This window comes from Vicia villosa, linkage group LG1 (assembly GCF_029867415.1).
Source record: "Vicia villosa cultivar HV-30 ecotype Madison, WI linkage group LG1, Vvil1.0, whole genome shotgun sequence".
Taxonomy (NCBI): Eukaryota; Viridiplantae; Streptophyta; class Magnoliopsida; order Fabales; family Fabaceae; genus Vicia; species Vicia villosa.
This window is the reverse complement of record NC_081180.1, coordinates 49,605,212-49,677,300: the sequence shown is the minus strand read 5'-3', so window position 1 is coordinate 49,677,300 and position 72,089 is coordinate 49,605,212. Positions and strand designations below refer to the sequence as shown.

General features: G+C 35.1%; 3 protein-coding genes across 3 annotated transcripts; 2 read left to right on the top strand and 1 right to left on the bottom strand.

Annotated features, from left to right (window-relative positions):
- Window positions 1–24,459: 24,459 nt before the first annotated feature.
- On the top strand, window positions 24,460–25,891 carry LOC131605770 (expansin-A18-like). The gene is made up of 3 exons (XM_058878088.1): window positions 24,460–24,659; window positions 24,918–25,233; window positions 25,358–25,891. The coding sequence occupies exons 1-3, from the start codon at window positions 24,494–24,496 to the stop codon at window positions 25,668–25,670; spliced, it is 795 nt and encodes a 264-aa protein (XP_058734071.1). The 5' UTR covers window positions 24,460–24,493; the 3' UTR covers window positions 25,671–25,891.
- An 8,080-nt stretch (window positions 25,892–33,971) lies between these two features.
- LOC131631770 (protein FAR1-RELATED SEQUENCE 5-like) lies at window positions 33,972–34,952 on the bottom strand. Its single transcript, XM_058902569.1, has 2 exons — window positions 34,880–34,952; window positions 33,972–34,795 (listed from the first exon to the last, which is right to left on the bottom strand). The coding sequence occupies exons 1-2, from the start codon at window positions 34,950–34,952 to the stop codon at window positions 33,972–33,974; spliced, it is 897 nt and encodes a 298-aa protein (XP_058758552.1).
- A 15,116-nt stretch (window positions 34,953–50,068) lies between these two features.
- Window positions 50,069–61,249, top strand: LOC131637229 (B-type cell cycle switch protein ccs52A). The gene is made up of 10 exons (XM_058907816.1): window positions 50,069–50,797; window positions 50,895–51,017; window positions 51,145–51,249; window positions 58,692–58,871; window positions 58,949–59,011; window positions 59,112–59,306; window positions 60,239–60,340; window positions 60,430–60,492; window positions 60,611–60,679; window positions 60,867–61,249. The coding sequence occupies exons 1-10, from the start codon at window positions 50,321–50,323 to the stop codon at window positions 60,918–60,920; spliced, it is 1,431 nt and encodes a 476-aa protein (XP_058763799.1). The 5' UTR covers window positions 50,069–50,320; the 3' UTR covers window positions 60,921–61,249.
- The last annotated feature ends 10,840 nt before the right edge of the window (window positions 61,250–72,089 follow it).

The window sequence follows — 72,089 nt, the reverse complement described above, 5'->3', positions numbered from 1 at the left end:
ATCATTGTGAACTTTATTTGTTTTATTTTAAATCTTTCTAGATAATTGTATGTTGAAAAGTGTGTGTTAATTTTATGAGTTTTTATGTAGTACTAATAAATGTCATGAACAATTGGTCATTTTCATGAATGTGTGTGAAATTTGAATAAAGTACAACATGTACCACTGAAGGTAGTATACAACCTTCTAAGCGAGTTATGTGGCCCGCTAAGCGAGTTTTACGACACCAAACTCGCTTAACGGTGTTCTCCTAATTTAGCAAGTTTTGATGCTTCTTCTGTAGACCAACCCAATTCTGATGATCTGATGAGAGGCCAAATCTATCTATAGGGAATGAAATGCAATGGAGATCAGAAACGAGCATACATGCCAAACTACATGTGATTTTAATTGCTTTATTTAAATACTAGTTCAAAAAAATTCAAAACTTTTGAAATTTTTTGTCTCGAGCTGTTTGTTTGTAGATGGTTCAAGTAATTTGGAAAAGTCAAATGCATATGAATCAAAGCGTAGGATAAAGACAAAACCAAGAATGATGACATGATAAAAGGTTTATTCTTTTAAATGCTTCATTCATAATTAATATTGTAATTATATTTAAATAAATAGCATGACCATGAATTAGTTGCTAAATTTAAACTTTAAATTTATCACTTGAGTGGTGAAAACATGTCAATGTAAGTCAAGAATCATAAGCCTAAATCAAGTGAGATGAATGCATACCTCATGTTTTACATAAATGAATGAGAACAAATATGAATTTAACTATGATAATTTTGCATCATTTTTGCTATTACTTGATGTATATGATGTCATGGATATGATCAAGGTATTGTTTATTTATTGAGTGAAAAACTTCTCAACTAAAAAGCTTACTGTAATACGGTGATCTGACTTTAAAGAAATGTCGCGGTAAGCAAGAGTCGCCACCGACTTTTATTTTATCCAATTTAAAGAAAGGTTAAAAGAAAGGCAACAAGCAACGAGAGAGATTACCCTAAAGGTGTGTGTGTGGCACAATCAGGTGATTTCAATTCAGATATTTATCTTGTAATTAATGATGCTAATTCAGTTCAAGGTTGCACTCCCTAGGGTTACTAACCACAGCAGAAAAGTAAAAACAGTTTAATAGTCCTACGCTATTACAATAAACACCCGCGGGGAAGGGGAAATAAAGGCAGAAAATAAGAGGGAACAATAATTAATCAAAGTCCTTGAATGCCTTGATCTTCCTCGAACCCTCGATCGATTCTGAAAATTAAAAGGAAAATAAATAAGGGTTGGTGTATTACAGATTCATTGACAATTGGTGCAAACCCTATTTTTAAAAAATAGAATGATGTTAAACAAAAAAAATTAGAAACTTAGCTTTTTGATCTGGTGTGGCGTGTGGCTGAAGGATCTATGTTAACCCTGAAAATTAGGCACAAAGAAGAGGAATGTTAGTGCATTAAAGATCTCAACAATTATAATGTAACAGATCAAAAATTAAAATGGAAATAATTTAGGCAAACAAATAAAAGGCAAACCCTGAATGGGCCAAAAGTTAACCAGGGTTAATAGAAGAAATAGGTAAAAACCTAGACTAGGGTTAATGGGAAATATCTACCAGTAATGGAATTTTTAGGGTTAGGGGAGAGCAGTGATTAGTAATCATGATGAAAAATAGCTGGCTAAAATAAAATCAGGGTTTAAAACATAAAAATATAAAAATACCTAACTCGATTAATGAATTAAAAACAAATGTGAAAAAGGCAATTATTGTAAAAGAGATTTTGATGTTATGAGAAAAATCAAGTTTTTGATTAAATAATTATCAAAAGATAATATTATTTTATTAGTGAAAATTTTTTTTTTAGAAAAATAAATAAATTAAAGAATTAAAGAAAAGAAACAATTTTAAATGGAATTTAAAACAAAGAAGAGAAAAAGAATTAATTAATAGACTTAGCTCTGGATCAGGTGTGCTGAGGTTTTGAAGGACCATGGTAGGTCAGCATGTTCTGGAACGTTGGATATGATGAGCGCTTGATCCGATGGTCTGTGAGTGAGGGCGCATGATATCCTTGCAGGGGAGATGAAGCGCTGGATCCACAAGCTGAGAAATTTAAAGAAGTAATAAAATAAATTGGTGGACTCTGGGATCGAACCCAGGTCCTTAGTGTTGCACCCCAAAATTTGCCCTCTTTATTTGAGCTATAAGTTAATAATGACGTTTATTTCGTCATTCAAATTGAAGAAAAAATAATAAAGAGATTTAAGAAGATACGGTGTGAAATGTGGTTTATACAGTGAAATACGAGAAAATTCATAAGTCCTACCTGGAAGATGATATGAGCTGAGTTCCCGCGTATCCCCGACTGTTTCGACGATATCTATAACTTTCGTGTTCGGTTCGAAAGCCAATTCTTTGAGGAAGGTTGTCAGATTTATAAATTTCTAGAGATTTCACAGTGAAAAATGGTGCTGAACCGCAGGTTTTCGGATAATAAAAAATTCATATCTCACAATCCGCTCGTCCGATTCCCTCGAAAATTTAACTGGAGCTCTGCGTCATCATTACCGAGATTTCATATGTTCGGACCGAAGACCAATTATGCATTGAAAACTCCCAGTATTTTGAAGAACATTGTAATCTTTCGGTGAAAAGTGTGTTTTCGGGTATGTCGCGCCGAGTTTGAAAATTCACAACTTCTTCGATTTTTATCGTATGGAGTCCATTCCGGCGGAATTTTCTCGGAAATTTCGTTATCTTCGATTCTTCGTCACACATGCTAAGTCAGATTTCGAGTCGAAGTTTGAGTTTTATCACATTCTTTGAACGGTACTCGCAAAGTTCTGCACAGTCGCACCAGATGAACCGATTTTTCTCGTCATTCAAACGCGCATAATTTCCTCACCGTTTGTGGGATTGAGACGATTCTCGCGGCTACGAGTCACAAATTTGGTCATCTTCACAGTGATGTTCGTTTTATTTCCGAATTTCGCGCCGATTCACGTTTTCCCGAAACGAGCAAAAAAAATACGTCGGGGGCATTTTTGACATTTCACCATTTAAACTAATATATACTTTTTTTCCCTCTTTTTCTTGGGGGGAACTTCTCATACACCCATCTTGACTCTCTTTCTCTCTACATAAACAAAAACTCATTTTGCTCTCACTTCTCTCAGAATCAAGATCACAATTTCTTTGAATTTGATCAAGAACATGATGAAGATCCTCAAGAACACATAGCACACAAATTGCCAAAAACTCCACAAGATCATCTCTCCTCTTCTTCTCCAATCAGCCGCACCTCTCTCCGGCCACCGTGCACGTCGCGCCTCCCTCTGATCGTGATCGCGACGTTTGCGATCTCTTCTCCTTCCCGTCGCGTTACTAGCGGTAGTGGTAGCTTCGACATCGCACCGCACTTCGTCCATTAATTCGGTAATTTCTTGCACTTAGATCATGATATCTTGTTCTTGGAAATTGTTGAAGTAGGATTGTTAATTCTTGTTGATGATGTATGTTCAATGTTCATAAACTCAATTGACGCACATTATATGTTTGTTGAATTGATTGTGAGAAGTCATGTTGCTTTGAAAGTGTTGTGTTGAGGTTGTTTAAATGTGTGATGCTGAATTTTTTAAGAGTTAATTTGTCATGATTCGATTGAAGCATAAACTCTTGGCATTGAACATGAAAATTGAAGATGATATGATTGTTTTTATCGCTCATGTGAGTAGGTGATGGTGCTGAAAATGTGCTTGAGTTTTGATATTAATTGAGCGAATTAATTGTGTCATTGGTTTTGTTCTTGATTGTTGGACGAAAACTTGAATTGAGAGCTATTTGTTGTGTTGATTGTGTGTTGCTAGTGCTGATTTTTTTTTATTAAATAGTTGTTGCTAGTTGTTGATGTTGCTCAATGGTAATGTTGGTTTGGTGTTAGTTTAGGCAATATGAATGTTGGAAATTAATTGTATATTTGATAATGGTGTTGTTTGGTATTCATTGCGACTTGATAGAGTATGAAAATTAGTGATGATTTTGCTTGTTTTGTGGTTAATTGAATAAATGAATAATGCAGAAAATTTCTTTGATTGTGTGAATTTTTGAAGTTTGGCTTGTTCATGTGATTGCTACTACTTGATACCACCTAGTGCTAATTGTTGGGAGTTTTTAATTGTTGATAATGTTGCATAAAAATAGATGTGGATTGATCCTTAGGTTCATATTTTGTTTGCTGATTTTTGAAATGTGATAGAAACTAAGTTTGGTTGTAGTTTATTTCATGGCAAATGTTGACTTTAATACTTGAGTTTTACTTCCTATAAATACTTGAAAAAATGTAAACAAAATGTGGTTGATTTTTAGTTGCTGACTATAGAATGTAGGTGAATTTTTTATGATCATTGGGACTGTTTTGAAACACCAAGAGTGCAGAATTTTTGATGGTTAATATTGTAGTTTGGCTTTGCTTGCTAACTCATAAAAATGCTTTGAAACTATGTGAGCAAAATGTGCTTGAGTTCTAGTTTTTGTGTGATGTTTAATGTGATTTCAAGGTGTTTTGGGGACTGTTTTATTATCACTATTATGCAGAATTTTCCATGGTTCCATTGCACTATGTTTCCATCCTTTTAACTCATGAAAATTGGTCCTTTTGTTGCACTTTTGACATGAAGCTAGTTGGTTTTGGTTGCTTGTTGTTTCTAAGTGAGAAATAGTGTTTCTATGTGCTAATAATTGACATTTGAGCTGCTGCAACTTTCTGTCTCACATAATATACTCAGTTTGCTCGGTTTGTGTTTTGTGTGCGCGTCGTGTCGGCTTCATTCCATTTTGCCATATCTTTTGAACCGCTTATCGTTTTTGATCATGTGAATAATGTTTTTCATACGTAACAATATTTTCGGAGCTGTTTGTGCAGTTTATTTTCGGTTTTGACCGACTTTTTTTTACCGTTTTTGCTTCTGCCCCGTCTTGAAAGTCGCGCTTCCGGGCCGATTTTGTAAATTCTAATCGCATATTTGACTTCTTTAGCACATTTTAACCTTGCAATAAAATTTTGGTTTAATTCTGACGAGTTTAGTTTTCACTGTTTTTACCCGGCTTTGCCGTTTCGGTGTACCGTTGTGCATGTAAATACTTGTGTTAGATTCCGTAGTTTTAATATACATATTTGATTTGCTTTTGAATACTATCTCATGTTTCTTCTTATTCGCTTTTGTTATGTTTTTGTTAGAACAAGATTTGTTCTAATCAATATTCTTAGTTTTGATGATAACAAGGATATGAATTTTGTGTGAGATAATGTGGTACTCTAATACATTGCAATTTCCATTTCAGGAAATATATAAAGAGTATGCACAAATCAGCGCTCAGAAGCTTTGTCTCAGAAGGTTCAGCATGCAACATCAGAACATGGTCTGGCAAGACATCAGAAGATGGTCAAGGCAGAATCAGAACATGGGTCTATGAAAGCATCAGAAGAACTTGAGATCAGAAGCAGAAGCACTGAAGTTCTCATGGTATCACGCTCAGAAGCACTTCAAGGTCAGAAGACAAGAAGATGCTATGCACCAAGCTGTTTGACTCTGATGATATTCAAATATTATATTCACAAACATCAGATCAGAAGAAAGTAGAGGTGGCAGGCTACACTGACTGACAAAAGGAACGTTGGAAGCTATTAAAGGCAACGTCAGTAGACACAGCGTGAACAAGGCTCGAGGTAGTTGACAAAAGTGTGAAACATTAAATGCAATGCTGTACGGAATACGCAAAGCATTAAATGCACCCAACGGTCATCTTCTCAAACGCCTATAAATATGAAGTTCTGATGAGAAGCAAGGTTAACAAATCCAGAACGAATTCTGAACGAAATTATTCTGAAAGACTTGCTGAAACGCTGTTCAAATTCAAAGCTCAGAAACTTCATCTTCATCAAAGCTCACTACATTGCTGTTGTAATATATTAGTGAGATTAAGCTTAAACGTTAAGAGAAATATCACTGTTGTGATTATAGCTTTTCAGAAGCATTTGTAATACTCTTAGAATTGATTACATTAATTTGTAAGTAACTAGAGTGATCAAGTGTTGATCAGGATACTCTAGGAAGTCTTAGCTTGTGTCTAAGCAGTTGTAATTAGAGTGATCTCGTGGTGGTCAGGATACTCTAAGAAAGTCTTAGCTTGTGTCTAAGCATTTGTTCCTGGAGTGATCAGGTTGTGATCAGGATACTCTAGAAGACTTAGTCGCGGACTAAGTGGAAAACCATTGTAATCTGTCACGATTAGTGGATTAAATCCTCAGGTGAGGTAAATCACTCCGCGGGGGTGGACTGGAGTAGTTTAGTTAACAACGAACCAGGATAAAAATAACTGTGCAATTTATTTTTATCGTTCAAGTTTTTAAGACTACACTTATTCAAACCCCCCCTTTCTAAGTGTTTTTCTATCCTTCAATTGGCATCAGAGCGCCGGTTCTAAGGTGCAAGCACTTAACCGTGTTTAGAAAAGATTCAGGAAGAGAAAAACGCTTCAGTAAAAGATGGCTGGTGAATCTCAATCAAATCCAACTGCATCTACATCTGACTCTGCTGAATAATACAATGGTAACAATGGTTATACTAGACCACCAATATTCGATGGTGAAAACTTTGAATACTGGAAAGATAAACTGGAAAGTTACTTTCTTGGTCTAGATGCTGATCTATGGGATCTTCTGTTGGATGGTTACAAACATCCTGTTAAAGCTACTGGTGTAAGGCTCACGAGAAGCGAAATGACTGATGATCAAAAGAAAGATTTCAAAAATCATCACAAATGCAGGACTGTTTTGCTGAATGCTATCTCTCATGCTGAGTATGAGAAGATATCTAACAGGGAAACGGCCCATGACATATATGAGTCCTTGAAAATGACTCATGAAGGAAATGCTCAAGTCAAGGAGACTAAAGCTCTTGCTCTAATCCAGAAGTATGAAGCCTTCAAGATGGAGGATGATGAAGTCATTGAAAAGATGTTTTCAAGATTTCAAACTCTGACTGCTGGATTGAGAGTTCTCGACAAAGGCTACACCAAGGCTGATCATGTAAAGAAGATCATCAGAAGTTTACCCAGAAGATGGGGTCCAATGGTAACAGCATTCAAGATTGCGAAGAATCTGAATGAAGTTTCTTTGGAAGAGCTGATCAGTGCCCTGAGAAGCCATGAAATTGAGCTGGACGCAAACGAGCCTCAGAAGAAAGGTAAGTCTATTGCATTAAAATCTAATATTAAAAAAATGCACTAACGCTTTTCAGGCTAGAGAAGAAGATCCTGAAGAATCAGAATCTGAAGAAGAAGATGAACTGTCCATGATCTCCAGAAGGGTAAACCAACTCTGGAAGAGCAAGCAAAGGAAGTTCAGAGGCTTCAGAAGTTCAAAGAAATTTGAACGAGGAGAATCTTCTGGTGACAGAAGATCTGACAAGAAGAAGGCTGTCTGCTATGAGTGCAATGAGCCTGGACATTACAAGAATGAGTGTCCGAAACTTCAGAAGGAGAATCCCAAGAAGAAGCTTCATAAGAAGAAAGGTCTTATGGCAACATGGGATGATTCTGAATCAGAATCAGGATCAGACTCTGAAGGAGAGCAGGAAAACTTTGCGCTGATGGCGACAAAAGATGATGGATCAGAATCTACATCAGAATCAGATTCTGAAGAGGTATTTTCTGAACTATCTAGAGAAGAGTTAGTTTCCAGTCTAACAGAGCTTCTTGAATTAAAAGCTCATCTTAGTATCAAATACAAAAAGCTGAAAAAGCAATTTGAATTTGAAACTAAGAAGCTTGAGTTGGAAAATTCTGAATTAAAAGAAAAAGTTTTAAAATTATCCAATAATGTTGGATCTCCTTCTGATTCAGAAAAATCCACTCCCAGTCTGAATCATATTCTGAAAGAATATGATTTAAGTTTCAGGAAGTTCTTATCTAGAAGTATTGGCAGAAGTCAGCTAGCTTCTATGATATATGCTGTGTCTGGGAACAAGAGAGTTGGCATTGGTTATGAGGGTGAAATCCCATACAAGCTTGAATCTGGGGATGATATGAAAATATCATACAAGCCTCTGTATAACCAATTTAAATTTGGCCACTCCCATGATATTAAGCACACATCACATGCACAAAGTTTTCACATAACACACACCAAGAAGCATGTGACACAATCTAAGAAATATCATGGAACTCAGAATAAGAAGTATCATACTGTTCCTCCTGTTAAATATTTTGCTAAACCCAAGTTCAATCAGAACTTGAGGAGAACTAACAAAAAAGGACCCAAGAAATTGTGGGTACCTAAGGAGAAGATAATTTCTGTTGCAGATATCCTTAGCGGCAAAGAGGACAGAAAGCAAAATGTCATGGTACCTGGACTCTGGGTGCTCGCGACACATGACGGGAAGAAGGTCTACATTCCAAGACCTGGTGCTTAAACCAGGTGGAGAAGTCAAGTTTGGAGGAGATCAGAAGGGCAAAATCATTGGCTCTGGAACCATAAGTTTTGGTAACTCTCCTTCCATAACTAATGTACTTCTTGTTGAAGGATTAACGCATAACTTATTGTCCATAAGTCAATTAAGTGACAATAGTTATGATATAATCTTCAATCAAAAGTCTTGCAAGGCTGTAAGTCAGAAGGATGGCTCAATCCTATTTACAGGCAAGAGAAAGAACAACATTTATAAGACAGATCTTCAGGATCTTAAGAATCAGAAGGTGACTTGTCTTATGTCTGTTTCTGAAGAGCAATGGGTCTGGCACAGAAGATTAGGACATGCTAGTTTGAGAAATATTTCTCAGATTAACAAACTAAATCTGGTCAGAGGACTCCCCAATCTGAAATTCATATCAGATGCTCTTTGTGAAGCATGTCAGAAGGGCAAGTTCTCCAGACCTGCATTCAAGTCTAAGAATGTTGTTTCTTCCTCAAGGCCGTTAGAACTCTTACACATTGATCTGTTTGGCCCAGTCAAAACAACATCTGTCAGAGGGAAGAAATATGGATTAGTCATCATTGATGATTATAGCCGCTGGACATGGGTAAAGTTCTTGAAACACAAGGATGAGTCTCATTCAGTGTTCTTTGAATTCTGCACTCAGATTCAATCTGAGAAAGAGTGTAAAATCATAAAGGTCGGAAGTGATCATGGTGGCGAATTTGAGAACAGATTCTTTGAGGAGTTCTTCAAAGAAAATGGTATTGCCCATGATTTCTCTTGCCCCAGAACTCCATAGCAAAATGGAGTTGTAGAGCGAAAGAATAGGACTATACAAGAAATGGCCAGAACCATGATAAATGAAACCAATATGGCTAAGCATTTCTAGGCAGAAGCAATTAACACTGCATGCTATATTCAGAATAGAATCTCTATCAGACCTATTCTAAATAAGACTCCTTATGAATTGTGGAAGAACAGAAAGCCCAACATTTCATATTTCCATCCTTTTGGATGTGTATGTTTTATTCTGAATACTAAAGATCATCTTGGTAAGTTTGATTCTAAAGCACAAAAGTGTTTCCTTCTTGGATATTCTGAACGCTCTAAAGGCTACAGAGTATACAATACTGAAACATTGATTGTAGAAGAATCAATCAATATCAGGTTTGATGATAAGCTTGGTCTTGAAAAACCAAAGCAGTTTGAGAATTTTGCAGATTTTGATATTGATATTTCAGAAGTTGAAGAATCAAGAAGCAAAGCTGCAGAAGCTGGCAGTCTCAGAAGCAATGGATCAGAAGATCAAGTTGCTGCATCTTTAGAGAATCTTAGGATTTCTGAAGAACCAACTATCAGAAGATCACCTAGACTTGCCTCAGCTCATTCAGAAGATGTGATCCTTGGAAAGAAAGATGATCCCATCAGAACAAGGGCATTCCTTAAGAACAATGCAGAATGTCAATTAGGTCTTGTTTCTTTGATCGAGCCAACTTCTGTTGATTAAGCTCTAGAAGATCCAGACTGGATAATTGCCATGCAAGAAGAACTAAATCAGTTTACAAGGAATGATGTATGGGACTTGGTTCCTAGACCAAAAGGATTTAACATCATCGGTACTAAGTGGGTTTTCAGAAACAGGCTAAGTGAGAAAGGTGAAGTGGTAAGAAACAAAGCCAGACTGGTTGCTCAGGGTTATAGTCAGCAAGAAGGGATTGATTATACAGAAACATTTGCACCAGTGGCCAGGTTAGAATCTATTCGTCTATTAATTTCTTTTGCCACTCAACACAACATCACTTTTTATTAGATGGATGTCAAGAGTGCCTTCTTAAATGGTTATATAGATGAAGAAGTGTATGTTCACCAACCTCCTGGTTTTGAAGACTCCATGTCTCCAAATCATGTTTTCAAATTAAAGAAATCATTATACGGATTGAAACAAGCTCCCAGAGCTTGGTATGAACGTTTGAGTTCTTTCCTTCTGGAAAATGATTTCACTAGAGGAAAAGTGGACACTACTCTCTTTTGTAAAACATTTAAAAAAAGGATATTTTAATTTGTCAAATATATGTTGATGATATTATCTTTGGAACATCTAATGCTACACTTGGAAAGGAGTTTGCTGAGTCTATGCAGGCTGAATTTGAAATGAGCATGATGGGAGAACTCAAGTATTTCCTTGGGATTCAAATCAACCAAACTTCCGATGGAACCTATGTTCATCAAATGAAGTATGTGAAAGAACTTCTGAAGAAGTTTAATCTTTCTGAAAGCAAAGAAGCCAAAACTCCTATGCATCCAACTTGTGTATTGGGTAAGGATGAGGTAAGTAAGAAGGTAGATCAGAAGTTGTACAGAGGTATGATTGGATCTCTTCTATATCTAACTGCTTCTAGACCTGACATTCTCTTTAGTGTTTGTTTGTGTGCTCGATTCCAATCAGATCCAAGAGAATCTCATTTAACAGCGGTTAAGAGAATTCTAAGGTATCTGAAAGGTACTACTAATGTTGGTTTAGTTTACAGAAGATCTAAAGATTACAACTTAGTAGGATTCTGTGATGCTGACTATGCTGGAGATAGAATAGAAAGAAAGAGCACTTCTGGAAGTTGTCAATTTCTTGGAAGTCATCTGATCTCATGGTACAGCAAGAAGCAAGCTACTATTGCCCTCTCAACAACAGAAGCAGAATATGTTGCTGCTGCTGGTTGTAGCATACAAATGCTCTGGATGAGAAGTCAGCTGGAAGATTATCAGATATATGAGAGTAACATTCCTATTTTCCGTGATAATACTTCTGCTATATGTTTATCTAAGAATCCTATTTTACATTCAAAAGCTAAACATATTGAGATTAAACATCATTTCATAAGGGACTATGTTCAGAAGGGTGTTATATCTTTAAACTTTGTGGATACAGACCATCAATGGGCTGATATCTTTACAAAACCCCTTGCTGAAGATAGGTTTAAGTTCATTCTGAAGAATATCAGTATGGATTTATGCCCAGAATGAGAAGATGAGAAGATCTTATGTATGAGTATCTTCTGAAATGAAATTGGATTTGTTTTAAGAAGTTCTGATTGAAATCAATTAGAAATTGTGATTCAGTTATTACTAACGTCTCATTGTCTAAGTTGATTCAGAATCTCTTTAAAAGCAAAACAGCTGTAACTGGCTATCCAGATGGTAAACACGTGTTCACTATTTCTGGACAAGCGTGCGTACAGTTGAGGAGACGTCTACTTAGGTAACTATGCAAATCTCGTCCTTTGTCATTATTATCTCTCCTCACATCATGTTACATTAAATGCCATTCATCATTTCTTTTATTGTCCTTCTTTTCTTTTTTTATATTCCTCGAACGTTTCCCTCTTCTTTTTCCCTCTATTTATTCCTTCATTTCGTTGCATTTTTTCAATAAGTCTTGGCTCTCTTTCTCTTTTTTTTTTCTCTCTTGTCCAACAAAGTTTTTCTTTGGCATAAACCCTAGTTCATTCATCTTCAACCTAGCGTTCATCATGAATCCTTTCAACTCAATGAGAACGGATGGAAGGGTTAATCTGTTACAGGATGTGAAGCATATCTTGGGATGGCTCTCCAAGTCTCTTTCAAGACAAATCTCTTCTTCAATGATGTTATCAACATTTATCCAAAGGAAGAAGACCTTCTTGAGTCACTGGAGCCCGTTTGCAACATTAGCTCCCTGTCTATGAACTGTCCCTCACTTCCTCTTTGGTCTCCTGGATCTCTCCTACAGTGGAGGTTCTAGTCTGGACAGGCATGAAGAGTTTTCAAGCTTTCATGGCTGAACAAACTGAAGACCAGAGGGTTCTTGAGTTGTTTGCGCAGTCTTTGCGTAGGATAGGCTTTAAGTCTTTGTAGTTTTCTTTCCTTGTTGCATCTGTTTTCCTGCATTCCTCTTTTGTAATCCTTCTTGTTGAAATCAATGAAAAGTTATTTATGTTTCTTTCCTTTTGTCTCTTGCTTTACATCTGAATCTTTTATGTTTTTTGATGTTATGACAAAAAGGGGGAGAAAATATATGATAAATGATCTGATTAATATTATCAGTTACCGAGTAAAAAGGCTCCACATTTACTAACAGAACTTGCAAAGTTCTATGTTTTTAAGTTGTGTTGTTGCAGGAATCAAAGATTCAAGATCAACATAAGAAGCAACAAAATGAATCAAGCTCTTGGATTCTTGAAGCAAGCTGAGTGCTAGGAAGCTTCAGAATCAGAAGGAAGAATGATCAGAAATAGCTCTTGGATTCTTGAAACAAGTTGAGTGCTAGGAAGCTTCAGAATCAGAAGCAAGAAGGAAGAATGATCAGAAATTTTGATAATAGAATATGATCCAAATCATTGTCTATTTGCTCTGATACATTGTCTATTGGATCTGATATATTCTATATGGCTTATATGGCTCTGATACATATTTTGTGTTCTGATACACATTTTATGTTCTAACTCATTCATGCTGACTTTTGTCGTTTAGTTTTGTTCTGTAACATTCCAGGATGTAGAGATGCTCTGATGATGCTCTGGTACATTCAACAATGTTCTGATACAATCTAGCATGAAGTAATGTAAGAAGAAATTCAAAGCTCTGAAGCTATCCGAGGGAAGCAGAAATCAGAAGCTGTGAATGTTCTAAAGATCCAGAAAACTCAAGTTCTGAAGCTGTCCTAAATGGAAGCATGAATCAGAAGCTGTGAATGTTCTGAAGATCAAAGAAATTCAAGTTCTGAAACTGTCCTAAATGGAAGCAGGAATCAGAAGCTGTGAATGTTCTGAAGATCAAAGAAATTCAAGTTCTGAAGCTGTCCTAAATGGAAGCAGGAATCAGAAGCTGTGAGTGTTCTAGGGATCTAAAGAAATTCAAGTTCTGAAGCTGTCCAATGGAAGCAGTAGTCAGAAGCAATGAATTATCAGAAGACAGAAGCTTATGTGATCGTCTCTACCGAAATAATCAGGGAAGTCTTTTATTATTAAAGTTCTTCGAGTATTTATTTCAGGGGGAGATTATTCATCTCAGGGGGAGATTGTTAATCTCAGGGGGAGACATATTCACATGCTTATGCTATAGCTGTGTAATTTGTCTTTAGCCGTCTGCTCTTTCTGATCGCAAATTCATATCATTTATATATGTTTTTGTCATCATCAAAAAGGGGGAGATTGTTAGAACAAGATTTGTTCTGATCAATATTCTTAGTTTTGATGATAACAAGGATATGAATTTTGTGTGAGATAATGTGGTACTCTAATACATTGCAATTTCCATTTCAGGAAATATATAAAGAGTATGCACAAATCAGCGCTCAGAAGCTTTATCTCAGAAGGTTCAGCATGCAACATCAGAACATGGTCTGACAAGACATCAGAAAATGGTCAAGGCAGAATCAGAACATGGGTCTATGAAAGCATCAGAAGAACTTGAGATCAGAAGCAGAAGCACTGAAGTTCTCATGGTATCACGCTCAGAAGCACTTCAAGGTCAGAAGACAAGAAGATGCTATGCACCAAGCTGTTTGACTCTGATGATATTCAAATATTATATTCACAAACATCAGATCAGAAGAAAGTACAGGTGGCAGGCTACGCTGACTGACAAAAGGAACGTTGGAAGCTATTAAAGGCAACGTCAGTAGACACAGCGTGAACAAGGCTCGAGGTAGTTGACAAAAGCGTGAAACATTAAATGCAATGCTGTACGGAATACGCAAAGCATTAAATGCACCCAACGGTCATCTTCTCAAACGCCTATAAATATGAAGTTCTGATGAGAAGCAAGGTTAACAAATCCAGAACGAATTCTGAACGAAATTATTCTGAAAGACTTGCTGAAACACTGTTCAAATTCAAAGCTCAGAAACTTCATCTTCATCAAAGCTCACTACATTGCTGTTGTAATATATTAGTGAGATTAAGCTTAAACGTTAAGAGAAATATCACTGTTGTGATTATAGCTTTTCAGAAGCATTTGTAATACTCTTAGAATTGATTACATTAATTTGTAAGTAACTAGAGTGATCAAGTGTTGATCAGGATACTCTAGGAAGTCTTAGCTTGTGTCTAAGCAGTTGTAATTAGAGTGATCACGTGGTGGTCAGGATACTCTAAGAAAGTCTTAGCTTGTGTCTAAGCATTTGTTCCTGGAGTGATCAGGTTGTGATCAGGATACTCTAGAAGACTTAGTCGCGGACTAAGTGGAAAACCATTGTAATCTTTCACGATTAGTGGATTAAATCCTCAGGTAAGGTAAATCACTCCGCGGGGGTGGACTGGAGTAGTTTAGTTAACAACGAACCAGGATAAAAACAACTGTGCAATTTATTTTTATCGTTCAAGTTTTTAAGACTACACTTATTCAAACCCCCCCTTTCTAAGTGTTTTTCTATCCTTCAGTTTTCACTTTCCATTCCGTTATCCATTTCCGGTTCAGCTTCTAATTCAATAACGCAATTCCGATTGCGGTGTCTTGTTATCTCTAATGTGTGTGCTAGTATGCAAGGCAACATGGAGGCTCTGGTTGATGGCCGCTCTCGTGTTCCGCTTTATTTGCGGGACACGACATTTATCCTCTCTCTGATTCGCGTTTCTACACGCATCCTTTATCATTATACTTGCTTGTCCGGATTTCTGTTTCCCTTGCAGGTGTATGGTATTCGTTGTGCCCGAAGCACACGTTGGCGTGTGATTTACTTTCATCGCGCCGACTCTTGATTGCTTATGCGAATTTTAATCGGAGTGCTGACATGTTTGTTGTTTCTTTTGTTAGCCCGCTTGCGGGATCCTAGTTTCTTTGCTTTTCTTCGCTACAGTTTACGGATCATCATCCGTTTGGTATTGATTCCGTTTCATTTTATTTTCCCTCTCACTTTATCGCTTTCTCGCATCATCCTTTAACATGAGAAGTAGGACTTAGACATACATCTGGCCAAGCCCTCGAAAGAGGCTCTATTTTTGTTGGTATGTTTATATTTGTGCTTTGCGGCAGGGAGTCACGGTGTAATAAGTCCTATATGGCACTCCGTTAAGTCCTCATGGAAGGCATGCGAAAAGGGTTAGTAATCCACCTCCGCCTAGTCTCATCGAGTCCGTTTGGTATGCGCACGCTACGCGTCGCTCGCTTCCGAACATGCACAAGATCTTGTTATCGAGTATGTCAGGAAAAGGGTTCATGCAACCGGACCCCTGCCTTTCCTATAGCTCGCGTTGCTTGACGTTGATGCTCGGTGTACGCACGCAACGTTTTCCTTTACGATCCGCGACGGCTTGGTTGCTGAGAGGGACTCGCTCCTCTTGTCTATGGCCCGATCATTTTTGCGAGGTCTAATGCTTGGTTGACTTGGGTCGAGTTGCTCCCCTTGGCTATGGCGGGACCGCTTTTCTACCATTCGGCCAGTGCCGTTGGTTTGTTTGCTTTACGAGCGGATGCTCGTTTGTGTGCTATTTGTTTACTTTCGCTTCTCCCCGTAGGTTGTTTAGTTTAGTTTAGACTGGTACCCTTTGTATGCTAACATTAGGTAGCAAGCTTTCCCCCCTTATCTTAGGTTTTCCTCATGCATTCTTTAAAACATAAACCACACTCTTTGATTTTCTTTTCTTAAGAGCTTGTTATTTCCGCTCCATTCCCAAGCATAAGTCTCCAAAGGTCGAGCAACGGAGTGTGAATGTAACCCGTTCACCTAAAAAATACAAAACAAACAGAAATTAGTTAGCCGAGCTACGGTAGCTCTGATTCTGCAAAACAGATACGTAGGCAGCGGGGTAGGGCCCGTGCGAGCACAATCCTTTCTTTTCCCTACATTTTGCATTCATTTTAGTCCAGATTAGCGTAGTTTGCTTACACACCATAGATTTAGACACAGGCGTGGATACCATCGAGTACGATGGGCGCGAGGGGTGCTAGCACCTTTCCCTCGCGTAACCGACTCCCTTACCCTTTTTCTCTGGTTCTGAGACCGTTGTTTTGTTTTGTGGTTTGCTGGCATTCCCTTCCTTTTCAGGATAAATATGTTAGTGGCGACTCTGTTAATTTTCGCGGTAGCGACACTTAGGACCAAACATTCCACCTGTTAGCCACATGCGCTGGAAATTTAACTTGTTGGACATTTATCAAGAAAACAATAAATATAATGATACACATTAATGTAAAGGGTCAAAGCACTGGGCCACATGTTGCATGCGTGAGCCAATGAAAGCTGAAGAGAGGGACTAGCGTGTTTGACTGTCCAATGAGGGAGGAGGAAGACGCCACGTGTATTGGTCAAAGATTCCTCCATCACTATTCATCGTCTTCCCAACATTACCTGCGGATTTAGTCGCGAAACTTGCTACGAACGTACCTGCGAATTTGTCCTTCGAATCCTGAAAAAATCACAACTCGACGATAACACGTTAACATTAATAAGCAAGCACCCATATTACCCTAAACCAACATCCCTGAGTTCAATGGTGGGGTTAGTTTTGCTTGAGGAGGCCTGGAACATAGGATACAAAAACATTCATACTTGGTGCCCTAACAATGGAGTTCCTCTATTTAGGGCTTGAAGCTCTCATGTAAGGCATCAGACCTGTTCTAAACATCATTATAAACATAATAAAAGCATAAAATCACGTTGAAACGCATTGGATAATAAAGCACGAAAGTCATAAAATTTGAATGATCATGAATGAATATGACACGATATTTACGTGGTATGGGGGTCATGCATTAGCATGTACTCACTCTAAATCACCTTAGGACGAGAAATAGGCCGTTGGTTAGGACTGAAAGCGGCTGCCACTGAAGATCTCTTGAACCCTAGTTTTGAAGAAATTTCTTCTTCGTGGAACCCTATATCCTTCTCCTCTCTTTTCCAAATTTCGTCCCCTTTGCTTTCAACTTGTTCAATATATATAATGGATCCTTTTTAGGTCAATAAAAAGAGGACGAATCAAGTGATTGGAGAGTTTGAGATTTGATTGAAACTATTGCATAAAATCTTTCTTCTTTGGGTGATTCTTCTTCATGATCAAGCTAGAACAAATTTTGACTCTTTTGTGGAATATATTTGACATTTAATTGAATCAATTATGAAGCCAAAGCAGATCTTCTATTATTTTTATGATTTTATTTAATTAAATTATGATTTTAATGAATAAAATCTATAAAATAATAAATAAAACAATAAAAATATAAAAGATATATTCCATGGTCGTGGATGGGCTTAAGATGATGTTAGAATAAAAAGAAATCAAGCCCATTTAGAAGAAGAATCATTTTGGACCATATTTCTCTTTGTACACCTCTTGAAAATTGCTCAACTTGCACATCTTGTAACTTTCTCAATTTTCCATATTTTTTTAAGTTTTCTTGGAATTTTTAGAAAGCTTGAAGAGTCCTCTGACCAGACTTTTTGGTATCATGTCAAAATCTTTCTTGATGCTCAATATATGTCCTTTGGAAAAATTGATTTTTGGTTGACCTTTCAAAAGACCTATAATGTTTTGACTTGTATCTCTTTAGCGGAAGCATTTCTTGACCTCGGGCCCAACATCAAAGTTGTAGAGAATTGAATTTCCTTGATAATGATATTTGGTTGGGGAATTTCTGAAAAAGTATGAGGGAGATATAATCATTCAAAGCTGGGTTGACTTTTTAGTTCAAAACCCTAAATTAGCAACTTGGACTTTTGATGATTTTTGAGCTCTCCTTGATGAATCATGATAAAATATTGATCAAATGATGAATGTGACTTCAAAATATTGATGTTGACCAAAAATCAGGAGTTTTGACTATGGTTTGACCATAGTTGACTTTTAGGTCAAACTGGTCGACCGTTGTCCATTTGAGCAGTTGACTGATCGAACTTGTGAATCAGAGCTTGAAAATTGGAATGAGGATCCTTTGAAACATATGAGAGACCATGGGATCCATTTGAGGTCTTAGAACTTGATTTGATCTTAAGAGAAGTAAAACCCTAGTTGTGGGTTGATTGCTTGGGAGATAAGTAATTGTGCCCAATTTTTGCACATGCTTAAGTAATTGAAGATCATATGAGTCAAGATATATTAAAATATGATGGGAAAATTTTGGGGTATGACACCTACCTTGTGAGGGTGTGATCCTTTGACAACCCATTTGAGCCTTAAACATGAAAATTTTTGTTTTTGAAAAATTACAACTCTGAGTCGATTTTTGAAGAAAAATAATGTTCATATTTTATCTTAAAGATAATAGAGCACTAGAATTTCAAGGGTGTTCGAAAATGATAATTGGGGAGGAAGGAAGTGTCTGGAAAAGAAATCAAATAGTAAATGGTTAGTGTAATCTTATTAATGAAAAATAATATACTTTGACAATCAAAAAGAAAAAGAAATCAAAATGTCAAAGTTTTTAAAAAATAGTAATCACCAAGAAAAGAAGTTGTATGGTGTAAAAAGAAAGAGATATTTTGAAAGTCTAAAAGAAAACATCAAGTATTACTCTTTTATCTTATATGTACATTTGTGTCTTATAAAAATCAAGATCCTTGTAGCTCAACCACTTTACAACACAAAATAAAGACCTTAGTGATCCATGATTGATTATGTATCTTGTGATATTGCTTAAGATTAAATGCAATATATTTCTATAGTTAATGCATGATCTTATAATTAAGGGAAACACTAACCCATTTGATTGATATAGAGTGTGATATTGATTGTGATGAACAATTGAATTTTTTGTTAGTGTTCGATGCAGTTGTCCTAATATTCGTGTTTCAATCCCAATCATGGAGTTCGATTCAATTCTTCTTAAGTTTTAATATTGATGAATTATCTTTTCTTAATGCTTGTTTTGGATTATCTATCTAAAACACAATTGCATGGCATGACTTGATATACGAGAAGTACTGGTCATTACTAGGTCCAACTTTTCATCTATTTGATATACTAAAGTTTAGACAGATTTAGGTTTAATATCCGTATTAACTGTTGAATATTAATGTTGTCGTATTGGTTAATAGGTTGAAAGGTCAACTATTAGGTAATACGACTGAGCTCACGTCGTTGAATCAAATAAGAGTTGTGATAAGAGCTTTGGGCGATAATATTAATAGCTTATTAAAATTGCATATTATTGGTCAAATATTCTACAGAAGAATAGGTCAATGAAATCTAACCCCAATAAGTTTTCTCAACTATGAACCACCAAAGAATATATTTTCGATTATTTTACATTTCAGTATTCACAAACAATCATCCATCTGATAAATCATCTTTAAAGTTATAAAAACTATTGAATGATCTTTAAAATACAACCAGTCCCCGTGGAGACGATAAAAACTGCACTTGTTTTCTAAGCTGCAACAATTATCTTATGAGCTATTATGAAAATATGAGTGGGTTCCAAAAAGCCTTTTGAGCTCTCTTTTCCACCAAAAAATAAATTAGAATTAAAAATCGGAGAGGTAATTTTTAAACTCTAAATCAAAATTAGAAGAATTCCATCCGAAATGAACTAAGGGTTGCAAACCGAATTGATTTTCCCATCTTCAAATTAAAAATTTTCAAAAGTGCCACCTCTATTATTTGAAGGATTCTCATTAGTTCAAAATTTTGACTTTTACTTGTAACAACCGTACAAATTACTTTCATGATTTGTTATAAAATATAACTATTGTTTCAGGTCGGTCAAATGATTCAAGAAGAAAAATTGACCTATTAGAGCTGAACAATCGGGTCGGTCAGATAGAATTCGGCCCTAAATTTTCAATCCGGCCCAATCTATAGATGATAAATAGAGATCCAATTTCGACCATTTTTATCACGGTTTTGACAATTTACGGTTTTTCAGACATATCAATTTTTCGGATCGGTTAATTCAGTCATAAACATTAAAAAACACAAAAACTGGAAAAAGAATCTTAAGATGCAAAAAAGTATGAACAATTAGAAAGAGCTAATAGATAAAATATATTCTTAAAAAAAATAATTATTGAATAAAAAAGAAATATGAAAAGAAAAAAAAAACTCTTCAAAATAAAGTCCAATTCATTGCCTTTTTCATGTATTTTATTATTAAGAAAAAAATTACAAAATCTAAATTTGATAAATACTATTTAAAGTCAGATATGATGAATATGATTGTAGATATCTGCAGAATTGATAAATCTAAGTCGAATTGGGCCGATTTGCAAAATTTTGTCCACCCCTACTGCCAAGACTAGCCAAACACCAAAATCTCAATTCAAAATATCTTTATAAGAGACCGATGAACAGTTACGGCTTTGCGAGAAAGTTAGACTACCAATGGATCCAGACTAATCATTCATCATCAACCATTAGATTCAATTTGACGATCTTCTGTATTCCACATCGGACCAATTGATAACAGTTTTAACCACCCATTAATCATATATAAAAGCTTGTCTACGCGCCATGACATGCATTTTCATTCATTTTTGCAGATTACCTCTATGATCTCACTGACTTAGATGTTGAGGTGTTAATTTTATAAGCACGCATTTGCTCTACCATACCGAAGATCTACACAAACAAATCGGAAGAACATCATACAAACACGTCATCAATCTATTGTTTGGCACTAGAATAGTTATTGTAGAGAAGGTAATTGAATTGATAATTTCTCTCGTTGATGTGGTAAACAATTACACGAATATATACAGCAAAGAATTGAGAAACTGAATCCTAATAATAAGGAGTGGAACTAACAATTAAGCCTATTCCATTATTCCACTATTCCGTTACTGGCATGAAAGTAGGAAAAATAATTACTGACCTATTCCACTAATGTTACTTGACTGGAAAGTAGGAAATTAATTACTAACTACTTATTACCCCCCAGCAAGCTGATGATTCGGAAGAACTCGAAGCTTGGAACGAAGAAAAGAAACTCTATCTTTGGAAAGTGGCTTGGTGAAGATATCGGTCAGCTGATCAACAGATGAGACGTGGCCAATTTTGAGAGTGCCGGAATCAACTTGGTCACAAAGAAAGTGAAAATCGAGCGCAATATGCTTGGACCGTGTGCTGATAACCGGGTTCTTGGACAAGAAAATGGCACCAACATTGTCGCAGAGAAGCAACGGAGGACCAGTAATAGGCACATGAAGCTCAGAAGCAAGAAGATTGAGCCAAAGCAGTTCGGCGGCGGTGTATGCCAGGGATCGATATTCTGCCTCAGTGCTTGAGCGAGCAACAACCTTCTATTTGCGGGAAGTCCAGTTGATGAGATTAGAACCATGGAAGATTGCATAACCAAACTGAGAGCGGCTGTCGTCCGAATCCGAGATCCAACCCGCGTCGGAATATGCTAAAAAGGAAGTTGCTGGAGTTGGACTGAAGTGGAGAGAATGTGACAGAGTACCAGCAAGATAACGAAGTATTCTTTTGACAGCACGCCAGTGATCAAGTGTCGGTGAATGCATAAATTGACAAACGCGATTTACCGCATACGTAATATCAGGCCGGGTGATTGTGGCGTACTGGAGAGAACCGACTGTGCGTCTGTATAAGGCTGGATCATCGAATGGTTCACCTGCTTTGACAAGACGATGTTGTGGGTCAGCAGGTGTTGTTATAGGAGCAGCAACAGACATGTTGGTGGACTCCAGAATATCTCTAACATAACCTTCTTGAGTGAGTTGAACCCCTGAACTGGTGCGTGTGATTTGAAGACCGAGGAAATAATGTAATTCTCCCTGATCCTTTAAAGCAAACACCTTGTTAAGATTAATGATGAAGTTATTAATCAAACCTGAATCCATGCCGGTAATGATCAGATCGTCTACATATACAAGGATGTAGATGGTTGCAGCAGCAGAATGATGAACAAACAAGGACGTGTCGGATTGACAAGCCCGAAAGCCCTGCGTGACAAGGTAATGCTTAAGCTTGGTAAACCAAGCTCTAGGTGCTTGTTTGAGCCCGTAAAGAGCCTTCCGCAATTGACAGACATGATCAGGATGATGAGAATCTTCAAAACCCTTTGGTTGACGCATATAGACAACCTCAGAGAGCTCACCATTCAAGAATGCATTGTTGATATCTAATTGCCGAAGACACCATTGGTTGGATAAGGCAATGGATAAGACAAGTCGAATAGTTGTTGGCTTAACCACTGGGCTGAACGTCCTAAAGAAGTCTTTACCTGCTTGCTGACTAAAACCTTGTGCCACCAAACGAGCCTTGTGACGCTCGATACTCCCATCAGATTTGCGTTTTGTCTTGTAAATCCATTTACAACCTACAACATTGACATTAGTAGGACAAGGAACAAGAGACCAAGTACCATTTTTCACAAGGACATTATACTCTACAGTCATGGCATCTTGCCAATGTTTATGTTTGAGGGCTTGTTTGTATGTACGAGGATCAGGTTCAGGTTTAAGAGTGGTAGCTAGGATTTTCGGTTTGAGAGAGCCGGTTTGGGCTCGTGTGGTCATGGGGTGAGTGGAAGATTGAGCGGGTCTGTAGTGTGAAGGAAAAAGTTGTTGATGTTGTTGTGGGGCCGGTGGAGGAGAGGAATTAGGCAATGAATGAGAAGTGGGAGGAATTGTGAGTGGGGGCTGAATTGTAGGCTGAATTGTAGGTTTAGTTTGGAACGTGGCTGAAGGTGTGGGCAGTTCAACAGCTTGCTCTAACAAACTGGAATTTAATTCTATAGAAGCAGGAGTAGATAAGTTAGGCGTTGAATTATTTGAAGAAACAAAATATGGGAATATACTCTCATTAAAAACAACATGCCTTGCAACATATATACGCTCAGTAGGTTTATGAAAACAGAGATATCCTTTGTGAGAAGTACTGTAACCAATAAACACACATGGAAGAGAACGAAAATCAATTTTGTGGTTGTTATACGGACGAAGAAAGGGATAGCAAAGACATCCAAAAGTTTTGAGAAAACCATAATTTGGATCTTTGTGATATAATTGTTGATATGGAGAATGGTAGTGTAAGGTGGGGGTAATGGTTCTATTGTGGAGATAAGTTGCAGTTTTGAAAGCATGTTCCCAAAAATCGTGAGGTAAAGATGATTGAGCCAAAAGAGTGAGGCCTTTTTCAATGATAATACGATTGCCAGCCATGGGAGTGAAGGTGGTTTGAAAAAAAAATAATAATTTTCAACCTGAAGCTCTGATACCATGTAGAGAAGGTAATTGAATTGATAATTTCTCTCGTTAATGTGGTAAACAATTACACGAATATATACAGCAAAAAATTGAGAAACTGAATCCTAATAATAAGGAGTGGAACTAACAATTAAGCCTATTCCACTATTCCACTATTCCGTTACTGACATGAAAGTAGGAAAAATAATTACTGACCTATTCCACTAATGTTACTTGACTGGAAAGTAGGAAATTAATTATTAACTACTTATTAGTTATGATGAATTTTTTTAGGTTAATCCTAATTTGTTTTTATTTAAATAATAATTTTGCACAAAAAAAATATAATTTGATATTGAGTTTTGTTGGGGTACATGTAGGGGTTACACTTACAAAGTCCCATCTCCTTAATGTAAGTTCAATTTCATGGGCTTCTATGCACTTTTTGAATATCCAATTCTTCTTGAAATGTTTAATTACTCATTAACAACATGCACCTACTAATATATGGCATGATTATAGGGAGGACGAAGTCTTTTCTTTGACTAAACAAAGTTTTGTTTTAGAAACATGTTGGCACGACTTTATTGTTTTGATAAGAACACGATTTTTTTTTCCTTGTATAATAAATACAGGAATGATATAATATTCCTGGATCGTTGTCTATGTAACCACATCATTGGCTAGCAATATTGTTTCAAGACAACGACAAAAAATAAACAAACAACATCAGTAATATTGTTGACTTGGAAAGATAGAGACATAATCGATCTTAGTGGAAATCACGAAGGCAAGTTTTTCCAATTAGTGACGTGCTTCTAAAATTGAAGGTTATATAAGCAAACATGTATGTACTAGTACAATGAGCACATCCAATTAATTGCATTCATTAATCTTTCCATAATCTCAACAATGGCTGCAATTCATCAACATTGTAGCTTGTTGAATACAATTACAATTACATTGATGCTCATAATTATCGCTAAGCCAGCAGTAGTAACAGCCACATTTCAACCGAGCCCATGGACTCTTGCTTATGCCACATTTTATGGCGACGAGACCGCTTCCGCCACCATGGGTATGTAAAATGGTCACTACTAGTACATTTTTTAGTCTAATAATTTAGTAGCCGAAATTTTACCTCTTTAAAAATAAATAAGCGAGATGCTGCATCACGTTCGTGCAGTGAAATGTTTCTGCACGGATACAACTGAACTGAACCGCTACTAATATTATTTTTATTAATAATTTTTTTCAAACTTTAATATTAACCGATTTACCTTAAATTGACATGTTTTTTGTGGTAACTAAATTTTTTTTGATGGATTTTATAAAGGAGGAGCATGTGGGTATGGAAATTTGTTTGTGAACGGGTATGGGACAGACACTGCAGCATTGAGTTCAAGATTGTTCAATAATGGATATGCATGTGGGACTTGTTATCAAATAAAATGCGTCCAATCCAAGTTCTGTAACACCAACGTGCCTTACACCACAGTTACTGCCACCAACCTGTGCCCTCCTAATTGGTCTCAAGCCTCTGATAATGGTGGATGGTGCAACCCACCACGTTCACATTTTGATATGTCTAAACCCGCCTTCATGAAAATCGCACAATGGAAGGCTGGTATAGTCCCTATTATGTATCGCAGGTAATAATTAAATGAGCTTTTTTATCCCAGGTATATTCATAAATACCTGATCAGACGATTAAGGTATTTATGAATATTATACTTACGATTTGATTTGTTGATTAAAAAATTATCGATTTCTCAGGGTACCTTGTGCGAGAAAGGAAGGATTTCGATTCTCTTTCCAAGGAAATGGGTATTGGTTATTAGTTTATGTGATGAATGTGGGAGGTGGAGGAGATATAGCCAACATGTGGGTGAAAGGAAGTAGAACAGGATGGATTAGAATGAGCCACAATTGGGGTGCTTCTTACCAAGCATTTGCAACACTTGGTGGCCAAACACTTTCTTTCAAGATTACTTCTTATACAACCAAAGAAACTATATTTGCATGGAATGTTGCTCCTTCCAATTGGAGTCCTGGATTAACCTATTCCACTCCTACAAACTTCCATTGAAGTGTTGTATAAAATGTCACCATGAGGCTCATCTTTTTCGTTTATTTGTTTCAATGCACCATGGTTATTTTTATCTTTTGTGATGAATTTTCCATTAAAGAAGTAGATTGTTATTGTCAAGAGGTTTTATTTTGTTAGTTTTACAAGGCCGAAATGTAAACCAGATATAATTAAGTGACTAATCGCTACGCACTCATAATATCAATTTTTATATACGTGTATTCAATCAAATCACGTTATTCTCTTAAATTAGTCGACTCTGAATACTCATCTAGTCATGAACACTACTTAAGTAGCAGATAAAAGTTAATTTTGTTAGTCATAAATAATTAGTAATGTGTTCAGCAAATTTTAGCAGGTATATCATTATGCTAATTGGCCTTTAATCACCATAGAGATAACACTCGAGAATACAAACCCCTTTGCCTCAAACTTGCCTAATCCGTTTTTGAATGATAGAAGTTCCTTGCATTTCACACCAAGACCTATTCTACTACAGCAATCAACAAACCTAGTTAGTACATTTACTACAAATTATGTTAATCACACCACCCTGTGCCACACTTGTGTCCTTTCATCCAAGTTCTCCAGCAACATCTTTGAATATTGTGAAAACAATGTATAATTGTTATTTGTTGTTGAAATGGAAAGTTTAGTAGAATATGATGGCTCTCAATAGCAATTTACTTTTTCTTTAAATAATTCAGCCGAGAGAAGAGATTTGTTTTTCAATTGGGAGTATCTCAATTATTCTAAAAAATGTTAAGTACAATGTATGAAATTGAACTATTGACATAAAAAATACGACGTGAGAGTCATATCCAGAACCACGAGTACACGAGTCGATGATAACTCGTTTGATGGTTCACAATGTCGAGGTTTCCAACCATCGGATTCTACTTCTCGTAGCCGCCTATTTCGGACCTCTACATCATGGGGCCACGAGTCCCTATATGATGGAGCAGAACCTGAAGCTCATAAAGTCTAGGAGGAACCCGTTGTAGATGCCCCTTTAGAGACTTATCCAGGTGGCCAATTTGACATCTCATTACTTCATCTCTATGCAGACCATGTTGCTAGGCATGTCAGAGAAGGAAAGGTATACTTATTTTCTTTGGCAATACATATTGTGAGAATTGGATCGAACTCTATTAGGTCGAAAAATAGCTTTTGGTTCGACAAAGAATATGCATGAGGTCGAAGTTTGTTCGCATGGTGCTATCGAAGACCTACATACCGTAGTCGATGTGTGTTCTAGTATGTGGGTGTCAAAATGCTAGGGTTGTTAGTATTTCGAATTGGGTCTGTTTGCTATGTCCAATTGTTTAAGTTAGCTTGTACCCTAAGTTAACTTGTAATAGGTATTTGTGAAAAAAAACCATTAGTTTAGTATGTTAGATTTATTATAAATAGCATACTAGTCTCTCATCATTGCATACTGTAAATTCTAATTTAGGGTGGGAGGGTTATTTGTTATTCCTATAATGTAATCTTGATTCAAAGAGAAAGTAAAAAATAGCAGTTATAGCCAATTTCTTGTTGTTCTTCTTGCTTCCCATTGTGTTCCCTATTATACTATATTCTTGACATCATTTTTACATATAATTGGTGCAGTGAGCGTGGAGAAGTTTGTACATGACCGAATCGCTGGTAAATCAACTTTACTTGAAATAAGCTTTGTATTCATTCAATACGATTGAAGACAAAGTGTTGGTTGAGCAATTGGATATGTTCAACAAGCTGATTCTTGATCTTGAAAATATTGATGTGAAGATCGATGATGAAAATCAAGCACTGTTGCTGTTGTGCGCTTTGCCTGGGTCACATGCTCATTTCAAAGAAACTCTCTTGTATGGAAGGGAGTCCCTAACATTCGAAGAAGTTCAATCAGCCTTGTATTCTAAGGACTTGAACGAACGAAAGGAGTATAAACCTTCGACGATTGTTGAAGGTTTTGCCGTTAAGAGAAATTCTTGCGAAATAATGGTAAGTTCGACAAGAAGAAAGGTAAAAGTTAGCAGCAGTCTTACAGTGGCGAAGCATCTAGTATTCAATGCTATCATTGTAAGAAGGAGGGTCACACAAGAAAGGTGTGCCCTGAATGCTTGAAAGATCATGGAGGTAAAGATAATGACAACACAACCATTGTTCAAGATGATTTCGAATCATCTGATGTTCTTGTGGTTTTAAGCAGTGACTTGAGTAAGGAGAGGATTATGGATTCAGGTTGCACTTGGCACATGAATCCAAACAAAGACTTGTTCGAGGAATTATGTGATCAAAATGGTGGATCTGTATTGCTGGGAAACAACAAAGCTTGCAAGATTGCAGATGTTGGATCTGTGAGATTCAAGCTCCATGATGAGTCAATAAGATTGTTGACTGAAGTCAGGTATGTTCCTGATTTGAAGAGAAATTTGATTTCTCTGGGTGAATTCGAAAAGAAGTGATATGTTTTCTAAGGAGACAAAATTATCCTAAGAGTCATGAAGGGGTCGAAAGAAGTCTTGAGAAGGGTGAAGAAACAAGGCTTGTATACCATGAGGCTGAAGTTGTAAGTGGTTCGACAAATTTGCATCCATGAAACCTTTATCGAAGATAGAAATTTGGCACATGAGATTGGGTCATATCAATGAATGGGGTTTGGTCTATTTGGGAAAACAAAATCTGCTTGGTGGAGACAAAGTCGAAAAACTGAAGTTTTGAGAACCATGTTTATTTGGAAAATCTTGCAGAATGAAGTTCAACAAAGGCAAACAAAGAACACATGGACCTCTTGATTACATTCATGCTGATCTTTGGGGGCCTGCAAGATGTCCATCATATTCAGGAGCGAGGTATTTTCTATCCATAGTAGATGATTATTCTAGAAAATTATGGTATTCATCTAGAAGACTAAGGATGGAACTTTTTAGAATTTCAAAATTTGGAAGACTCTGGTCAAAAAATCAAACTGGAAGAAAGGTCAAGAGGTTGGGAACCGATAACGACCTTGAATTTTGCAATGAGGCGTTCGACAGTTTTTGTGCTTCCCCTGGTATTGCAAGGCACAAAACTAGTGCAGGTACTCCACATCAAAATGGTTTGGCTGAAAGGTTTAATCGAACTATTTTGGAAAAAGTTAGATGCATGTTGACTAGTGCTAGATTAAAGAAGGTGTTTTGGGCTGAGGTTATTTCGACAGCAACATATCTGATAAATAGATGTCCTTCGACTATGTTAGATATGAAGACACTTGAAGAAGTTTGATCGGGACATCCATCAGATATTGACAAACGGAGAGTATTTGACTGTGTAGCCTATGCTCACATTAGGCAAGATAAGGTTGATTCTAGAGCTCTGAAATGCATGTTCATGGGATACTCTGAAGGAGTCAAAGCTTATAGGCTATGGTGCCTAGATCCAAGTCACAAGAAGAGTATCACCAGTCGAGATATAGTTTTCAATGAAGTTGAAATGTCTTTTAAGAAAATTGATGATGTTATTCGAAGTGTGGAAATATCTGATGAAGATTTGGAACACGTAGAGATTCCTGTTGAGGTGGAGCATGTTGTTGTTGAATTGCATATTCCATATGAAGTCGAAGAAGCAGACGATGTTGAGGAAGTTGAGGAAAATGTCAATGACTACCTATTGTCAAGCAATAGGTCGAGAAGAGTCATCAAGCCACCTCAGAGATTTGGGTATGCAAATCTTATAGCTTATGCCTTAATCTCTATATATGAGGTTCTAGACGAAGAACCTAGAGACTATAAGGAAGTTATGAGGAGTCAAAATAAGACTGAATGAATGAAGGCCATAAATCATGAGATGAAATCTCTTCATGATAATCACACCTAGGAACTGATCAAGAAACCTGCTGGAGCAAGGTTAGTCAGCTGTAAATGGATTTTCAAAGTTAAGAAAGGAATTGAAGAAGTGGCATCAAAGAGATACAAGACAAGTCTGGTCGCAAGGGGTTTCACTCAAAAAGAAAGTGTCGACTTTAATGATGTGTTTTCTCCTATTATGAAGCACATATCTATTCGATTGTTTCTTTTCATGGTGGCACAGTTCAATCTTGAACTGAAACAGATGAATGTGAAGACTACATTCTTGTATGATGATCTCGACGAAACAATCCTGATGAGGCAACCTGAATGATATGTCGAAAAGAGGAAGGAAGATTATATGTGTCATCTAAACAAATATTAATATGGACTAAAACAATCTCCTCGATAGTGGAATAGGAGATTCGACAAGTTCATGGGACACATAAGTTTCGTAAGAAGCCAGTTCCACCGTTGTGTGTACTTTAAATTTCTACCTAGTAATTTATTTGTTATTTTGTTGCTTTATGTGGATGATATTCTCATAGAAAGCAACAATGTCGAAGATATAATGAGGGTGAATGATGAACTCAATAAGGAGTTCGATGTGAAGGATTTGGGAGCTGCATCCAAGATCCTTAGGATTGACATTTGAAGAGATATAAAACAGTCGAAATTATTCTTATCTCAAGAGGCATACATACGGAAGATTCTCGAAAATTTTGGTATGTCAAATTCAAAGCCTGTTGTGACTCCGACAAACCCTTAATTCAAGCTGAGTATAGATCGGTGTCCCAATACTGATGTCAAAAGAGCTTATATAAATAGAATCTCATATGCTAATATAGTAGGTTATTTGATGTATGTTATGGTTTGTACTAGATCCGACATAGCATATGCAGTAAGTCTTGTAAGCAGGTACATGGAAAATCCTGGAAAGGCTCACTGGTAAGCATTGAAATGGATTATAAGGTACATAAATAGGTCTCTAAATAGAGTCCTAATTTATGGTGGAGCCTTGGGTGAAGATAGTAAAGCAGTAATTGAAGGATATGCCGGCTCTGATTATGCAGGGTGTATGGATTTCAGAAAATCTATTTCTAAATATGTTTTCACTATGTTTGGCACAACTATTAGTTGGAAAGCAACACTTCATAAGGTTGTTGCTTTATCAACCACTGAAGCATAATAGATTGCCCTCACTGAAGTTGTGAAAAAAAGCATTGTGGCTTGAAGGCTTTGCGAACGAGATGAAACTTCAAGGCCGAGGTATCATTGTTAAATGTGACAGTCAAAGTGCTATACACCTATCGAAGAACTCAACACATCATGAGCGAACCAAGCACATCGATGTGAGGTTTCATTTCATCAGAGGAGTATTCAAGCATGGAGAAGTCCAAGTGCTGAAGGTTTTGACAGATTACAATGTTGTTGATATGATCATCAAGACATTGTCGAATTGTAAGTTTTTCCACTGTATGCAATTGATTAAGCTGCATAGAGAAAGCTAGTTTGGTCTTTGATACTATAGAGTTTGTTCCAAGGTGGAGATTTATGAGAATTGGATTGAACTCTATTAGGTCGAAGGATAGCTTTTGGTTCGACAGAGAATATGCATGAGGTCGAAGCTTGTTCGTATGCTGCTATCGAAGACCTACATACTATAGTCGAAGTGTATTCTAGTATGTGGGTGTCGAAATGCTAGGGTTGTTAGTATTTCGAATTGGGCCTGTTTGTTATGTCTAATTGTTTAAGTTAGCTTGTACCCTAAGTTAGCTTGTAATAGATATTTGTGAAAAAACCCATTAGTTTAGTGTGTTAGGTTTATTATAAATAGCATAATAGTCTCTCATCATTGCATACTATAAATCTTAATTTAGGGTGAAGGGTTATTTGTTTTTTTTATAACACTTGTAGTAATCTTGATTCAAAGAGAAAGTAAATAATAGCATTTAGAACCAATTCCTTGTTGTTCTTCTTGCTTCCCATTGTGTTCCCTATTATACCATGTTCTTGGCATCGTTTTCACAACACATATGTTTAAACTAATTAAATTGATATTGATGGTGATAGTTTTTTTACAGGAAAGTCCATGTTTGAAATCGGTAAGCCACGTCCAAAATATTTTGGAGTTGGAATAACCCACTACTGATTGGTTTATATATGTTATCCGTTATTCTGGTCTTGCCGATTTATGTTCTACTGCGTACATGACCGTAAACCATTGCATGCATGATGCATTTGTAGAGAGTTGGAATTCAAAGACGTCATCTTATCACCTTTATATAGGCGATATGACCATCGCCCTGATGGGAAGATGCATCCTGCATCATCCCGTCAGGGGAAGATTACTAGGCCCCGGAAGGATCAGTCGACAAGAAGCCATGGAGATTATGGTCACCCATTTGGGGGCTGACCTAACTAAGGCCGCAAATGAGGTAGCTGAAACTAGAGGAGCTCATGTTAGATTTAGTTTTTTGGAACAACTTTTAAAGAGCATCTACAATGGAATAAGGATGTCGAATGCCATGATGTGCATGTTGATTACCATCAGACATGTGCATTGAGGTGTTACTTCTTGTTCTTGGCTGGCACATCAAAAGTGCAACCTACATCGATGTGGTCTACCTTAAGTACTTCATCGACTTAATGGTGATTCACGAGTACAACTGGGGGGGCGCATGTTTGGTATACTTGTACTCGAAGTTGGGTGAGGATTATCTTTGGAAGATAAAGTAGATGACAGGAGCTGCACACTGTTTACGATAATTTACTATTACTAATATTTTCATAATTATTTTGATACACGTGTTATTAATATTTTATCTGAACCATATTTCAGAGATAAATCATCTCCTTCTTTCCCCGCATCGTTGGGTAGGAAGTTGTGCCTACCTATATAGAAGATTGGCCTCGTGTTACCGTCTTTGTGTCGTATAAAGGAAATAATGCGGCCGATTCATTTCGGGTGTATCTTGACCATGCTTTAGCAGATGACATTGCCTTTTGCCCATAAGACAGTCACCGCGAGACGCGTATGCAGGAAAACATTTTTTTATACTCCGGATAGCTAACATGTGGGTCATCTCTTATGTATCCTTATCTATCCGAGCGACTGATGCGCCAATTTGTCTATTTGAAAATTATTCTAAGACCCCCTCACAGCCCGCTCCTCCCATTATCCTCTACAGAGATTTTGATGTGATACAGGAGGATTTTAATAGTCACTTGGTACCAGAGGAGTATCGCAAGGTTTCATCTCCTTAACAATTGACTTATTCTGACGGCTATATGACATGGTTCTATAGCATGTCATACCCTGTCATGACACTAGACACTCTTGGAAGACCAACTAGGTCAACTAATCAGGAGGTACTTGAGGTTAGGGATGACCACACCGATGACATGTCAGCGATTTGTCAGTGTATTGTGGAGATTGGGAGATCAAGCATAGAGGTGAGACTTTTTGAGAATGACAGCCCCTAGTTGGTCCTCGTAGAAGACATGATTGCCGACGCATAGAATACCATGCAGTACGGGTGATGAAAAAGGCATGGGTTAGCTATACCCAGTAGGTTTTTGTTTGGTTGTATTATTTTCTATTTTCAGAACAACTTATATATGGTCCGTATATTTTGATAATTGTATGACTTTTTCATAATTGTGTATTATATTTGAATCAATTAATGTATGCGCTTTTCTTCTAATTCATGGTCTAAAATGACTTAAAATGTGCTGGTCTAAAATGACCTAAAATATGTGTGTTTCAAAAAAATATCAAATTTAATGAATAAAAACTAAACAATTGAGTTCAGAGGATATTTCGGAGATATATCCACGATTACACTTAAATAACATACAGAGATGCATCTTCGTACCATATTTTGTTCAAAATATGGCGGATATCAAAAAGACAAAAATTTGTGCGATTTAGGTGTGTTCAAAGATGAATTTCCCAATGCATTAAAGATAATTTTGAATTTTTGAAAGTGTGGGATGCACCCCTAAAAATAGTGCTCCCTATTTAAAAAGTGTTCTCTAAGACCTATGTCACTCCCTCATGGACTGTTGTGGATTTAATATTGGATTTGGGCTATTGGGGTTCTATCAGAGAACTACGAATTTGAGAAAATTTTACTTTGTACCCCTACAATTTTCCTTGTACCCCTACATTAAATTTTTTTTGGACGCAATTACCCTCATATAAATAAGTAATTTTTTTTCATTTTCACCTTTTCACCATTTGCTATTGGAAACGCTCTGAAACATTTCCAATACACAAACCGGAACACTTTATGCAAGTCATCCGGTTCGCTTTTCATACACACCGAAACACCTGAGATAACGCTTCTAGTTTATGCATCGTAGGAAACACAACTTCAACTGCTCTCATCAAAGCAAGATCTCTATCCGTCAAAATCACTCGTGGACCCACATCTTTCTTCACAAACAATTGCTTCAGCTTATCCAAAACCCAACAATAACTCTCTGTCTACTCACACTCCATATAGGCAAATGCAACCGCAAATGTTAATTCGGTCGATGTCATGCCAACTATTTCAAAAAAAGGTTGTCTATATTTGTTGGTCTTATATGTGGCATCCATAATCAAGACAGTTGGAAAAAGATTCAGCAACTTTACCGAATATGGATGAGCCCAAAAAACATCTCTCACAGCTTCCGAATCATCCCTTTTCCTACTCCAATAAACATAGTTCGCCTCTTCTATAAGCTTAAGCAAATGTTGTATCTCACTTCTTGGACCTCTTATCTCTGCTTCTATCACACTTTTATGCTTGTATATTTGGGTGATCCGAGTGACATTTTCAGGATCTCGCTCTTGCAAGGAAATCAATATGTGTCTAGGCGGAACATGTCTCTTTGTCAAATCAGCAACATGCTGCTTCTCATCTGTTGTCAACCTACCAACAAAAGAATGACCTTCTAATCTATCTAGTAAACCATGATTATGAACTCCACATTTTACATCAACCTTCCATCCAGACCCATCTTTTGCCGGAGTCGACGTGATTTTGAATAGACATCCACGTCTCTTAGTAGCACTTTGAGTCTCACTTTTATCCTTATATTTCCCCCCTTTATCGCACCCAAATATCACTTTGTTGCTTGTTCCTCTTTTGCCTGTTTCGGTGTCCGAACGGGTGATGATAACAGTCACTTTATTGTTAATTCCAGTCTCTTTAACCCATCGGATAACCTCTTCCCGTGTGACAAATCTTTGTGAAGTTGTGAAAGTATCGGTGGTATCTACAGTTGTCTCGTTTTTTTGACAAATATGGAGCGAAATTTTCATACCTAAAAAAAATAAAAAAATCAAATATTTGAAAAAACATTCCGAAAGACATATGAAAAGAGTTCCGAAAATGCGTTTTGGAAAACATTGGCCAAGTCTTCCGGTTTGCACTATAGCATACCGGAACACTTTATCAAAGTGTTCCAGTTTGTTTTTCATCTTTTCGGAACAGTTTTACAAAGACTTCCGGATGGTTTTTTTGTTGAACCGAAAGACTTGGAGAATGAGTTCCGATTTGTAAATTTTCATATCGGAATACTTACATAAAGTATTCCGAAATTGAGGCGCGTAGGGGTGCAGTATTTAGATTTTTTTTTATTTTTTAAGTGAATGGTAAAAACTAAAATGGTAACATAATTAATAACTTTAGAGGATAAAATTGTCATTTTTAAAAACATGCGTTACAATATATCAAAGGTCTCTTCCTATTATGTTGTTTATGTATGATATAAAAATGTATGCGTAAAAATAAATAATGCATTCTATATAAAGGATTGAGTATATATATATATATATATATATATATATATATATATATATATATATATATATATATATATATATATATATATATATATATATATATATATATATATATATATATATATATATATACTTCAATTAAAAAAACATTATTAATATTAAAGCATATAGTGGTTAGACCAAAGCATATCACAAAACTCTAAATCATATCTTTTACAATGTAGATCAATTTGTTCTTCATTCTTTATTAATTTTCTTTTATTTAAACATTTTTAAAAAAAGGCTAGAAACAAAAATTAGCGGTTAGAAAAATACAATAGTCACCTACTCCCAATCTAAAAAATACAAAGAAAAGACAAGAGTTAACACTATGTGTCCTATCATCACTTGAAATGCCATACTTTGATATGTTTTATGCTACACCATCTATCTCAAATCTCAATCCATTCCTTATTGTCTTATTTATTTATACCATTTGGCTTAAATTTATTGTGTTATAGTATTACTCTTTAAATAGGTTGGCATGGCAATGACATCATTATACCAAAAAGGCTGGCATATCTTCACAAATTCTATAGCAAGCAACCTTTAATAAGTTCCATGTGCTTCATTTCTAATAGTATCTGTTTTAAGAGAGATGCGTATCGACAAAGTTAATAGGAGGTCTACTTAATTATAAGTTTTGCAGTTTTTTACAGCAATGCTAGATTGCAGTTGATGAGTACTATTAATTATAATTCTAACTTGTACACAAATGACAAAGCGTGATGTATTGTTGGTTGAGAAAAATATTAATTAATCATGCCATTTTAAAAGAGTATTTTTGGTGAAGAAAAAGTGAAAAACAGTTTTTTTTTTTTTTTTTTTGTGAAGAGGGCCTATGGCTTAAAGAAGAGACAAAAACTACTCAATATTAAATGTTGAGCCTAACAAATTTAGATCGAGTCACATAAAAAAATATTATGAAATAATAATGGGTCACTTCACTTTCAATCTACCCTCTATAATCTCATGAAATCCTCAATTTATTATTTTGACTATTTTTTTAAGAATTTTTTTTTTTGACATTTTTTTATTGAAAGTTTCATTCAATAGATTTTAAAACAATTAAAAATTTCAAACATATTTTATTGCACAATCAAACTTTATTTTCATCTTAAAACATAATGATGTAATCTTTGTTGTGGATTTTGTCAAAAATAGAAATGCATAAATCTTCCGCAATAATCTTTTAAATCCTTTGGTGATGTTTTTATTTTTGATAGCGGTTGAAGGCATAGTTTAACTAACTCAAAGAACAAACCAGATTGAAAATTGGGATCTTGATAAATCATTTTCAGATGTTTCGATCTCATATTAGGGTTGAAGATGATTTTTTCAAAAATAAGTTGTACATAATTAATTTGGACGACAATTTTCTCCAAGCATCATCATCATTCTTGTTGTGAAAAATTGAAAAGATTCCATACACGTTTTTAAGTATTTTGGTAGAATCCAACCCTTGAAGATGTACCTCATGGACACCGGTTATCGACAACCTCAAGAAAAGACTCGCCTTTTAGAAACGAAAGCATATATCCATTGGGGGAAAAGTTATCCTCGTAAACTCCATCCTTAGCAACATTTCATTTTTTTACTTACCACTCTTCAAGACACCAAATAAGGTTATTTATTCTATTATTAGCATTTAACAAAAAAAAATTATGGGGATGTTGTGGGGAAGAAAGGAAAATAAATTGGGTAAGCTAGGATAAAATATGCAAGGGCAAGAATGATGATGGCCTAAGGACATAAGACTATGAAGTTTTCAACGTGGCCCTTCTTAATAAATGGAAGAAAGATGTCTACATGTTACTTAAGCAATTTGGCTTAAGCTTCTTTCATTTAGGTATGGCGTTCTCACTTAAGAAATTACAATTAGAAATGAATTGCAATCATGCCAAAATGATTCACTATAGTGCAGGGACTTAATGTTGGTTGGTCCTAGTAAGAGGACCATTGAAAGTGCTTCAACAACAATTTGGCATGTAACATAGGTAATTGGGAACATACCAGATTTTGGCATGACCAATGAATAAGCAATGATATACTTAAAAATGTCTTCCCCTCTTTGTTTAAAATGTTGTTATCAAAGAAGCAAGAGTTATGTGTCTGGGAAATTTTGCAAATTCAACATGGATATAGAAAATCCAATGGAGAATAGACGATAATCTACATGATGATGAAATAGAGCTAAAGAGGGACTCTCCACCATCCTCATTCATGTTGAATATATATATATATATATATATATATATATATATATATATATATATATATATATGTGTGTGTGTGTGTGTGTGTGTGTGTGTGTGTGTGTGTGTGTGTGTGTGTGTGTGTGTGTGTGTGTGTGTGTGTGTGTGTGTGTGTGTGTGTGTGTGTGTGTGTGTGGATTATAAATATGATGAATAGTTTCACGGTTAAATTCTATTACGTAGTCTTAATGAAAAATAATTATCATGATTCTAGAGAAGATAATCAAATACGTGTACTGAATCAACCATGGAAATCTTGAGCCCCATCAAAAGTACAGATTTTGGGACGTAGACTTCTTATTGGGAAGCTTCTAACACGTGTAGCTTTAGCAAAAATAGGTGTCGTGCTGCAGAATTTAGATATTAAATGTGTATTTTGTGATATTCCTGAAACTATCTGACATTTATGTTTTTAATGTGATTTTGCCAAAGAAGTATGAGAGAGCGTCCTTATGCGGATAAAATTTGAAAAGTTATGTGTGATAATGAAAACGATCACTTTATCAAGTTCAACAATCTATTTTCTAGTAAACGCGACAATAAGGAAAAATGAGCTTGTATGTGTAACACCCCAAATCTATCCGGTAATTATAACAAATATCAGAGTGTAAAATTTCAACAACCATTAGGATATTACATTTTCAACTCCTTCAAAACCTGTAAATTTGTTTATAAAATATACATAACACAATTAAAGCGATATGAACTCAACAACATATTTAGTCTTTGAAATATAAACCAGTTTTTAATTAACCACGCAGCGGATTCCCAACATAAAATTTCAAAACAACATAACATCTTTAATCAACCCAAATAACTTTAAAACAGCCAAACTTCTCAAAATAAATACTTAAAATTCAACTTAAAACATCAATAAGCAAAACAAGTGTTCATTCCCCCTCAAGTGCTACGTATCAGAGCAACGACATCAACTTGAACTCAATGAAGCTATTAAATCTTCATTTAGAATTACCTCCACGTTACCAATATAAAGGCAACGGCAAAATAAAAGAAAGGGGTGAGAAATCGAAATATATAATCAAGTGTATGATAAACAATATATTAGGTCAGATTATATAAACATCGCCATTAGACAAACAAATGCCAAACAACTCCAATCAATACAACTTTGGCAACACAATAAGGATTAATATGCAACTCGACAATACGACTCAAAATGACGCATATGCATGTGGTACCATCAGAGCAGAACTCCTAACTTAGAAACCGCCAGTTAATAGAGGCATCAACAAGGCATAAGCCTTCAACTTAATTTGCCAATGCAGGCCAACATATTGAGCATCCGATCCAACTTGATAATGCGATGTATGAGACTTGATATGAATCTCATACAACAACAACAACAACAACAACAAAAATGCATCAACTGCAAGACAACTAAACAATGTTGGTCACAAGACCTGCAACTTAATCTGTCCATAAATCGGGACAATTCAACACAATTCAACTTCACCTGCAATTTGACATATTCAACATAATTCCAGCATACCAAATCAACCAAAATAAATACAAGCATATACGAATCATCCCAGCAAAATTTCAACTATTTTCGGTTAAACAATTCTTCCAGTTAAAGCTACTAATTCTAGTATTCGGTATTGTTTTTATCTACTTCCATTACTAGTGATTCATACTACTCTTAATTACTCGTCTCTGTCACTCTTTATCTTCTGCGGCAAAAAACCAATATGTTATCAAAATATATTTTTGCTACCAAAACTATACCTATGTGCTAGTTAAACTCTGTTAATTACGCTATTTCTGCAATTTACATTACTTCTATTGATTACACTACTTTTATCCTTTAATTAAATAATTATTTAAATATCCAGGCTTTACAGTATGGCTAGCTCCGATTTGGAGCTTGTGGAGTTTGAGAAACAACAAGATATTCAAAGCATAGAAAATAGTATTTTGCATGGAAGTGTTAACTGTACAAGTCACCTATTGGACATGGTTCAAATACAAAATCAACCGTAATTGCAATCTTAATATGGATGGTTAATGGAAAAACTCGGTTAAATGCCTTATTAGTTGAAAATTGTGTAAGCCTCTGCCTATTTATTTTTCTTTCTTGATAAAAATAGTAGCCTTTCTCTATTACATGTTGATTAAAATTAATTTGCGACTTTTATTGAGATTGGTTTAAATTTGAACACCCCTTAATATCGTTAATATTAAACAAGTTTATAATGTGTGTGACATTATTAACAAGTCTAGAAAAGGTTAGGAAAATGAAATGCAACAAGTGTTAAAATTGTTGGATGATCAGAAATATGTTTTTAAATATAAATTTCTTAGTGATTCTTAAATTGTCGAAGATTTTTTTTAGGTTCATCCATAATTCATCAATGGATTTAGCATTTTTTTCTACTATACTGCTCAAAGTTTTCATTTAAAAGACCAATAAATATAAAAATATCTTTTCATGCCTTTTTAGATATCACTTCTATAAAGATTTCATATTCAACTACATTTGATTTTGTGAATTGTTAAAAAGAGGATATTGAAACTTGGACTTAGAAGATGTATCCCAATTTGTTTGTTGAAGGATTAAGATAATATGTCATAGGTCATTATTATTGATCATGACACCGGACTCAAGAATGACGTTGTAGAAAAATTCCAAATTCTACTCCTTTAGAGTGTCTATTTCAAATATCAAAAAAAAAAAGAGTTGTAGATTTGACGTAAAATTCAAGCATATAAGTCCTAAACACGAATGCAAAAAGTATCAAACTGAAAAAGTGTGGGATACCATAATGAATTTATGGAAGTTTTGGTAGATTCTCATTCATATTAAGAATTTATTGAGTGTGTTGTATAGTCTAGAAACGTGTGTGCAAATTCTCTAAAGTTTCTTAAATATGTTGAAAAAGACATACTATAACTAGTGAAGGAGAAGATAGTTCTATCTTGCACTAACCGGGTTACGAATTTTAGCAACACACCATAAACATAGTTGAATAGGCTCACACTATGTTGATATTGTATTTATCGAATAGTAGAGATTGTTATTACAATTTGTTGGCATATTTTTGTAGGCAGCTTGTTGGACAAGATGTCTCAAATATTGTTAGGACAATATTAAAAAAATTATTTCAACAAATTTACAATTGTTTAAAATATATGGAAAATAAAACTAATATTAGTTGAAGATATAAAACTAATAGTAATAGCTAAAGAAAAAATTAATATTTTTAAATATTAGTTACAAATTTAACATAAATGCATTAATAGATAAAAATTAGATGATGAAGAACTAAATACAAAAATTAAAATTCATGAACATCTCAGAGGTGAAATATTGGAAATCCGCCCTAATCATGTATGTAATGGGGGGTTGATCTGATCTGAGCATGAACACTGTCAAGTAATTTATGATAAAACAAATAGAGTTTTGTGAATCTACCGAAAATGTTCTATAACGAGGAGGGATACTTCATATTTAGATTCCACCCGTTCTAAGACAAGGATGTTGTGTTGATGAGTGGGGCCTTAGACAATATGTAACATGCCAATGCTCTTGCGAGACTAGAAACCAGATTTCAACTTGAAGAAGGATATGCTGCGAACGCTTCTCATTTGGGTCAAGCTGCCACAACTCCCACTTTACCTTTGGGGACAGAAAAATCTGAGTAAAATTGGAAGCACTTTAAGAACTCCACTATTTGCAAATGAATGCCCTGCCAACAAACTTAGGGTTTCGTATGCCAGAATTCTTGTGGAGATTGATATCGCCCAAAATCTAACAAATGAGATTACCATAAGAGATATTGAAGGAAGAAATATGAAGTAGCCAGGTGAATATGAAACCAAATTTTTGCGAGAAATGTCATAGAGTTGGGCATGATTGTACTACAGTCACCCAAAGGCAAGCTCTAAAGTACTAGAAGCCGAACAAGTGAATCAAGATGAACCAAATGAGGCACTCCCAAATGAAAAAGATAAAGATGGGGAAGTTAACTAGACTAACATGGAAGGACACATGAAAGGTAAATGGCCTGCATTGGAGGGCACACGTGATAAATTGATTTGTGACAATACTTTTGAGGCTCTAAGGCTTTTCAATGAGCCATCAGTGATCAAAGACAACACATGATGGTCTCCTTGAATGTGATGAGGCTAAATAAGGCAGGTAAGATCAAGGAGATAAGCTCCCGTCTCTCTAATCTTAGACCTGACATTATCATTTTAGTAGAAATTAGGGTTAAAAGTAGTAAAGCTAAGGCTGTTAGAGATAAGCTAAAGTTTAAGGGGTTATGCCTGGAAAATTATGAGAAACATGCTAATGGGGGAATTTGGGTTATGTGGGATGATAATAAATGAGATATCCGACATATTGGTAGTACCAACCAATTGATTAAATATGGATTGAATGATCTACATGGGAATTTCTAAATTGGTTAACTGCAATATATGCACTGAACCAACTTGATAACATAAGGAATATTTGGAGAGATATAGAGAAGTTACATCACCAACAGTAGGGCCCATGGTGTCTCATTGGAGATTTCAACAATGTGTTGAAATCCCAAGATAGAATAGGTGGGAGATAGGTTATTGAGGCAGAATATTATAATATGGTTAATATGATGGAAAATGTTGGCTTAGCTAAAAGCGACAATGTTGGGGACTACTACACTTGGTCCAATAAACAAATTGATGGTATTATATATTCTAAAATTGATAGGGTGTTGGGAAACTTAGATTGACTGCAGAAGAATATTGATTCTACTCTTACTATTGTGGCCCCAATGTGTCTGATCATGCTCTGCTATGTCTAAAAGGGCAGGACCAGGTCACGAGTCACATATATCACTTCAAGTTTAATAATTACATTGCCTAGGTGAATGGTTTTCATGCTGATGTAGTAAAGAACTAGATTGAGCTTATCTAGGGCAGTCTTAAGTTTGTACAGTGGAAGAAGCTTAAGAGACTTAAGCCTATTATCAAAGAGTTGAGTAAACCCCTTCATGGTCTAAGAAAGAAAGTGGAGAATGCAAAAAATGAGTTGCTAGCTGCCCAAATGGAGCTAAAAAAATGACTGAATGAATAAAGATGTTATTGGAAAAGTTCAAATTTGGAAAAATGAAGTGCTTAAGTGGAATGAGATGAAAGAGATGAACTTAAGACACAAAGCTAAGTTAGAATGGTTGAGATTAAGTGATGGAAACAACATTTTTTCCATCCATCTATCAAAACCAGGAAAAACTAGAAGAGCATTATAAGTATTTTCGAGGAGGATGGAACAAGTTTCTTTAGTCAAGATGAGATTGAACAGGAGGTTCTTAATTTCTATGGCTCTTAGATGGGTCAAGAAGAGGATATGATGGAGGTGTTAACTTCTATGTCATGAGACATGGTGTCCAGTTGATCCATGAGCAGAGGGAATATCTCATTACTCCAATTATTGATTAGGAAATTAGAAAAGCCCTAGCTGATATTGGAGACAACAAAACCCATGAAATTGATGATTATGGTGCTAACTTCTTTAAAGCTACTTGGAGCGTTGTTGGCAAAGATGTGACTGCAACTATAACAAATTTTTTCTTACATAGAAGATTGTACAAAGACCTTAACTATATTGTTGTCGCCCTTAGCCCAAAGAAGCAGAATTTAAAGTTATGAAGAACTAGATACCAATTTCTTGTTGCACCATTATTTACATGGTAATTTCAAAAATTCTCACTAGTATGCTTGGGAAAGTGATAGGATGAATTGTTAGCAAGAATCAAGCTGCATTTATTCCAGGTCACCATATTCATCACCATGTTTTATTGGCTTATGAACTGATGAGAGGTTATGAAATGAAGAGTTCTACTTCTAAGTGCATGATGCGATTAGAGTTCCAAAAAGCTCATGACATGGTTGACTAGAGATCACTTGAATACATTTTACAGGAGTTTGGTTTCCCCAATAAATATATTTTTGTGGACTATGACTACTGCAAAAACAGTCTCTTAAAGGTTCAATGTGAGTGTGAGCTACACTAGAATTATGCAAGCCAAAAGAGGGATTCGACAGGGTGATGCAATCTCCCATATTCTCTTTGTTTTGGTTATGGAATATCTCACTAGGACCTTGTACCAGCTGGATAAGATCCCTGACTTCAACTATCACACTAAATGTGAGAAATTGAAAATTACTAGCCTCAGTTTTGTAGATGATGTTTTATTGTTTGCTAGGGGGATCTAAAATCCATTGAGCTCATGATTAGTAAATTCAACAACTTATCTAGATCTATAGGGCTAAAAGTGAATCCTAATAAATGCCACATTTATTTTGGAGCTGTTGATGATCACACAAAAGATGAAATAAAGCAGTTTACAGGTTTTAAGGAAGGTTACTAACCTGTTTGATACTTGGGCAATCCCTTGAAGAGTAAGAAGTTGGCCATCAAACATTATTTAATCCTAGTTGAGAAGATTGTTGGCATGATCGCTTATTAGAGTTCCAAAATCTTGACTTATGCTAGTAGAGTGTAGTTAATTCAAAGGATTGCCTTTTCTATTGTTAATTTTTGGATGAAGTGCTTGCCTCTGCCCAAGGCAGTCATCCACAAGATCAATGTTGTGTGTAGGAGTTTTCTTTGGACAGGTGACAAAGAGGTTACTAGAAAGTCTCTCATACCCTGGAAGAAGGTTTGTAGTCTTAACCCTTTAGGTGGGATGAATGTTATTGATATTGAGATTTAAAACTAGGTTAACTTGATGAAGTTGCTTTGGAATCTGAGTAACAAATCTGATAATATACATATTAAATGGATCCACACTTACTATGATAAAGATGACAATTTGATGCATGTCCCAGTCAAGGAAAGCTACTTGTGGGTCTTTAAGCATATTCTAAAACAAAGAACACTGACTTATCATCAAATGCAGGTACATTTGCTTACTGGTGAGAAATTCAAAATGAAAACGGCTTACTCGGCTTTGCAAAGTGTTGGGCCCAAAGTTAGTTGGAGAACTCTTTTTTATAACAGCTTAACACGACCCAGATCTCAATTTGTCTTGTGGATAACTTGTAATGATAAGTTGGCAAACAAAGATCGATTACATATATTTGTTATGGTGGCAGATGATTTGTGATTCTTCTACCCTCACATTGAAACAATCCAGCATCTGTTATTTGGCTGCAAATATCTTCAAAGAATTTGGACTAAAGTTCTGAAGTGGATCCAAATTCAACACTCTCCAATAGAATGGAAAGAGCAATTGAAGTGGTTAATTCAAAGATTCAAAGGCAAAGGTTAGAGATCTAAAATTCTTAAATATGCTGCCGCTGAAGTTATTTACTCTATTTGGAGATATAAAAATGCTAAGATTGAAAATGATATCGTAGATACAATGTATAGGGTTTGGACAAATAAGAATCTCAGAAATACATAGCAACCCTTATGCTTTAGGTGCTTTATTGGGTGTCTTGTTTGTTTTTGGTTTTTGAGATTTTTAGAGTTGAATCGTGCGAGATCGTCTTTTATATATATATATATATATATATATATATATATATATATATATATATATATATATATATATATATATATATATATATATATATATATATATATATATATATATATATATAATAGAGATTTGAATTTTTACTGGAGCAGTATATATACTTTTTGGTATTTTTTTTAAATCTTTCATATATTATTCTTTATAGAGGATGGATCAAATTACACCTGAAAAGTTACACCACGAGTTACACTCGCTCGTAACTTTATTTCGAATAAATATTTTTTTAAAATCAACCGTTTGATTGAAACATAATATCATATAGATCATGCCTATAAAGTTTGAGATTAATCTATAATGATTTATTATATCATCAAGATATCCAAAGATTAACATTAAAATGAACTTTCAAATAACATTAATTTTTATGTAATTCAATGACATAGTAAATCATTATAGATTAATCTCAAACTTTATATGTATGATTTATATGATATTATATTTCAATCCAACAGTTGATTTTAAAAAATATTTATTCGAAATGAAATTACGAGTGAATGTAACTCGTGGTATAACTCTTATGGTGTAATTTGATCTCTCATCTTCTTTATATTATTTTAATATTTAAGTTTTTTTTTTTTTACAAATATGAATGCTATTGTTACTATTATTTTGTTTTAGTTAGTTATTAATATTGTTAGTATTATTATATTTAAAGTTTATGAATTATTTATTTATTTATTTTATTGTAATTGTAACGTTTCTTTTAATATGGAATTTATATCTTAAAAAAGAGTTTATTAATTGGAAATTAATATTTTTTTTTTATCACAATTGGAAATTAATATTTTGTTATTAATGGAATTGGAATCTTTTGTGTATATAGAGTGATACTACTATAATATAACTCTTCATTTATATGATTTTGTTGAGATAATTGATTTCTTCAAAGAAGCTGTTTGATGCCACATCAGCACTTTCTTAGATTTTATAGCACTCGTGTAAAACCTCAATTTATCCTTTCAAATATATCATTTGAAGATTCGTTACTTTTATTTCATTGTAGTGTAGTGTTGCCACATTACACTCTTTCTGGTATAACTTGTAACACTTGTAAGATTGTAAGATATCTATGTAGTCTTTTAAATATATTATTTAAAAAATTGGATTATTTATTTTCTTGTAATATTCAATATTGATTTTTTTTCTTAATTATTATAATTTAATTTCTATTGTCATCATTATATTTAAATTGTATGAATTATATGAAACTTTATTATAATTGAGATTTTTTAATAAATTTTAAATTTTAAAAAGGAATGTAATAATATAGAACATATTTGTTTGTAGTTTTTTTAGAGACTTAATGTTTCCTAGCAATGAACATTTTAATTTTTTTGTATTTAATATTATAATACAAGACTCTTAAGACATCAATTTAGATCTTCAAATATATTATAAATATATTTTTTGATTTGAAAGTTGTTTCCTGACAATTTTTGTAAATATTTATTTATTAAAAATTTTAATTTATACTTTGGAAAATTTGAAAATAATATAAATCAATAATATTTTTAATATTGTCCTAATTTTGTGTTGAGATTTGTTCTGATTCTATTTTTTATAAATAAAAGTTATGGTTGAATGATAATTTAGCACTATTCATTTTGCAATTGACTGTGAGTCAAAATATAAAGAGTATATTATTAGATTTGAAACAAAAAAGATTTACGTGTGAGGTTAATGGTAAACTATTTTGAACAAGATCTTAAAATAATAAAAGAGTTTCTCTCATCGTGTTATCCATTTGTCATGTATTAAATATGTTATTTTTATTTTTTAAAATTATAAAATTAGTATTCTATTTTTTCACTTTAATATTTGATGTTATAAATTGATTTTTTTTAAAAATAGTTTAATAAAAAAACACCGACGGTGTAAGGTAATTTTACACCGTCAATAAATTGTAACCGTCAGATTTTAAGTTATGTTTCACTTTTATTTTAATTATATATAAAATAATAATTATGAATGGTTGTGATGGAATGACACTGTAAAGTTAAGTTATGTTTCACTTTTATTTTAATTATATATAAAATAATAATTATAAATGGTTGTGATGGAATAACACTGTAAAGTTTTTTACAGTGAAAGTGCATAATGATTAATCTCTTATAAAAATAGCAAATAAAAAATTATATATTAAAAATAAAAATAAATAAAAATAAATAAAAACGACGTAACAATAAAAACAAAAACATCAAAAATATACAAAACATCAAATCAAACCAACACGCTGTATATTACATTACTTTTATAATAAAAAAAATAATATAATAAAATAAAGTTTATTGAAATGACTTAACCATAATACAATTGATTATTTAAAAATAAATTGATGATTAAATAGTTAATAAGAAATATTTATAATTAACTTAATAGGTAATATGCTAACGAATTTTAGTGACAACCTCTATCCATCTCTCTTATATTTAAGTAACAAAATTATTTTTTCATAAAAAAATATTATAAATACTTTTAAAAAATAAATTATTTATTTCAAAACTAATTCCGACTCGTTCAAATCTCAATTTAATCCGTAGTTATTGTTCGTTGAGTTTTGAAATGTTTTGAACAGTACATATTTCATTGTTGAGGGTTGGATGTTACAGAATGTTCCATAGATGCATCTACGAAACAAGTGAACGTAGATGCTTACGTAGCTGTGTCTACGAAATAAAGATAAATCATTTTTTTTTTGTTTTTCCTATTTCCTTTTATTTTCATAATTTAATTGTATATAATTCGACTTTATTTGTATTACACAAACATTATGACCAGGGGCGGATCTAGACATTATATATTGGTGTGTTTAAACTTTGATGTTGAGTTTTCGATGCTTTTAAATTAGTCGAAGAAGTAGATTTGTCTCTAGAAAGTACCGAGAAAATTTCTTCATTCTATAAAGAGAACAATAAAACCAATTGATTATAAAGAAAACAATTTATGAAAAATTAAAAAAATTAATATTTTTAATATATTGAAATTTTAGGGTGCAACTCAAAAAGGAGAAAGAAATGAGAGAAATTTAGCATAATTATACGAGGGGTCCTTTAACAAGTTGGTCCCTTAAGTTTTTTTTGTTACGACTTGATCATTTAAGTTAACAAATGTGTGCACAGTTACCCTTTTTTTTTAATCATTTTTTCAATTTTTGATTAAACCAATAATTCAAAATACATAAAGTTGCTAAAAAAATATAATTAAAGGAAAGTTGTTACAAATTAATCTTAATGGACCAACCTGTTACAATAGAAAACTTAAAGGACTCCTGATGTAATTCTGTCGAGAAATTTGAATGACACTATGATATCAAACTTAGTAATATGACTGATAACTTTTCACCTCATGTCCGTATAATAAATTTTACCATTGGATTAAAATCTATTATCATGTAGATCACGCTTATAAGATTTCACATTAATAAAGAATTATTTAATATGTTAAAAGAGAATGATTTTTAATTGATGTTAAATTTTATGACCTATATGATAATGGTTTTTAATTGCAAATATATATCTCTATATATATATATATATATATATATATATATATATATATATATATATATATATATATATATATATATATATATATATATATATATATATATATATATATATATATATATATATATGAAAAAAATTTAAAATTTTGGTGCGGCTATAGCCACACCCTGCTTATGAATAGATCCGCCCCTGATTATGACCGACCAACTAGACACCATTATAACTAGGAGGATTACACAACATGCATCAACATCAACAGTAAAACATAACTTCCATGTTCAAACAAAATAAAGCCTAAAAAAAGCCAAGCCAAAAACAACAGTAAAACATCACTTCTTTGATGTTATCCAAGATAACTGAACTCTTCCGGAGCATAGTCGACCAACATTACCATGTGTTGTATGATGAAATTAGCTTCAATGCATATCAACTATAAAGTTTTACTAATAACTCATGCTAAATACAATTTAAAATAACTAAAACTTTGTAGCTGTTCTGTATTATTTTCATCATACAACACATGGTAATGTGTTGGTCGACTATGCTCCGGGAGAGTTCAGTTATCTTGGATAACTCAAAGAAGTTATATTTTAGTGTTGTTGTTGGCTTGGCTTTTTTGAGGGTTTTATTTTGTTTGAATATGGATTAGAACTATTAGTCTCATCAGTCTCAGTTTGACACACTTTTGATATCTGTATTTTCATTAGATTGATATAATTTTATTTTTATCATGTTTGACTATTTGGAAGATATATAAGAAGTTTTCTTTTTGTGTACTATATATACCATTACATTTACATTACACTACTATGTTATACTATATTTTGATAGAAATTGAAAGTTTTTAAAATATAACATAAACTTCCGTAGATACATTTACGGAACACTCTATTTTTAACACGTTCCGCAGATACATCTATGGAAGATTCACTGAACTGAAATATTTTTATTTTTCTCAACGTTTACTATGTTTTTTACGTTTCCGTAGATGTATCTACGAAAAAAACAAATATTTAAAAAATATATATATATACTTTCAAAAATATATCTATGAAAATATGGGACAAAATTGAAATTTCACATGTGACTAAGAGATTCAAGAGTGAGTTGAGATTTTCTCATGAATAATCTTGTAATAATCATCACGAAATTACAATTTTAATTAAAAAAAATTCGGTCTTTAAAATACTCTTATGCCTATTAAAAAAAATACTCTCATGCAAATGGAGTAGCAAAATGTTGAATATAAATAAAATTTTGATTTTAACAAAAAAAAAGATAATTACTGTACTTTATAAAAGTAAAAGAAAAAGCAAAAAGAAGAAGATATTGACCTTCAAGAAAATAATAATTATTACATAATAATCTTTTTATAAAATTAGCATTAATTATAAATTAAGCGTTTTAGATACAAGAAAAAAAATATAAGACAAAAGAATAATTTGTTGTTTTCTTTCTACGGAGAGAGTGAGAAAAAATGTGTATAAAAGAGAGGGAGGTTGGGAGGTGGAGTTGAGGATTCAGAGGAACAGTGTGATTGTGAAGAGAAGAGAAAGATAGAGACTTCAACTTTCTCTCTGCACAATTATCGAGAAGCATTAATTTTTTTATAATAAAAATATATTAAAATTCCGAAGAGGAAATAAAATCGCCAATCTTTCACTGTTATTTTCCCGGGAAAATTAACAGCCTCTGCGATGGACGGACCAACCGGTAACCGACGAGATACTCCTCCGTCCGCAATCTCTCCGCCGCCATCTCCTTCACCGGAAAATCTCCGTCACGTGGAACGCATGATTAACTCCAACCATTACACATCGCCTTCTAGAACAATCTACTCCGATAGGTTTATTCCCAGTAGATCTGCCTCCAAATTCGCTTTGTTTGACATCAATACTCCTACCGAGGGACGCGATGATAGCTCTAGTGCTTACACCACTCTTCTAAGAACTGCGTTGTTCGGACCTGATGCGGGTGGTGTTGCGGGACCTATTACGCCGGAGAAGAGGGAGTCGCCGTCGATGACATTGCCGAGCAGGAATATTTTTAGGTACAAGACGGAGACGCGGCAGTCCATGCATTCGCTTTCGCCGTTTATGTCTGATGATGTTGTTCCCGGTGTTAATCAGATTCCGGTTAAGGCTCCCAGGAAGGTTCCTCGATCGCCTTATAAGGTGAATTTCATTTTTTTTTCTTATTCTATTTTATAGATGCTGTTGATTTAGGTTTTTGATGTTAATGGAGATGAGAATCTGTGGTTTTGTTTGATAGGTTTTGGATGCACCTGCGTTGCAAGACGATTTTTATCTGAATCTGGTGGATTGGTCTTCGCACAATGTGTTGGCGGTTGGTCTGGGTAACTGCGTTTATCTATGGAATGCTTGTAGCAGTAAAGTGAGTTTTTTTTTTTTTTTTGCATATGATTTGTGTTCAATTTATGGATTTCGATTTTTCTGTTAACAGATTTAAAGCATGGTAGTTTCTTTTTATTAATTGATCTGATTTGATATGCTATATGCAGGTGACTAAATTATGTGATTTAGGGGTTGATGACTGTGTTTGTTCTGTTGGCTGGGCACAACGGGGTACTCATCTTGCTGTTGGAACTAACAATGGTAAAGTTCAGGTAAGAGTTTTTGAGCTAAATGCTGATCATGCATGGTGTAATTGTTTCCAATTGAGTGTGTTTGATGGTATTTTTGGCAATCGGAGTTTGCTTTACTTCAGATTTATTTTTTATTTTTTTAAATTTGTGTTGATTTTCTTCCTGGGTTTTCCTTGTTTGTTTTATTTTGTTTCCATATACTTCTCTTCTATTTCTCAATTAAGAAAACGGAATTTTCCCCTCCCCTTAGGGATGGACTCTGCATAGGAATGATAATATGTGTTATCTAGATCCTAAACAAGTGCTATAGCCATTTTAGCAATCTAAATGTGGTAGGTTGGCTGCTTGTACTGATCCTGAAACCCTAATCTAAATGTGCATTATGGTAAAGTGTGAAAATGATGATACATTCTTTCATTTTGGTTGGAAAAAAAAAAAGAATGACAAGGAATAAATAAGAACTTGGTAGGTTAGTGATGGAAGTAGCTACAGAAGGTGGTCAATTGGTTGCTACCAGTAGGTAATGTGAGCCTTCCTGGGGACAGGGAGCTTCCTGGGTAGATTCTTTTATTATTACTATTTTTTAATACCTGGGTAGACTCTAAGTTTAAAGAAGGAAACAAGTGTGAAATTGCAAGTTATTAACCGTTTATCCACCTACCAAATGGAATGGAGATGTTTCTAGAAATCATTAAGGAAGCGTTATAATGGAAAATATTCTGATGATCTTTTCTTTGTTTTGAATAGTTAGAATTAAAGTTAAAGATTTTTTCTATAAATTTACCATTTTAACTGTTTATTTTTATTGACAATTGGATTTGAAAGAATAGATAATATCATCATTAAGCTTTCCCTCTCTGCTTTTCACTCGTTTTAGGAGATAAGAGGTTTAGTTAAAATCCTTTCTTGGGGAACACTCTCATTCAGTCGGCATAGACAGTTACATACCTATTAAATATCTTAACACATATTAGCCATATAAAAGAGTGTATTGTAATATATTTACTGATGTTTTAATGTTTGGTTATACAATTATGTTTATACCTTGTCATATCCTTGATTGGCTCTTGTTATGTTGCTCTGTATTTGTCGTGATGTGTGGTATCCTGGATTAGCTCTTGTCATGTTGCTTTGTATTTTGTGACGTGTTGTGTCATGTTTAGTATTATGTCTAATATTAAGTGTCTATATTTTTACATCATGACACTCTTTACTCGTCATCATCAGATTTCCGTTACTATAATAAATTTGGGTCAATGGTGAACTGTATACCAGATAACACATCTGTCATTTAATTTTATAATATTCACATATTTATAAGTTTGAATTATTATGTTTTTATTGTTGGGTATGTTGCATTGTATAGGTTTCACCATTAACCCATTTCCACATGTTTCTCATATGTCCCATGTGTCACTCATGTATTTTTTGTCAATCCCATTGGGTTTAAAAGTCAATAAACAATAGTTCGATATTAATTGGTATGGATTGTAACTGACTCTTAAAAGTCAATATGATAAGAGGGGAGAGAGTGGGAGACTTAGTGACAACTCACAACTAAATCCAGCTCATGTGTGACTCATGTTTTTGTTAGCTAATCATTTAATGAACTAGTTAATGAACTAGACAGTTTCTGAGTTACTTATATAACCTGTCATCTTAACTCATTACCTCTGAGCTTCTACAAAAATCTAGGAAATGCAACCTTTTAATAACAGGGGTCTAACCAACTTAGGCCCTGGTTTTGGCAACTCGTACCAGTTGGATAGTTATCTACTGATAGAGTTTGTAGATATGTGGTAGGTATGGGAAAGTTTATGTGAGAAAAAGGACAAAAGGGCAAGGAGAGAGAACAAAATCTTTGACAGATTTTGTGGCACATGGGTCTGCCAGCTGTCAACAGCTGAGTGGGGAATAATTCCTAGATTTCAGTATATAATGATTGCTGCAGCAATCATTAGGGTACGCTGAAATTTGAGTAGAATCTTCTACATGGGAGAGAAAAGGCCTCTCTAAGTGCCTCTACTTTTCTTCTTTCTATTTTCTGCTTTTCAGTACTCTTTTTTCAGCTTATGACTGATTGTATGCTAGATCCCATTTGAACTCTAGCCTTTCTACTATAATAAATCAGTCTATTTCAATTCTTACTGTGTTATTTCCTTTTTTCTGCTTTAAGATACTAGATTGAACCTATCAATTTGGTATCTAGAGCCTTGGTTTCATCACCTTGGTGAATGGTCTTTACACGAAAGATCATGGAAAACAGAGTTGGAACAATCGAACAGAGGATGGATAGTTTTGAAGGAACTATAGCACAGATTCGTGAGCTAGTGTTGGAGCAACAATCACGACCACAGGTGACGGTGGAACAGATTAGACAACTGATTCAAGAGCGACCTGCTCGGAATCATGGACGCCATGGAAGAGGGTACGAAGATGAAGAGGACGGAGAAGGTAGCGACCGGAGTACGGTGTCACGGGAGTCGCGACCTCGTTACAATCGGAGGAGAGGCGAAGGTGGATCTCGTTTTTTCGGAGGGAGGAGACGACTGGAGATTCCGATCTTCAAGGGTGAAGACGCGTACGGTTGGCTAGTACGCATTGAAAGATACTTTCATCTGAATGGAGTCAGGGTGCAGGACAAATTAGAAGCAGTAGTACTAGCAATGGAGGATAAGGCACTGAACTGGTATCAATGGTGGGAGGAACAGGCTCCTTTGAGAACGTGGGAGGAATTCAAGCTAGCGGTCATGAGGAGGTTTCAACCGGGTCTTTTGCATAACCCGTTGGGACCTCTGTTGAGCCTAAGACAGAAGGGGACAGTGGTGGAATACATGGAGAAATTTGAAATGATGGTGGCTCCCCTGCGAAGGGAAGAAAGGGGAATGTTGGACTCCATTTTTATGAATGGATTAAAGGAAGAGATTCAGGCAGAATTGAAACTTCATGAGAGTCAGAGCTTAGCTGAACTCATGGACAGAGCCTTGCTGATTGAAGAAAAGAATGAAGCCCTAACAAAGAAAGGAGGAGGAACATGGAAGGATAGAGGAGGATCTCTGAGGATTAAGGATCCTGGAGATTTTGGAGGTTTTAAAAAGGAGAGTGAGAAGGCTGGAAATGGAGGAAATGAGAAGTTTAAGGGGAGAAGGCTGAACCCTGCTGAATTGGAGGAAAGAAGTAAGAAAGGGCTCTGTTTCAAGTGTGGAGATAAGTGGAACAGAGACCATGTATGCAAATTTAAACACATGAGTTTGAAACTATGTGTGGACAGTAGTGAGGAAGAAGAAATAGAAGAAAACATAGGGGTACAGCAAGGGCAAGTGGCAGATACAATGGAGGAACTTCATACTTTGCAGCTCTCTATGCAAAGTAAGGAAGGATTTACTTCAAATAAATCCTTTAAGGTTTGGGTAAGGGTAAAGGACAGGGAGCTGTTAACCCTAATTGATTCAGGAGCCACCAGTAATTTTGTTGATTCTAGGATGGTGGAGGAGTTAGGATTGAAGGTGGTAGAAACCCCTACCTATGTGATTGAGGTAGGAAATGGAGAGAGAGTAAAAAATCAAGGAGTATGTGAAGGATTAGCATTCTATATACAGGGAATAGAATGCAATCAGAACTTCTTTTTGATGGAGCTAGGAGGGTCTGACATGGTGTTAGGGATGGATTGGTTGGCTAGCCTAGGAAGCATTGAAGCTAACTTTGGGGAATTGAGTCTGAAGTGGAAAGAGAAGGGCAAGGTGTACCAGATTCAAGGAGATCCTGCATTATGCACCAGGCAGGCTTCTTGGAAATCTATAGTGAAGGCTTTGAATGATGAAGGTGTGGGGTTCTATTTGCAGAGCTTACAAACTGACACAGTGGGGGGACTGTCAGGAGAAGAAGAATGGAAAAAGCTGTTAGATGCCTTTGAAGAAGTTTTCCATTTACCTGCCGGTTTACCTCCTATAAGGGAGCATGACCATGCCATTAGACTAAAAGCTGAAGCTGCTATCCCTAATATCAGGCCCTATAGGTATCCATTTTTTCAAAAAAATGAGATTGAAAAGATAGTGAAGGAGATGCTCCAAGCTGGCATCATAAGGCACAGCACCAGCCCTTTTTCAAGCCCTGTGTTATTGGTGAAGAAAAAAGATGGAGGATGGAGGTTCTGCACAGATTATAGGGCTTTGAATAAGGTAACCATTCCTAATAAGTTTCCCATACCTGTGATTGAGGAGTTGCTGGATGAATTGGGAGGTGCTGCCATCTTCTCTAAACTAGATTTAAAGTCTGGTTACCACCAGATCAGAATGAAGGCAGAAGACATAGAGAAGACTGCTTTTAGAACCCATGAAGGTCACTATGAGTACCTTGTGATGCCCTTTGGCTTAACCAATGCCCCATCAACATTTCAAGCCCTCATGAATGAAGTGTTAAGGCCCTTTCTCAGGAAATTCTGTTTGGTTTTCTTTGATGACATCTTGATTTATAGTAAGAGTAGGGAGGAGCATGAGGAGCATCTCACCAAGGTCCTCAAAGTATTACAAGAGCAGAAATTATATGCCAACAGAAAAAAATGTTCCTTTGGTCAAATAGAAGTGGAATATTTAGGACATATCATCTCTGGAAGAGGAGTCTCAGCAGACCCTAAGAAGATAGAAGATATGCTCAAATGGCCTATACCTAAGGAATTAAAGGGGTTAAGGGGATTCTTAGGTTTAACTGGCTATTATCGAAAGTTTGTGAAGGATTATGGAAAGATTGCTTGGCCTTTAACACAACTTCTCAAAAGAGACAACTTCAAATGGAATGATGAGGCTCAAGCAGCTTTTGAGAGTTTAAAGGAAGCTATGACTACACTGCCTGTTTTAGTGATGCCAGATTTTGAGAAAGAATTTGTATTGGAGACGGATGCTTCAGGCAGAGGGATTGGAGCTGTCCTTATGCAAGAGGGGAGGCCAATCTGTTACATGAGCCAAACTTTATCCGAGAGAGCCCAACAAAAGTCAGTTTATGAGAGAGAGTTGATGGCTGTTGTAATTGCAGTCCAAAAATGGAGGCCCTATTTATTAGGCAGGCATTTTAAAATCCACACTGATCAAAAGAGTCTCAAATTTATAACTGAACAGAGAATTATGGGGGAGGAACAGCAGAAATGGTTATCTAAGTTATTAGGTTTTGACTTCGAGGTAAAGTACAAACCAGGTAAGGAGAATAGTGCTGCAGATTCTCTGTCTAGACAGATGCAGTATGCACATATTTCCACCATTCAGTGTGAATTCTGGGAGGGATTAGAAGAAGAAATCCAGAAAGATGATAAGCTAAGGGCTGTAGTGCAGGCATTGGTGTTGGATCCTCAAGGACAGAAAGGGTTTCAACTTAAAGGAGGGAGGTTGTATCATGAGAGTAGAGTAGTAATTCCCAAGAATTCACCTAGGGTGACTTGGATTATGAATGAATTCCATGATACGGCTGTAGGAGGACACTCAGGGTATCTAAGAACGTACAAAAGAATTGCTAGTGTGGTTTATTGGGAGGGAATGAGAAAGCAAATTCAAGAATATGTGCAAGCTTGTGAAGTGTGCCAAAGAAATAAATATCAAACTTTGACACCTGGAGGACTGCTGCAACCTTTGCCCGTACCAACTCAAATCTGGAGTGACATTTCAATGGATTTCATTGGTGGTTTGCCTAAAGCCCAAGGAAGAGATACAGTGATGGTGGTGGTAGACAGACTGACCAAATTTGCTCACTTCCTACCAGTTAGCCACCCTTATACTGCTAAAGAAATTGCTGAATTATTTATCCAGGAGGTAGTAAGGTTGCATGGATTTCCTAGTTCTATTGTCTCTGACAGAGACAAGGTGTTTCTGAGTAACTTCTGGTCAGAACTATTTAAGCAGGCAGGCACTAAGTTAAAATACAGCAGTGCCTACCATCCTCAGTCTGATGGGCAGACAGAAGTAGTAAATAGGTGCCTTGAGACCTATTTAAGATGTGTGACTGGTCTGAAACCCAAACAGTGGCCTAAATGGCTAGCTTGGGCTGAATATTGGTACAATACCAACTATCATGCCTCTTTGAAAACGACTCCTTTTGAGGCTTTATATGGTAGAGCACCACCTGTGCTAATCAGAGGGGATGCCTTTTCTTCAGCCGTTGATGAAGTCAATAAACTTACAGCTGAGAGGAATGTAATGGTTAGTGAATTAAAGGATCAGCTGTGTAGAGCACAGGATTTGATGAGGAACCAAGCTAACAAACACAGGAGGGAAGTAGAGTATGAGATAGGTGATATGGTGTTCTTAAAAATTCAGCCATATAAGATGAAAAAGCTAGCCAAGAGAGTGAATCAGAAGCTGAGTCCAAGGTATTATGGACCTTATGAAGTGATTCAAAAGATTGGGGCAGTGGCCTACAGGTTGAAATTACCTGAAGATACTAAGGTGCACCCAGTTTTTCATGTGTCTTTACTCAAGAAGGCAGTGATCCCTTCTATTACACCACAACCTCTACCTGACTGCATGAATGAGGAATGGCAGTTGGAGCCAATGCCTGAGAAAGTGATCAATGAAAGGAGGAATGAGCAGGATAAACTGGAAGTCTTGGTGAAGTGGAAGAACCTTCCTGAATTTGAGAATTCATGGGAGCTGGTGGAGAAAATACAGTCTGAATTTCCAGACTTTATCCTTGAGGACAAGGATAGTCTTGAAGGGGATGGAATTGGTAGGTATGGGAAAGTTTATGTGAGAAAAAGGACAAAAGGGCAAGGAGAGAGAACAAAATCTTTGACAGATTTTGTGGCACATGGGTCTGCCAGCTGTCAACAGCTGAGTGGGGAATAATTCCTAGATTTCAGTATATAATGATTGCTGCAGCAATCATTAGGGTACGCTGAAATTTGAGTAGAATCTTCTACATGGGAGAGAAAAGGCCTCTCTAAGTGCCTCTACTTTTCTTCTTTCTATTTTCTGCTTTTCAGTACTCTTTTTTCAGCTTATGACTGATTGTATGCTAGATCCCATTTGAACTCTAGCCTTTCTACTATAATAAATCAGTCTATTTCAATTCTTACTGTGTTATTTCCTTTTTTCTGCTTTAAGATACTAGATTGAACCTATCAATATGCTATAATTTGCCTCTTAACATAGAACACTTAATTGGCTTGGTGGAACCTTAACTCATCCATAAATCATACCAATTTTCCCTTAAGAATGTGTATAGGCTTGCCCAGTTTTCGTTCTAAGGCAGGTAGATATCCTACCTCAAACATTTTTCTTTTGGACTGCCTTCCCCTGGAAAAGTTTGTGTTTAGTTGACCTCTGCTTAACTTCTCTGTGGCATCAAATTATATCTTTTTTCTCATTGCATCCCTGGAATATGCGAATTCCACTTAATTTCTTTTTTTCAGGAAACCTTATGCTTTCTGTTTCTATGCCTCAAATTAACTGAAGCTTCGTTTTTAACTAATGTCCGCATAGATTTGGGATGCCGCACGATGCAAGAAGATAAGATCTATGGAAGGGCATAGGTTACGCGTCGGGGCCTTGGCCTGGAGTTCATCTCTTTTGTCCTCTGGTGGACGGGATAAGAATATTTATCAACGAGATATACGCACACAAGAAGATTTTGTTAGTAAACTGTCTGGACACAAATCCGAGGTTAGATTTGTTTCTGTCTCGCAGATTCATAACTGTGCATTGTATCTGTCATGATTTTGATTTTTTATTTTTCAAAGGTTTGTGGACTGAAGTGGTCTTATGATAACCGTGAGTTGGCATCAGGAGGAAACGACAACAAAGTATGCAATTTCAAACTTCATAATTTATCTGAACTATCTTACTGATTTGTTATTGTTTTCTTCTCCTTCATTGAAACTCACTCTATTCATATCCTTGCAGCTGTTTGTTTGGAATCAACACTCGACCCAGCCTGTCCTGAAATACTGTGAGCACACAGCAGCTGTTAAAGCTATTGCATGGTCTCCTCATCTTCATGGACTTCTTGCATCTGGAGGAGGTACTGCAGACCGATGTATTCGTTTCTGGAATACAACCACAAACTCACACTTAAGCTGTATGGACACTGGAAGTCAGGTAAGAGTACTTCTTAACCTGTTTATGCTTTCATACAAATGCACTTTAATTCTAAATTTGCTGTAATTTGGCGTTGGTAATTACTGGCCTTGCATAGTTGTTGTCTAGGTGCTAGAACAGTCATGTTCTCTTTGTTAGAAGGCAATTTCAATAACTCATTTAAAGCATGGAAGGACAACAAACTACCAAACCAAAATCTATGAAATGGAAAATGAAAAGAATAAACAGAACTTAGAATTTAGAATTAAAGTACTCTTACCTGACTTAGAAAAATGTGCATTTCATAGATGTATTGACCATGAAATATGTACAATGGACGGGCCCATTTTTACCATTTGAAGATATTCAACTCTTACTTAAAAGAACCGGACCAACAGTGATGAATCCTGGTCACTCAAGTCAAGAAAGCTCTGTTACTATGTCAAAAACCAGCTCTTAAAAGCCTAAAACTTTAAAGTGAATGGCTTTATAGCCTCTTAGAGTTATATGCCATAATAAGGCTTGAGTATTGTGGTTATTATTATTACTCAAATGAGGGAATACCACCCCCTCCCCCAAGCACCTTCCCCTCTCATATGTTGGCAGTTCTCCGGTTACTTTATACATGCAATTTATGTGGTGCTATGAAATCATTATTTGCTTTATCATATGTAGAAAGTTACTCTGACATTATAGGGAAAATGCTTGTTTCTTACAATATTAGAAGGTTGTAAAAAAAAAACCTAAATAAAACATAAGCAGATCTTAATTCTTATTGATTACTAATCTGAACTGCAAAAGTTAGATTCTTCAATTTCTTTTTCAGTTCATAAGTTTCACAATATTTGGTATTTGCCTTAACATAGTGAGAGAAGAATAAAAGGGTCTTCCTCCTCTTCTCTTTCTCTTTCTTAACACAAATCAAATGATTTTCAACTTATATATTTTGGTAGGTTTGCAATCTTGTCTGGTCCAAAAATGTCAATGAACTAGTAAGCACACATGGCTACTCCCAGAACCAGATAATTGTTTGGAGATACCCCACCATGTCAAAGGTACTAACTCTCTTATGTGTTAAAGTGGATATCTTTTTTTTTCACCCAACTTAAACAAGTTTTACCATCTTTTTTGTTCTTTCCCGCAGTTGGCCACTCTTACAGGTCATACTTATAGGGTTCTTTATCTCGCCATCTCTCCAGATGGACAGGTATTTCAGTTCTTCTTTCAACTAATCCTTGTTTTAGATTACTGCATGTATGACAAAAAAAAAGTTTTTTTTATCATCTATGATATATCCCTGATTGTGATGAGTTCTACTATTTCAGACTATTGTGACTGGAGCTGGCGATGAAACACTTAGGTTCTGGAATGTATTTCCTTCTCCTAAATCACAGGTAAATTGTTCATTAAATGATGGAGAAATCTTGTGCTCCTATTTTTTTAAATATGACTGAACTCTGGTGATTAGGTGATAGTCTACATTAATTCACTTCAATAATTTTCTAAATGGGCGACATTAATCTTATGGATTATTTCATTGTGTATATGTTAATTGACAAACGGATGTTACATTCGATGCAGAATACTGAAAGTGAAATCGGAGCATTATCTCTTGGAAGAACTACTATTAGGTGACCACTCCTGGCATTTCAACCCAACCATGTGGCATATTTTTAAGCTAGGGTTGCCGCACAGAACTAAATTTTGGAGAAAAAACACCATGGTGGAAAATCTTTGAATATAAAAAACACCACCACAATAGTATGCCTGCCAACAGGAGAGCCTTGCAGGGAGGAGGTATAAAAGTTTTGATATGGCTGCCAGTGATTGATATTCATGCATTCATATGTAGTCTCATTTTGTATTGAAAAGATGAGAACAAATGGGTAATTTATTATCTTGGACTTATACATGTATCAATGGAGTTATAGCCAAGTTTTATTAATTACTCATCTTTTTGGTTCTTTTTGATAGTGCTCCCTGCATTATTTATAATTTAAAGATGCGTTAACAAAGAAAACATCCTTAACAAACTTGTATATAATTATTCTTTCTTAGGAGTAGTGTCAATGTTTTCTTTATATTAACATTTTTTTCCCTCTTTATGCAATTACTTAATTTAAATTGTGCATCAAAGTTTCTTTGAAATCATGGTTTTGATGCTATGCTATCCACTTACGTTGGCGTTTCACCTCGCACCTAAACTAACATGCTGTATGGATGCTTTACCAAACTAAAGTAGTTGAGAGAATTTTCTTTTATCAGCAGCATCTTTATCCATTAGATATTTAATAGGATCTTTTAGCTATGTATTTATATGAAGAAAAATATTCTGCTTAGTTATTGAATAGAATCATCCCAGCCTATAGAAATAGAATCTATAAGCCGCAACTCACAATCTCTACCTACTTGTCCCTCCACATCTCCCAATCAATCACCAACTTGATTATTAGTACCTTTGTGCAACAAATAAGCGGCATAAACATCAGTTCAATTCAAGATTAAATTATGGTTTGTTTAATAATGTTAAAGTAGGACCCTGAGTTAGGGGTACATATAATTAACTTCAATTGTCGTGTATATTAAAAAAATGAAAGAAATTGTCTTCAACTTTTGAAATAGTTCACATTTATCTTGTACTATTTGAAAGGTTGTTGGGGTTTTCCCATCAAAATCATGTTAAGTCGGACTCATTTCTAGTCTCTAAATCCATAAAAAGTTAGTTGATTAAAATTAAGAATGAAATAAATTTATCTGTGGTAAATATAAAATATAAAATAAATTTATTATTATTTCTTAATTTGAATAAAATTTTGTGTTTACAGAAGTCAATTGGAATTTATATGTTAAAACAAATTAAAACCAAATATGGTTTTTTAAATATTAGGAGAGGCAAATTCATAAACTAATGAAATAAGAGTCAAAAGACATAATAATAAATATAAATAAAATAAATAAACATAGTTAAATATATTCAATTTTATACCATAAAAATCATCAACAATTAGTTTGTATCAATTTTTTCTATAATTCTACTTTCAATATAAGTAATTTAAGAGGATTTCTTATTACACCATCTATAACATATAGATCAAAAGAACACTTTGAAAAATCGAAATTGCTATTTAATTTTCGGAAATATATTTTTGGACGCACTCTTTGTATTATACAAAGGCGAGCAAATTTTGTGCTATCCTAGAGTGAAATTAAAAAAATATTTCGGAGATATATCTCTGGAAATGTGATATAATAAATTGCTTCAGAACCATTACATGAATAATTTCGGAGATGTATCTCCGGTAAAATTGTGTGGAAAATTGAAATCCTGTCACATTTGCATGTCAGATTATTCTGGAGATGCATCTCCGGAAAAATCAAAAGTGAAATTGCTAAAAATAGAAACCTACATGATCAACTTCATTTGCTATATTTTTCTTAAACCCTCTCCAAAAACCCTTCCATTCTCAATCATGTTTTTCACTCCAAATCTCCACTCTTGTGTTTCATCAAATCAAAATGAGCTAAAGGAAGTGAAATTTAAGATAAAGTTCATTCATTTCAACCTCCATTCGTCACATTAATATGGTTTTGAAACAAAAAAGGTCATGCTTTTATTAGAAGTGTAGTTCTGGAATTTCTATGGACTTGTATAGAGATACATTTTTTGAAGCTATCTGTGTTGATTTACCAGCAATCTTTTCGTGTTATGGATGTTTCTTAGTTTTTATGTTTTTGTTTACATTAGGTATGATGCATCCCGGTGCTATTCCCAAACCTATTGTGTCTCAAGATGCTTCACCTCTCCTAGTGAAGGTTGTAGATATTCAGAACCATTTTATAAATGAACAAGAGTATGAATTCCGTGATGGCATGCTATAATGGATTCGTACATGGGCCACCAAATTGGGATTTGATGTTGTGATCGGAAGGTTCGATAGTGGTTCTGATAGAAGAAGTGCATTTGTGACATTGAGATGCAAAATAAGTGGTAAATATAGACCTCTATTCCGGAATTTCAAACGAGATGAAATCGATTAAGAAAATGTTTGTCCAATTAAGTTGCGTGGTTATTGGTTGGTAAATAATAAATGTAGATTTAATGTAATATGTGGTTTACATAACCATGATTTATGTGCAAAGTAAGCTGGTCATCCAATTGCATGTTGCCTCTTGCTGAAAGAGAAATAATGTGTTTATGACATGACAATGAATTTGGTACTTCCCAAAAACATACTTGCAACCTTGAAGCGAAAAATACTCAGGAATATCTCAAATATTAAGCCAGGGTATAATAGGCGCTATAAATACAAATTAGTACTTAGGGGAGATATAACCGAAATGCAACACCTCTTAAAACTTCTAGATGATAACAATTACGTATCTAGGCAAATTCTTTGGGATTTCACCCCAAATTGGATAGCCCATACATGGAGTGAAATGTCAAAAGAGTTTATGCCTCTATTAGTGTTCTAAAAAGAATAGAAAACCATCGATCCGTCCAATGTGAGGGGATTTTTGGGTAAAAGCCTAGAACTATCCTATCGTAAGGATCTTACCCGTTTTGTCATTCGATCACCCGTATCATTTTAAATCAATCTTTTGGAGCCCGCACATGGCATCACGTTGCATTATATATTATACATGACATTTAATCTCATAAAAATCCTTTTTGCATATTAAAAACAAAGAATTCAATACATGACAGTTAACTTACTTTACATACCGATATCTTAATAAATTAGCCAGACATATTGATACGGTTAAACATGCATAAATCGGTTCGGTTTATAATAAAAGGCATATTAAAAGGCATACAATATATCATGCAGGCAAATATAATAAAAGCGGTAAATAAGAAACCTGAATAAAATAAATCTGAAATAAACTTGAATCTTGAAGTACTCGAACTTCCACCACAGGCTGGCTGGATCGTTCTTCAAATATTATTCGGGCGTAAAATTAAAGCAAGGAAAATAAAAACTAAATCTAACGTAAGGTTAGATCTATGAAAATTCACAACAATTTCCGGTGTAGAAATTGCTGTGGGAAAAAGAAAGCAATGAATAAAAATGCGAAGAAAATATAATGCTTGAAAATAAATTCGGCAGCACTTTGTTGGTCAAAATTCAGACCCTGGAAACTGAAGTATCAGTCTCCTTTTATAGCTGAGCGTAGGCAGTTTCGTTTCGTGAATATAGCACCTTCTAACTTAGACTTGGGAGACGCATGTCTCCACTTCTTCAGGAGACTTGGCAAACAGACTTGAGACGTGCGTCTCAAGTGGAGCTTTTTTAGGAAGGGTTGGAGACGAAGGTCTCCTCTTCATGATGTGGCAAGGAGGCATTGGAGACGGGCGTCTCCACGTGCTGAAGTGGTTGTTTCCAGCTCCTTCGTGGGCTGGGCTTCCATCTTTAGACATTTGGGTCTTCTTTGCACCCTCTTTTGACTTCAGCACCTCTCTTTTATAAATATGAAAGATTTTTGCTCCATTTCTTCTCTTTTTCACAAATAGTCTCAATACAAACGTAATACCTGAAACATCGCAAATACCCGCATAATATCATAATAAAACAATATAATTAAATAAAAATACTAATAATATCTATGGATTTTAAGCTAAATATATGATATAAATTCGTGTTATCATATTTTAAAGTTTGGTCCCTTTTGTTTTAAAGTTGTTAAGTATTTTAAAGCTTAACCTTTTAAACTTATTAGGTATTTTAAAGCCTGATCTTTTTCAAAAATATTTCAACACCCAAAAATATTTTGGCCACTTTGGCCCCCCTTTTATTTTTCTTTTAAGAGGAACTACAAAAGCTCTGACTTCCTTCTTCTTTAAATAAGGGTATGTAGGCCTGAGATGTGATGTCTTACCGAGCTCACTTTTAAAACATTCTTTTCTCATCCCCATAATCTATTTAAACAAGTTTTTCACATGTGATTTTCAAAATGTATGTACAAAAGATAAACAAAAGAAACAATATTTCAAAGAGGTTCCCATGGAGTACCATGGATATGAGGGGTGCTTAAAACCTTCCTCTTGTATAACAAACTCTCTGTAGTCAGAACTCTGATAAGTTTATAAGTTTTGATTTTAAAAACTTCTGTGGGTTTTATTCGCTCTTTCACCCATTCCTTTTAGAAAAACAACAAAGCGCAGTGACGAATCTATTTAAAAAATGAGCCAGGTCTTCCCATGGCCTTAGTCTCACCAATTTCACCGCTACACTTCTCATGTCCCTGCTCAAGGTTATCCATCTTTCTTCGAGAAACATTGTGTGTAACGTAAGGATGTTGGGGAATTAACTTGCCTGATTAACTTTTTGAATGGAAAGAAGGAAATGAGTATTATAATTTGGGGAATGGACATGCATGTTAATGCTAGTAACATATGACGCGGGATGGCGAAAGCGTACGTTAGGGAATACTAGCATGATCAGAGTCAACAGAGCGAGAGTTTGAGACTAGGAGATTTAAGTAGATAACGTCTTCATAAAGCGAGCATTTTATTAACTATGTTATTTTCAAAAAGCTTTTCTAAATCTAATGGGATGGCGAGAGCGTACATTACGAGTTAGGATAGTAGTCTAAATCAGCACAGCGAGAGTTTGAGAGGAGGACTTTTAAATGACATAATTAATAAAGATTTTTAATTAAATAAGAACCATAGCCAATGGACCTTCGGATCACCTAGGTTAGACGAAATACATACTAATATCCGTTTATTATTATTATTATTTCTTAGACTTCACAATTTAATTTCCCCTTAGGAACAATCAAAATATTAGTAGCCTTAGCTTTACATAGTAACCTTAGATAACGGTAGATCGATTCATAGTCCCTGTGGATTCGATATCTTTTAAGACTACACGACACGACTGTGCACTTGCAGTTATCAGATTTATAGACACGTAAAGTCGCAATCAAGTTTTTGGCGCCGTTGCCGGGGACTATTTAAGTCGATATCGTAACTCACTGTTACACCGTAGAGACTAGGGCAATTCTTTCCTTTCTCTTTGTACGATTGTATGCCAAGTACTCGTTCACAAGGAGGGGAGCTAATACAACGAATTAACGAGAAAGGAGAAACTATAACCAAAAGAGTTGAATCTGGTTGGCGAATGTGCATAGATTATAGAAAACCAACAAAAGCCACTCATTAAGTACAAAACAAAGATTTTTTAAATTAACAAGTATGTACAAGATAATAAACCTTATTAAACATGGATAAACAAAGATCAACATGTTTCTTTTTGGGTTAGGATTTTAAACCTAGGATTTTTGAATTAGAGTTTTCAAATTAGGGTTTAATCATAAACACCTAAACCTAATTGATTTTAATTGTCAAATACCAATTTCTTTAAGAGAAGTGGTCTAAGGGTACATGAAGAAGTCAAAGACATCCTATTCTAACCCTAAACAAATATTTACAAAAACATACATAAAGTTCTATAAAAGAAATAATCAAAACAAAATGATTTTTTAGTTGATTTTTCAATATAAAAGGACATGTTTTTGATTTAATTTTTTAAATGATAAAATATTAAATATTTTTTTGGGATTTTTAACATGGTATGAAAATACACAAAACAAATAAAGCAAACAAAAAAGTAGGGATTAAAAAGATTAATTTTCCTATTTTTTAATGATTTTTTGAAGTTTAATAAAAACTAAAAAAAACAAGTAATTAAAATTATGGATTTGTGGGAGCCAAGGCTTGAACCCACGCCCTCACCATTGTAGCACAAAACATTAGCCATTGGGCCAAGCGTGTACATCTAATCATAGAGCCCATTCAGTTTAACATAACACTTAATCAAAGAGTGAAAACATGGAAAAAAATAAAAGCAAAAGGTCTGGGGCGAGAGGGATTTGAACCCTAGACCTTGGGCACGCACTGAGTACAAGTGTAGTGACCAAGTGAGCTGAAACGATGTATTCGTTATTGAAACACCTTGCAATAAATATAAAATAAACTTGGTCATGAATGGAAAAATTTTCAGACTTCATCTTCTTCCTCGCGCCAAGAACAACAACAATTTGTACAAATTCAAACTTTCTCAAAACTTAATCAAATTTGACAAATTAAGACTCTAAAGTGATCAGCATTTAATCACGAATATAACCATATAATTAACTAACATTAACAATCAGAGATGAATATGAATTTATGGAAAAACATGAAGAATCCTAAAATTTCAAATTCAAATTAAATGATCATTTCAAAGAATCAGGCTTTAAGAGTTTAGGGCTTTTGTTCCTTACATGATTCTAAACAGATTGGTATCAAGAAATGCAAGAAACAATGCATAAAAAGTATGCTCGAGTTCAAGCCAAATACCTCTGAAAGTGAGGATCAAACTCTTGATTGGAGGTGTTTCTGGGCTGCCAATTCAATATGGAATCCTTTAGTGATGTCCAATAAAGCTTTCTGGGCGCTTAGAACTCCTTGAGGACCCCTGCAAATTCAAACACGATTTCACCTACAAAGCAAAAAAGTTATGACTGGAACTATGGATTCCAGGTGTTACATATTCAAAACAGGTGTTTGGATAACTTCTATGTATGATATAGAAGGTATCTAACACAAAAGCCTGAAAACGCACGAGCCAAATTGATTTTGACAAGTTTGGTTCAAAGAGGTACTTTAATGGAGTTTTGAAAGATGATTTTCTGTTTGGGGCCTTTGGTAAGTGTTTGGAAGTTATGGATAGCTTCTATATGATTAATAGAAGCTATTGGAAAGGTTAATTTGGTTGGTAAGTGTTTGGTTTGGATTTTAGCAAGTTATGAGCTTGAATGAACCTTTAATGGAGGTTGAAAAGTGATTTTTTGTTAGGGGAATTTTGAGAGGTTGAGGAAGGTATGGACAACTTCTAAATGATGTTTAGAAGTTGTCTAAACCTTTAGTTGACACCCAGAACTTTCAGAACTCAAATTCACTTGAAAAGTGCAAAGATAAGGAAAATGAGAGTTTCAAGTGAGGTATGACTTGGAGAATTCTGGTGTAAGGGATGCAATGAGCAATGCTCTCTATTTATAGGCATAAATTAGGGTTTGTGGAGGGAAAGATCTCAGAGTTTTGAGCTCCCATGTGATCTTTGTACCTCTTTGATTGTTTGTGAAGAAATGAGAAAATTGGATTTCCCATGGAAGGTACAAACATGCTTGAAGTTGTTAGACACTTTAAACATGTTGTGTCTGAGCTTTAGGGTTGCTTGTGATCAGATTAAAACAAATTGGGAGTTCATTGCATTGACTTTGTGCATAAAGCTTACGTTTCAAGGATGAAGTCTTAGCTTTTGTACACAAATGAAATGAAACTTGGACAATGCATAAAACACTTGGTCCATAGCTCAAAAGAGAGTGTAATCTTCTGATTATGGCCTCTTAAAAAAGTTAGAGGGGCTGTACTTGGGAGTTTTCTTCAGATTTTGGACAAATCTCAAACTTGTTCTTCATGTTCTTCATAAAAATGGCTTAAATTCAAGTGTCATGGTGCCTTGTTCACAAAATCATAACTCATTGATCAAGCCATGGATTTTCATGCTAGTGGTCTCTTTGGAAAGCCCTTGCTACATACTTCAATTCACTTGTTAAAAATTTCTCAAACTCTTTTTGGATCATGGAGAAAAAAGGCCTTAAAGTTAAGAAGAACTAGGTGAAAACACTTAGAATGTTTCCAAATCTTTTGAACATAATCCTTCTTAATCCAAAATCTCTCAAAATAACCACTTTTAGCCAAAAGTTGCATTGTGATAAGTTATTTTTTTGTCAAGATCTACAACTTTCATGTTTGTTAGAATCCAAAATGTGGATATTTGTTGATAAACTTTTGCGGTATTTCGATAACTTTTCTCATTACTTTTCTATTTAATTTCGGTTCGTAATAGTGTAAATAAATAAAATCGAGTTTAGTAGTAAGTATAGTATTTTTTAAGCTTTTCTTATGTTTTTTGTAGGTTCTATGCATTTTGGCAAGTAATAGGAGGTAAGGATGCAATTTGGAGCAAGTTTGGAGGCTTAATGAAGAAGTTTGGTTCAGCAAGGGCCGCTCAGCGGCCACTAAGCGCGCTTTCCAGGGGCGAGAGGAAAATTTGTGCTCAGCAAGTCCCGCTTAGCGGCCTCAGCCCGCTTAGCGGTCTCCAGCGTGGAAGCAGATATTTTTGGTGCTCCGCTTAGCGGCAGTCTGGGCGCTAAGCGGCGGTACTTTTTCAAGTGACTACTTTTAGGAACTTAGAGATATTTTGGAGGATCCTTATCTTGTTCTTTTCATTATTACCAACCATACACTCTAGGGCAAGAGAAGAGGAGAGAAAAAATCATAAATCTTCAAGATTTCTCAAGCATTTTTCTTCATCATCTTTGAATTTCTATGCTAGGAGGTCTTGTGTTGATGTTTGTTGTTGAAGCTATGGATAGCTAAACTCCTCATGTGTCAAGATTAGAGGTAGTTAGCTTGTAGAGTATGTATTTAGCTTGATCTTTTGTATATGAACCTTGTTGGTGATTAATATATGGTGAATATCTTTGTATTCATGTTTATATGTTGTTTTGATACACTATTGAGAGATATGTTTCAAATCTTGACCAAAAGGGTATTCATCTATCAACAATCAAACTCTAGAGATAGATTTGTGAGTTGATAATCACTTGTATCAAACTTTAAAGGTTATTATGTCAACTGTCGGCATGAGAGATCATCTGACGGTTAATATAATAACAATCACGACACTGCTTTAGAGATAAACAGTATCGAGAGGATACATGATTGTATTAATCATTGATATGTTCATATACATGATCATCAGAGTATATACAAAAGCAAGCTAACGAAAACTAATCTTGACACAGTTTTACCAAACCGTTTTTAAATCCTAAATTCTTGTCGTTACTTTCTTTTCATGCTATTTATCTTTTATGACACTAAAAACATCCCGAATCTTAACTCAAAGTACACTAAGCTGTAGAACGGAGATAATATCGCATCAATCCCTGAGGAGACGATACTAGAAATATTTATCCTATACTTTCTAACAAAATGGCGCCATTGCCGGGGATTGGCGTTAAGATATTATAAGCATAGCAATAGTTTTTGTGTGTTTTGAGTATAAATATTAGTATTATTGCCTAGTCTGTGCTCACTTTTTGGTTAGTGTTTCAGCTCTGGTTTATGCGTGGGAGTGTACCAGCAGATCAGCTTCTTTTTTATCTAGAAATTGAAAGAACCGCAAGGAGATTGAACAGTAAAACCAGGAGAAGAAGGAAACTAGCCAAAGAACGAAGATTAGCCCAAGAAGCTACTACTTCATCAGCACCACAAGTTATATAAGAAGAGATGGCAGGGCATGGAGAACATGACCCACCGCCACCACCACCACCACCTAGAGCACCATGTGCTAACAGTCCGAGAAGAGCAGCCCAGTTTGCACGAAATGACAACAATGCAAGAAATTCTGAAATGAAGGCTGGCATTCTTCAGCTACTTTATGCTAGTCCCTTTGCAGGACTTGATCATGAGGACCCATATACACACTTGACAAAGTTTTATGAAATTGCTGGAGCAGTCGGAGCCCCTGAAAGAGAGGAAGAGCAGGTGTTTAAGAGATTATTCCCTCACTCCTTGATCGGCAAAGCAAAGGATTGGTATCTAGACCAACCCACTCAAACCATGACAAATTGGAATGAGTTAGAAGAAAAGTTTCTTGATAGGTTCTTCCCTCAGTCACGGTTACTTGAAGCAAAAACAGCAATTTCAGTGTTCTCTCAAGGCGTGAATGAAACTCTTAATGAGGCATGGGAAAGGTATAAGTCAATGTTGAGAAAGTGTCCTAGTCATGGATTTGATGAACTTACTCAGATTCACATTTTTCGTAATGGCTTACAACCACAACCTAAGCTTCTGCTAGATGCTACAGCTGGAGGTTCCTTGATGGCTAAGACAGTAGAGGAGGCAATAGAGATAATTGAGAAAATGGCCAGAAATGATCATCAGGTGCAACATAACCGAGGAGTTGTTCAAAAGAAACCGTGGCTTATTGAATTAGGAACCAATGATGATATTCTTGCTCAGAACAAGCTTCTTTCTCAACAAGTGGAGGAGCTCACGAAACAAATGGCAAGGTTACCTCAACAACTCAAGGAATTACATGATCCTAACAAGAACAAACAAGTTGCTTCGTGTGAGCTTTGTAGTGGAGACCACCCTACCGGATATTGTCCACCGGTGAATGAAGTGAATTACATGGCGAATCAAAATCAAGGAGGCTATCAACAAAGACAAGCTCCTTACCAAAACCAAGGTGGATACCAACAAAGGCCTAATGCACCACAATATAGCCAAGGGTGGAGACAAGATAATTATCAACAAAGACAAAGTCCTTATCAACAACAACCACCTTCTCAAGACAAGCCTTCAAAGTTGGAGGAGACTCTAAATCAATTCATGCAAGCATCAATGGCAAATCAAAAGAGTAATAAAGCGGCAATAAAGAATTTAGAGACTCAAGTCGGCCAACTTGCGAAACAACTCGCCGAGAAGCAAACCGGACCATCATTCACGGCAAACACTCAAACCAATCCTAAGGAGCATTGCAAAGCGGTTGTAACTAGGAGTGGGAGGGTGCTTGAAAGTGAATTGGAGAAGGAAGTTGAGGAGGAGGAAGTTAGGATAGAAAAGGAGAAAGAGGTAGAAAGTGAAGTAGAACCAAAGAAAAATGAGGGAGTCTTAGTTGAAAATGAGAGTGAAGAAAAAAGTGAGGAAGAAAAAGAAAAAAATAGAGAGAAAAAGAGAAAGATTAA

What these genes read in the sequence shown, in the direction of transcription:
- LOC131631770 (XM_058902569.1), bottom strand. Translation starts at nt 34,952, where the DNA reads ATGAAAAACAAACTGGAACACTTTGATAAAGTGTTCCGGTATGCTATA. An exon ending in AACCGGAAGACTTGGCCAAT is followed by an intron (nt 34,796 to 34,879) that starts GTTTTCCAAAAC and finishes TATTTTTTTTAG; the next exon opens with GTATGAAAATTTCGCTCCAT.
- LOC131605770 (XM_058878088.1), top strand. Translation starts at nt 24,494, where the DNA reads ATGGCTGCAATTCATCAACATTGTAGCTTGTTGAATACAATTACAATT. An exon ending in GACCGCTTCCGCCACCATGG is followed by an intron (nt 24,660 to 24,917) that starts GTATGTAAAATG and finishes GATTTTATAAAG; the next exon opens with GAGGAGCATGTGGGTATGGA. An exon ending in GTCCCTATTATGTATCGCAG is followed by an intron (nt 25,234 to 25,357) that starts GTAATAATTAAA and finishes TCGATTTCTCAG; the next exon opens with GGTACCTTGTGCGAGAAAGG.
- LOC131637229 (XM_058907816.1), top strand. Translation starts at nt 50,321, where the DNA reads ATGGACGGACCAACCGGTAACCGACGAGATACTCCTCCGTCCGCAATC. An exon ending in CTAACAATGGTAAAGTTCAG is followed by an intron (nt 51,250 to 58,691) that starts GTAAGAGTTTTT and finishes ATGTCCGCATAG; the next exon opens with ATTTGGGATGCCGCACGATG. An exon ending in GATACCCCACCATGTCAAAG is followed by an intron (nt 60,341 to 60,429) that starts GTACTAACTCTC and finishes TCTTTCCCGCAG; the next exon opens with TTGGCCACTCTTACAGGTCA.